Raw genomic sequence first — 72,089 nt, 5'->3', positions numbered from 1 at the left:
AGGTGGAAGGCACTGTGCTAGTAATCATGGCAATGCAGTACAGCAATCAAGGCAATCACAGGGTGGAAGGCACGGTGCTAGTAATCAGGGCAATGCAGTACAGCAATCAAAGCAATCACAGGGTGGAAGGCACGGTGCCGGTAATCAGGGCAATTCAGTACAGCAATCAAGGCAATCACAGGGTGGAAGGCATGGTGCTAGTAATCAGGGCAATGCAGTACAGCAATCAAGGAAATCACAGGGTGAGAGGCAAGGTGCTAGTAATCAGGGCAATACAGTACAGCAATCAAGGCAATCACAGGGTGAGAGATGCAGTGCTAGTAATCATGGGGCATGGTTAGTTCAGTAGTCTTGTAGCGTATACCACAACTGTCTCTCAGCGCGAACGTGAGGGTATGGGTACACTTGTAAAGCGAAATCATTGGTCAGTGGGCATACCTCATAGTGTTTATTGCAAGGAGGATGGGCCACGGCACACGTTCCAGCGCGTAACAGGCACAGAACAGGCCTTGTCGCTACGGGCCTTTGCGGCGAAGGGCCGGCTTCCGTCTGCCGGTGGGGGGTTATGTGTGAGGACAAGGTTCCTCTGGCAATTCAAATAAAAAGTAATATTCCAAGTCGTAGGAATATAAATCAAGGATAACTACCTCACCTTTGTGATTTTAGCAGCAAAGGGTAGACATGTGAAAGGATCTCAGAGGGCAGAAAAAGCGTCTTGTGCTGCGATCATGGAATCATGGCGATCGTGTTGTGTGGCTCCGGAAGCATCAGCTGTTGCCTGATGCAAATGCGGTGAGCGGCTCAGGAAGCATCAGCTGTTGTCTGATGCAAAATCAGGTGGTCAATTGTGATGAGAGGTGTCTCCGTCCAATGGGACACCTCGCGCTTACAGAATGCTGCACGGTGGGGAGGCTGAGTCAGGGAGGGAGCTCCTGGCCACTACGGGTCCAGATGGAAGTGAGGCTGATGGCCGCAAAACAGGCCTTGTCGCTACGGGCCTTTGTGACGAAGCATGGACAGGGGTTAGATGGGTTGTGGAAAAAGGGGGTACCATGTCTCACCATCAGGTGTTCCTCCCCCAGTCCCTGAGGACCCCCTACCCAGGTGATCCACCCTCGGTTGTCCACACCCTGGATCGCGATCCAAAAGTGATGGCCCTTCCCATGCCACCTGAGTAAGGGGTCCCCAGGGACTAGGTTGTGAAACACAGGCACAGACACAGCCAAGAGATATCCCTCCTTCATCTTTTGTGATAATGTGGGCCAAGGAAAGGCTACACTCTTAGAAGAGGTGTGAAATGAAGACAGTAGCATCCCAAACAGCAATAGTACAACAGTTCCAAACTAAATGAATGTCCAAGGTTCTATCAAAATAAAAATATACATAATTCAATTAAACAAATCAATCACCCAACTGACTATTAAAAACACTATAAAGACCCACCGCTATAAAAGAAGATAAGAAATGCAGAACGGGAATCTATAAGCACTCTGGATACTTGAGCCTGGAGAAAAAGGCAAGAATTGCAACAATGTCACTCAGAGGAAATGTTCTTGAAGAAAAAGGTGCAATAAGTGTTTTAACCAGTCACTGAGCCCACAGCAAATGGACCAAGGGGGGAGGGGCTCTCAATAGTACCTGATTCCAATTCTAGGGCAGTTTGATGCAATGCGTGTAGGTCAAACCGGGTTCAGGGGTGGCAAGTTGTGTTGATCCAAGATGGTGTGTCAGCGTCAAGTCGGGTTTGAAGTTGTGCTCCGTGTGATTCAAAGACTATGTTGAGCGATGTAGGTTGGTGGAGAGGCATGAGGGTCGAGCAAGGTTCAAAACAATGAGTACCAGTGGGTCAGGTCGATGAGTGATGCGATGCTCCAGCAGTTCAAGTTCAAGTCCAATATAAAGCCCTGGTGGCTTGATGTATGATTCGGAAACACAGCACTTCGAAGTCGTCTGCAGGGTGCCGGTTTGAAGGCTGCAAGTGGCAGTTTGAAATTCAGAGGCGAGTGTCAAAGGCAGCATTGCAGGTCATGGTGGTTAAAAAGCATTAGACATGATTAGAATTCAGTTCAAAATCATTTGAGCGATGAAGACGTGAGACCTGGCTGATCTAGCTTCCCCAGATGCTGTGAGACCCATTGCAGAGATCCCGTTTTCAGTCTCTGTTCTACCAGCCAAGGAAGACTTGCTAGCAGAGTGGCAGAGATTTCCTGTGCCTTGGAACATTATTTGATCACCTCTGAGAGAGGGCTTTGGAAATGACTGCTCTCTCAACAGTGTTCAGATGAATCAAAGAAGGAGTGGGAAACCTCCTCTTTTAAAAGTAAAAGGCCACAGGAGATTGGATGAAAGCAAGCCTGCATTTACCCGTCCTTGCGACAAGTAGCCCTTGTCTCCTGATGTCAGGAGACTAGTGCAGCAGACACATGTGTACACTGTGCTTTTGTGATGAAGCTTCAACAAAATGGGATCTGGTTAGCATACCACCCTTTCAGAGATGGATCCCTCACATTACTTTTTGATTAATATGAATCAAAGAGGCCAGAGCCTCTATACCAATCCTTCAAAATTAAGCAGTAGTCGCCAAAACACCTTCAGTTACGCCGTGCCACGACTACCATTTTATCAATGTAACGCCATCCAAAGCCCAAAGCAACTATGACAATTGAGCTAATGCAACTTGTCATGGAAATGGTAACCCCCGAATGTCACTCGACACACTAAGTAGAACCCCAACCCCTAAACTGTAATCATGCTCCTAGCAGGTTTACCAAACGAACATCTACAGAAACAAATACCAAACATGCAAAGACAAATACTTTACTCACTAAATAAAATCAACATGCCAGAAAGAGACAGTACAAAATGTTTTATTATAAAATGGATGATTTCCCAGCAAGAATGCGGTAGTAAAAGGAAATACATTAGGCTGAGAAATTGTACACTTCTTCGACTGACACACGAAAACTAGCAGACTAACCAGGAAAGCATTAATACAAACTGAGACAAAATGACATCAAATGGTTATGTTGCCCTTTTCTATATCTCTCTCTACCTTCATTGTGAAAGACAGTGCACCTGAAAGGAAATGCACATCAGTACCCAGAGTCGTTCACCCATCAACCAATCACTGGCCACAAAAAACATTGGAAATTCGACTTACATCACACTACCTGCAACTATTGTGCAGATAATACCATCAACCTGACTGTGAACACACAGGCAGCATGCACGCAGGAGTGGATGAACATGATGCTCCATCTTTCCAATGAATGTATAAACATTGTTTTCACCATGTGCTGAAATGTCCACATGAACTGAAGAACTGCCATGATACACTGATCATGAATGAACACAGAGATACAGCACAAGGACCTGATGGGAAGCACTCTTCACAAGATAGAGTACAACATCACTGCCAAAAAGTGAACCCCATACACCATGTCAGCAGAGCTGAAACTGTTCACTTCCCTACCTGTTTTGCAACTGGCACTGTGCGACGAGTCACAGGAGATACTCTGGGAACATTGCAACTCTCCATCAGAATAGCAGTTTTGGAAGTCACAGAGGTAATAAAGCTTGATATGGCATGATATATTAACTTTCTATAGCTGTGTACTAAAGGGGCCTTCTGCGACATTGCCAGTCTCCTCATAGCCATCAGTATAATCACAAAATCTGTCAGAGAGGCTTCCTCCTACAACCAAAAGAAATGCAGCTCCCCGAATATATGCTGGTGTGTGATGCACACCTTATGTCCAGTAACTACTTTAAATGATTTTCAGCATCATAGTGTGACTCTGGCATCTTGGAGGCCTGTCATGTGTCAAGGTGATTGCTGAAAGATTATTAAAAATGTTTATACCAATGTACAAACCTGTGTAGTGCACTACAGACACCTCCCACTTTAACAGCCTTTTCGCTCCACAGGTTCCTACCTTCACATAGATAAGACCAGTGCTGTCAGGTAACAAGCCATTCCTGAAATGGATACCTGCTGGAGACATGTCACATGAAGTCATGTAATAGCCCCACAATAAGAGAGGCATTGTACTACATGAGGGTTTTCACAGTGTAGGTGGAACAAAGCAATCTAGTTGTGCATGGTTACCAGACATTTGATCGAAAAAAATTGGTCGACTGGACAAATGGTCGAACAAATTTCGTCGAAAACCAAATGGTCGAATTTTTTTTTTTTACCCCTTTTTTTGGGTTGGGGGCCCCCCAACCCCCTTTTTTTCTAAAAAACCCTTTTTTCTTTTTTTCCCTAAACTACAACCTTAAAAATATATATATAAATTAAAAATAAAATTCGACCATTTGGTTTTCGACGAAATTACGTCGACCAAATGTCCTGTCGACCAATTGTTTTCGATGAAATGTCCGGACACCGTTGTGCATATCAGTTTCATACAACAGATTTATTTATTTTGCAAGTTGGGTTAAGATACATGCCTATGGAGAGCCACGGAATAACAAAACAGGGTGGCCTCCTTGGCCCCACTATCAAAACAGTGAACATATGGGATAAGAACCAGTGTGAATATTGTTGTGAAGGTGGGAATGCCACACTGCAGGCCCAGATGGCAATAGGGAGGGGATCCCTGTTGCTTCCCCACAATCAAGATAGTGGCACCGCAGAAGGGTTTCGGGAGGCTGGGGAAATGTAGGTGGTACACTGTGTGTTCTCGCTTATGTTTCCAGCCACCTGATCGGCTGAGTGCCCTTCCTTCTCTGGGTGTGATTCACGCACCTCCAGTCATCCAATATTCCCTGAGCTCTCACACCCACGTTCTCTAACATTCTAATGGAATGCATGGAGGACCAGCAGGAAATGCGGCATCCACGCATTCATCCAGACCCAAGATGCTACTCATCTCCCTCCTTTACACACCCCAAAATGGAAGACAAACCCACCCCATACTCCGATGAACACCCAAACAATGACACACCCAAGCGTGCACAAAACGCATGCACATTCAGCCACAACCTGACTACATGGTGTGCTTAGAGACTCACTTGCGCAATGCAAGCCCTATAAATTACCCACACTGGGGACACACCCCAAACCCAAACACTAGTAAAAGGAATGAGCTCAACTACACAAACAAAATAATGGCAACACTCACCCTGGGTGTAAAAAAGAAATCCACCACAACAGCAGTGAGTAGTCCCAAGATCCACATTACTGCAGGGATCAGATCCGTACCCACCACAGATGCAAAAAGGGAATCTGCAAGGGTGGATGCTCCCTAGATCCAAAGATAACAACAAGAACCAGGCAATGTGCCTAGCTAACGTATCGTAATAAGGGCGAAACACTAAACTAGGTGGCACATCCACACAATTGCAAGCCACAAGGAACACCACACAGGCCACAATCATACTGCCCAGCATGCTCTCCATAGATTGCTCTACAGAGATCCACCGCAAAGTTAGTGGGAGGCCTGATATTTCCCCCCACACTGGGAAATTTCCCCACAAATGGCCAAAGAGTGCCAGAACGAACAAAGTAGCCAGAAGAAAAAAACTGGATGGGTGGACGTGAGACCACAGGAGATGGAAGAGTCTATGAATGAGAAGACCACATCCAGCCGCTCCCTCATCATTTCCCAAAGATGACTGAGACACGTATCCCAATCAAGGAGAAGTCCAGCACAACACACGATAAGCATGTTTAGGATATAATAAGCAACACCCAGCTTCAGACACATGTCAAGACACTTACCATGTACTCATTAACAAGTCTGTACCAACAGAGAAGGCTCTGGATTGAGTAAAGCAGCATCACATCAGAACAACCCCTGTCCGGCTGAGAAGTCCCTCAGCTCTATATGGCACACAGACTTGTAAAATAGAATGCATGAAAGGCAATGCACTTCACAGTGCACTAACATAAAGAAGCCTTTATGTTGGAGTAAACCAAACTGAAACCCCTACTTCCAAACGAAAATGGCCTATGGACAGTTCGCACCCTAACCTATGCTAGACGGAATGGGCCCTCAACAGTAAGGCCACAACAGAATCACTCTGCAGTCGGCAAATCAGGTGAATGGAAAAGGGTGGACAATTTAACTAAAATAATCACATTTTTTGGGGTCGAGCAAAAAAAATGTAAAACAATCAGGGTCTTCACTGAACAGTCCAAGGCATCTCCCATCCTTTAGGGTTTCCCTAACACATGTTACCCACCAGAACCATGGCAATGAGAAAAATGAGAAAAATAAGTCATCCTGAAATGGTATCGGTCCAAGCAAAGCGTCCCAACGTAGAGCAGCGGTCATCAGGGCGCGGACGCTGGAAGAATTTCAGCGCATATCAGACGTTGGACATTGCATTGACATAACCATACATCATAACTTCTGCTCAAGCAAGGGGAATATGGGTGCTTCTAAAGACATGTTCTGTAGTGCCAGCTCATACCGATGTCTTAGGGTAAATCATTGACATATCTAACTTGTTCATTATTGAGCACTGTGAAATGACACATTATGCCATATCTATGTAAGGATGGATTTTACTCAGCAGTGCATGAGACCACTACCAAATTGTCGGCCCTCCCCCTTCGACCTGCTACTCTCCACAAATCACCCACACAAGGCTCAGTGACGTACAGGAGCCCAGGATTGGCTTCAGTTCCATGCCAGCCCATGTGGAAGATGTGCAGCGACACATGCCCTGATCATCCGTGCCTGAATGTGTCACTCCGGACTGCTGCTCTTGGATGACTGTACTGCCGACAATGTCTTCCCATTGCATGCATTTGCTTAAAGTCTGTTCACCACCTTCTGTAATGGACATGGATTTGCTCTGGCTCACCATCCAATGCTTGACAGGTAGGCCCATCTGACGGTATTTTATCTTGAGTTGCACATAGAGTTCTGGATCTGTGCACAAAAGTGCCTACTGTTTTCCTGCATACTTTTCTGTAGTTCCCTTTTTGCCCTAATGCCGTAGTACAGCAAAGTGACATGAGGCCATCCTTCTTGTTGCTCTAATCTTTACTAAGGGTTACGGGCAACATGCCCACAGCTATAGCTGGTCTATTTCTTCTGCATACATACCCTACACATGCTATGGGTATCTTTTTTGATTCAATTCTTTATTGAAAATCATTTCACATTATAAATGCAAATTACATTTAGACGTTTTCCTTGCCAACCTTATTCAACCGCCTCCACAACCACTCCCCAATACATCCAAAGCAGGTTCATAATAGCTCTGTAAACCTTCTCCCGATTTCATCATATAACTTGCTCTGGTGACTTCCACCCCAAAAAGATCAACATTTTCTGCATTCCCACATTCCCACAGCATGTGTTCTAGTGCGTCTGCATCCCCAGCAAGCCTCTAAATCTGTCATAACTCTCCTACATATTCTTTCAGGTGTCCAATGTACTCTATTAAGGATCTTTATTTGCCTAACCCGTTCTCCTAAGTTGAGTGAAGTCAAAGGGACTTTCCTGCAAACGTTGCACCATCTAATATCTATCATCTCCGAGTTCAGTATGTCAGACCAGGTATTGAGCAATTCATCATTCAGACTTTTATTTGTTACAAGGATGTTGTATATTTTGGGTGCTAGGTGGACATTTGTATTGAGTTTAGATAACTGTGATCCTAGAAACCTTTCTCAATGGGTTTTATGAAACATATCAAACTCTTAAGCAGGCGATATTCTTTTAAAGTTCAGTCAGGGCTGACAATTTCTTCCTGTAGACTTTTAAAGGAAATCCATTTATTGTCTTTTATTAGGTCTCCAAACCATTTTCCCCTGCTCATGAACCAATTTGGCCAAAGTATCTTCTTTTTCTCACATTTATCTTCAGGGTTTAGCCATAATGATGAGTACTCTGTGTGAAGCGCTTCGTGCCCCATTAGTTTCGACAGTTGGATCCAGCTTTGACGCAAGCATTCTGTAGGAATGGATGTTTCTCCTCCTTTGGGGTTTCTTGTTGTCAATAACAGTCTGGGTTCTAGTGGCATATTCAGATTTATCTCTGCCTTAGACCAGTCATCAGTCAGATCACAAAGGAAAGGAATTAAGTGCTTTTCTGTGAAAGTCGGATACCCCAAAACCTCCACTATCGCACGGAAGTTGTCATTTCCCAAACACATTCTTGTGTTAGTCTGTCAATATTCCCCATAGTGTCCTTTTTCTGTGGGAAGTGGAACCATATTTAATAGATAGTTGATAGCTGGAGTTATATTAATCTTTAGGAAATTGACTTTCCCACATAGTGATATCCCCATTAGGGACCAACGATCTAAGTCCATCTTCAGATTCAACATCAGTTCTTTCACATTTTCCTTCATCACTAGTTACATCAATAGTCAACCATATTTCCAAGTACTTCATTCTCTTTGGGCACTGGTGGAATCCAACATTCAATAGATCTTCCTTTGTGCTTTGTGATGATGGGATAGCCTCGTATTTCTGCCAGTTGATTTTATAACCAGAGATGTTTTTGAACTTGTCAGTTCTATCCATTGGAGAAAGAAATAATGTATTTAGGTCCTATAGGACAAGTAAAAGATCATCTGCATATATCTATTATTCACTACAAAAAAAACCTTGTTGAGGGGACGTTATGGTTAGGTTGCCCTATCAAAAACCTGTGCAGTTCTCTATAAAAATAATTTCAACCTCCCCTTTATGGTTCAAATTAAAACCGAAAAACCCCTGAAATTCGACAGTTATGGTAACTTAAGCCCCCAAACCTGCCACCGCCCCTGTGCACTGCTAACACTAACACCCAGACCATGAAAGATGTCATCTCAAATGTCACTGATGACATCACTGACGACATCACATGTTCAGCCCCTTTGTTTTCGTTCCCTGCCATATATATATATATGTACATTCAGTAGAAAAACTTTGTTAAAGGAATGTTATACTTCACAGCGAAACCAAAAAACACTGCTCATTCCCCCATTATGGTAAGCTAAGCAACCATAACTCGCACCATCTACGCGCACTGCTAAGACTAACACCCAGGACATCAAAGATGACATCACAAACATCATTGATGACATCACATGTCTCCCTCACTTATTTTTGTGCATTGAAAAATGTAGGCCAGGTGGTTTTATTCACTGACAATCACAATATAAAAATTGAAAAGGTACTGTATATCTAAACGTTACCCTTGTCGTGTCTTCTTAAAGTACTTTCCTTAGGGTCTGGTCTCAGCTCATGATGCACATGCATGGGGCAATAGCAGGCCTCAAACACACAATTAATTTGTCTACAGGAAGATAAACTTTCTCATGATGCTGTTTCTTTCTTCCTTACTTCAGTTTCCCTGTATGTGCCTCTCATGTATATGCATTGGGTCTTCATATGTATTGTTTGCACTAGCACAAGTGTGTATTAAGTCATGATTTGTTAGCTAGTTATTACATGTTTAACATTACACAATCACCCCTGACATCTTGCTCCCAACATAATAGAAAGCACCCCTTGCAGGTAGGGACTTTTCATCAACATTCTTTTCTCATGTAATGTCATGAGTGATGTCATCAATGATGTTTGTGATGTCATCTTTGATGTCCTGGGTGTTAGTCTTAGCAATGCACGTAGATGGTGCGAGTTATGGTTGCTTAGCTTACCATAATGGGGGAATGTGCAGTGTTTTTTGGTTTCGCTGTGAAGTATAACATTCCTTTAACTAAGTTTTTTTACTGAATGTACATATATATATATATATATGGCAGGGAACGAAAACAAAGGGAATGAACATGTGATGTCGTCAGTGATGTAATTAGTCACATTTGAGATGACATCTTTCATGGTCTGGGTGTTAGTGTTAGCAGTGCACAGGGGCGGTGGCAGGTTTGGGGGCTTAGGTTACCATAACTGTCGAATTTCATGGGTTTTTCGGTTTTAATTTGAACCATAAAGGGGAGGTTGTAATTATTATTTTAGTGAACTGCACAGGTTTTTGGTAGGACAACTTAACCATAATGTCCCCTCAGCAAAGTTTTTTTGTAGTGAATTGTACAGGTTTTTGGAAGGGGAACTTAATCATGACAGTGTGTCAATGAAGGTTTTGTGTAGAATATACACTGTGATTATGTGATTTTGGGAGATATGTAGTATAATGTACGTACTTGATATACATTTAACATAGAACATACAGAACCCCCTCCCTATTGATATTAGAAAGGGACGGACGAGAGCCTGTTTGCGGACGGGGGCGGAGAGGATCAACATTACCCAAAGAGGCGGGGGGTATCTGAAAATGTACTATTGTCTTACACAAAAAGGGTACAACATAGAAGAAAGACATAAAGATATTATAAGTACTAATAATAATAATGGAAACCTGAAGATGTGAAAAGAAAAGGACACATTTAATAAGCATGTAGAATGAAATGGATGGTACCATAAAAAAAAAGGATGCATCCATCGTAATCACTTCACAGAAACTCGGCAGCCTGGAACAACAGTGGACGGACGCAGAAGGAAGAAGGGAGATTACATCAAAAGAGTGAGTGGAGGTCATTTTTTTGTATATGTGTTTTTGGTTTTGGTATGTGGTGCAGAAATAATAATTTCTTTCTGTTGTTTTGACTCAGAAATGGCTACTACTTTGGAGTGGCTGGAGGAGTATTTTCCGCATGGGGAAATGTCTGAAGACAGCGACAATAATTGTACACATTGCTCTGCATATGCAAAATAATGGCCAGTATTTTATAGGCATTTAACATATGTATATTTTTTTTTAACAGACCAGGAAAGAAAAGAAGAAAGGGCAACAAACGAGACAGAAAAAGATAGGATAAAAAGGATTGAGCTGAAAATGGACATATTGAACGTTTGTGGAGGACTGTGTGAGAGGAAAAGTTCGTTACCATTGCCCCACCTGTACCTGCCCCGCTTCTCCATTCCGTAGTGAACATTCCCCAAAACTTGAAGAGGAAAATAGACGTTTTGACGAAATATCCATCCATTCTTCCCCTCACAAATCTTCTCCTCATGAACAGCCCGTGTTTTAATCCTAATTCCCCCATATTTGTGTCAGTGTCCGCCTCCCATGCTTTTTCTTTCTGTGTGTGTGTGTGTGTTTGGAATGTTTTTGTACAGTAGTTGTAGTGAAAGATTGTGAGTAAATTTTTTTTTTTTTAAAAAGACGTAAAATGTTCATGAACAGCGCACCTGTTCGACCTATCCGTAATGAATGGACTGTGGGTGCTATAATGGCAGTACACCTACCCTTACTTATGTCAAGTAAGATGGACTTGATGTTTGACCGCACCATCTGTTGAAGTTGTGCGTACATAAATAGAAAGGGGCGTCCTAAGGACATTATACCTCGCCATACCACTTGTAAACGATATGAAACATGTTTGTTGAACACACCAGATCTCCGGGATGGCTGTAAATGAGCAAAATGGAAGTGTATGAAGGACAGTATACCTGTCTGTATCGGTCGCAGCCAAAATGGTGCCGTCCGTAGAACAGGCACGGTGGCTGGCAAGTTCGTAGGCAAACAAAATGGAGTTGTCCTAAGGACACTGGAACTGTCCGTACAGTGAACATATCATGTATGCACATGTGCAGTACAACCATAAGCATAGCGAACATCGTGCTTGTCCCTAACTGTCCATCTCACTTGTGTCGCACTTTGAAGTAGTTTGAGAACCCGAACACTGTCCGTAGGACACTTGCGCGCATGCGCACGTTTGGTACTCTGTATTTGCTGTCCAGCAGACTCCCATTTCTGGCGCAGATGTGTTCAGGACGTCATCATGTGACCGCACCCATGCTGAGCGTGTGGACTAATTTGCACAGTTTGTGTGCTTCCGCAACAGTCCAAAAGAACTTGTAGACACAAGGTAAAGTATTGTAGAGTGTAAAAATATAATTTCACATATCCCAGACTATAGCTGACTTGAGGACTTGATGTGTAAAATTTTTGTACCGCTTTGCAGTGATGAAGACGGTCACGAAGCACACCCCTCCACCCCTACAAATGGCCACACCCCAAGCACATCTTCATTGTCCTTCTAGCTATAGCAGATTGAGGTGTACTGCCTTTACTGCTGTAGTGTCCAAAAGGAAACTAATCAGTATGGCTTCCGTGGCTGCTGTTGGTTCATTAGCCTCTGCACCACCCCCAAACCCGCCACCACCACCACCTCCCCAAGGGCCTGCAGAGAGATATATGGGTGAGGATGTAGAGAGCGACGAAGAAAAGGAGGAAGAGAATGAAGTGGAGGAACTCGGCACTAGGAGCACTCGCCGGGAGTCATGGGTGTGGTGGTTGTTTTCCATTTATGGGAACATACCAAAAGCATGTGCAAACCTGGTGAAGTGTAACCAGTGCGAGATGGTGCTGAGTTGTGGCAGACTTGCTTCGTATAGCTTTGGTACGACAACCATGAAGCGACACCTCACTTCGTTCCACACTCCGGACATTTGCAAGGTGGTGCCATGTGAAGAGCGTAGTCGATTGAGCTCTTCCACAGCATCCTCTGTGTCCGATCCTCCCACCACAAGAGACACTCCTGTGGGGGAGCACCTACCTCCAGCTGCCTCACAAGCCATTCGCAATGCTGTTGACCCTTACCTTTCAAAGGTGACAATAGTGTGTAAGTATTGTGACGCAGTACTCTGCAGGGGGGAGAGTTTTCGAAGTGCTTTTGAGGCTACAGTCACAGAACACCAGATTATCTGCTCCTTACCTAAATAAAGCTCACCCTATATCTTTCTCTGTTCACTTGCCCTTTCTTATCCACGTGCTTGGTGTCCTTTCCTTACCCTCCTTTGGCCTCTTCTCCTAGTGTGTTGTGTGCTGTGAAGCAATAAACATGAAAACAGCAAAGATTACAGAAAAGGCTCTTTTCAGAGTCACCTTTCTCAATTTAAAGATAGAACTATGAAGTGACGGTCGTAGACCCCCGCAGAGTGGTGGAAACGTTTGCGGACAGTCGTAGGGGAAAAAAGGGATGGTGCAAGCAAAGCAAACACAATGAAGTATACGCTGGGAGTAAGTGGTGGCTCTGAAAAGAGTCTTTTGGTGGTGTGTTGTGTGGTTCAAAAACTGTGGATTGGAGAAAACGGATTGTCAGATAGGTTAGTGTGAATTCAAAAGAGGTCGCAATGCATTTTGTACATTGCGGAGAAAAATGTGATTGCCAGCATATGTGAGGTGGACTCCATCTCTGTGGAAAATGAAAGAGCTGCAAAACAAAATGTTTTCATTGTGGAAGGAGGACATGCCAACATCTCTTAAAAAGGCACAAACAGCCTTATTCACATTGGGCCTCATTACACGGTAGGCGGTAAACCATGGCGCTATTAGTGCCATGGTTCATGCCGGTAATTTACCGGTACCGCCTTGGAGGAAAGGGGAATTACCGCCCTATTCCAAGGTTGGGAAGGCGGTAATTCCTCCTTCCTCCATTGCCCTTCCCCATTCCCATTTTTGCCCCATAGGGAATAATGGGAAAGGGGAAGGCACTAATTAAGGTACCGCAAATTACGGTACCGTAATTAGCACCCCGGTCCCTTTGCGGGTTCGTTTTTAACGCCTGCTGAAAGCAGGCGTTAATGTACCAACCCGCAAAGGGACCTCGTAGTAAGGCGGTAAGGGTTTACCCTAACCGCCTACCGTGTAATGAGGCCCATTGTGTCTCGCTTTCTCCATTTGTGGACCAAAAGCAGAAGAACGCAGCCAAATTTGGCTTTGTGCAATACAGGAAAAAAGAATTTGACAATTTGGAAACATGTCCATGAGCTTCGCAAGTCCTTACTTGCAAATCGCAAAGAAATTGCAGAGACATGGCCTAAACTGTTTCCTCCGCAATGAATGATAAGTATATCTGGAGGACGCTCTGTCAGTTAAGTAACACAGAGAGGTACCAAGTCCAGCCACCTCATGCCACGCACGCCATGCCAGTGCACTTCCACATGAGGAAATCCGAGATCTGCAGATAAACTGCAGCTTTCTGCATGCACCTTCAACCAATGTATCCATAAGTCTCCCAAAATCCAGATAATCTGTTTTCGAGCATGGAAAGCCATGGCTGTGTGGTCTCCTGTCAGGGAGAAGACGGTCTTACTAAAGTGCGAGGTTCAGAACACACCTACTGAACTTTATGGACCAATCCTTAGCTCCGCTCATTCTCATTTGCATGCGTTTCTACCCCCGAATCCCCGTTGGTGATATGCGCTGGCTGCAAAGTACCGCCATGTTCGCGGACATGCATAGGATCAGAGCGTGACGACGGTACATTAAAGTGTTATTCCCCTTATTCCCCTTTAAAGTGGGCTCTGAAAAGAGCCGTTCTTTTTTTTTTTTTTGGCCAGATACCGTACATCTGTCATTGAATTATTTTTTTTGTATTTTATTGTCCTTGCTTTACTCCTACAAACATTACAGAACCTTCTCTAAAGCAAGCCTTACTTCCAAAAGAACATCACATTTCCCAAAGAAGATAGCGCAACACCATCTGCTTAAAAATAATCTGCATTGCTTGAAGCAATGGTATCGTGGCTGCAGAAAAACATACCAGCTCGTAACATGACTGCACGCATGTCGCGATTGATGACACACCTCCCAATACTTTGATCTGGACAGAAAACAGAATTGTTGTCCCATTTTACTCTAGGGAGTAAAGCAGAAGAAATTACTTTCGTTGTTGGGAAGATGGTCATGAGTGCTTCAACCAACTGTGCCAAATCTGCCAACAAAGTACGTGAACTCACGCATCCCAAATGGGAAGAACCGTAGTGCAAAATTACCACATGAGGAGTGGTCATTGTACGCATGTCTCTGTAAACTTTCAGAATTGCCGCAGCATTGGCATCAGTGTCAGCGCTCCACACCACCTCCACTCCTCTCACATCGAAATGGTGTGCCACATGCCTACGCTTGGCATAGTGTTGTAAGCCTTGCACAAAAATGTCTCCAAACATCAAAACCCTGACCCTCTCCACCTCTGCCATCTTCAGTGTACGCACCGTCTTTCGATACAAAAGAGTAATATGAACATCTGATTGGGTGATGCCTAGAGTCCCCTTTCCATGCAGGATTTGCTGTAGAACCCCATATGTGACACACCCTACCTGCGGACAAGCGTTGCCTATGTGCGGCACGTAACTCTTACCCAGTCCTTCCACCCTTTCCACAGCAGTAGCAAGTCGAGTCCCTCATTGGACACAACTAAGCAGTCACACAACCATCCACCAATCACATTGAACATCGCTAATTTTAACTCCGTCATCAACATTGCACACTTCAAAATTACTGTCGATGATTCTGAATGGAAGTCGCATATCATTGCAAAGCACCTACTTCACAAGCTACTGTGCAAGCATTGCACATTTCTACAGACAGCCACATGCATGCGCACATGCATGAGTATAGAATACAGGTATGTATATTGTAATCAGAGAACATGTGCAACCCTATGATTTAATTTAGACAAATTAATGCCTCTAAATGTGCATAGGCAATACATACCAACGCTCCCTCTTTTAAGTGCAAGATATCCGATTTATCATTGACAAACCGCACGACTGCTTACTGTCTTCCGCATAACCTATACATACGCTGCAAGCATGCCTATTTAGGGCGGAACTCAATTTTGTATGTGAAAATGTCAGAGTTGTGTACTGTGTACGGGCTACAGTAATGCTACTTGCAATGTAATCGTATGAGAAAAGTAAGTGCTCCTGATTGCTGTGGTGACATCTCCCTCTGAGGGTCTCCCGATTTCTCGGCATCGTCCTTTTAATTTGCAAGTAGACATTTTTTCCCCATCTACTACTGTGCCCTACCGCTTACAAACCTCTCTCCTATACATAGTACACCGTGTAAAAAACAAGGCATTTCCATAAACTTAAAATTGTAAGCAATTTTGAAGGACTTTCAAGTACCATATTGCAAATACCATGCAAAGACTGCACAGAGTGAAGTGAAATGCACACATGCACTGGGTTGAAATATGAAAGTAGAATGCTGTGACGAAAGAAGCACAATTAATGTGTGCAGTATCATCACTGCTGTAAACACATAAAAGTAATTGATTTTGTTTTTTTGCACCGCAGTGAAGTCTACTCTCCTGAGAATCAACAGCATCTACACTGCAGACGATATATCCGAAGAAACCTGGTTATTTGGCAAAAAAAGTAAGTACAGTACTACCTTTCTATTGTAACTACTCCTCAAAGAGGCTGTGTGGGTTATTTGTTCGTTTTGGGCGCTAAAGCAAACATTGATTTCTAAAACATTCTACCTACAAATATCCATTTATTGAACGAAGAATAACAGGCAGAATGGCTCACAAATCCCTGTGTGTTTGGAATTCAAATAACATACGTAATCCTTAGAAGGTTAGATTTAGAAAGGAAGTTGCTGTTGCAAGTTTATGGCATTTCGTTTATTAATAATGGTTCTCATCACAAGTAGCCCACTTTGTACTCTCATCTGAAGCACATTGTAGTAGTATACAAACAATAAAGTAGCATTACAAAATCATGTCAAGAATCCAATGCACATCGACACACCATGACAAAGAGCTTCCCTATCAGACTCATGCACACATGCACACAGCGCACAGACATTGGACAACCAACCAAAGTATACCTTTTTTTTCAACAGACACCAAAGAATGCCTACCAAAAAGCAACTCCGTAGAAAGGAACACAAAAGTAGAGCAAATAAAAATAAAAGTGCCCAATGTAAGCATCCACCTGTTGTAGAGTTTGTAGAGAATGTTGGAACAAACCAGCTAAAGCAGTTGGTTAGCAAAACAAAGGATGTCTCAACTACCGAAACTTTACCTCCTCCATCAAAATGTGACACAAAACACAAAAATATTGTCAAAAAAAGACTACCAGTACAGCTAACAATGCTCCTAATAATCCTGATAGTTAACAAGAATGCATAGTAAAAAAAGTATTTTATCAAAAATGTTTTGTCACAGAGTCCTTCAGAATCTACTAAGAAGAGGACCGAAATCATCCTCACCCCTTAAAACCTACCGTAGAAAGTTAATCCTACAAGCTCTCGTGGACAGTGCAATCCTTCTCAAAAGGAAGTTGTTTATATTAGTGTTAAATTGGATGAAAGCACTAACAAAACTAAGTACTAAACTACAAAAGAAATAGAGCAATAAACGGAATGTGAACAAAAATTATTTCTTACATGTTTGTGGTGGTGAATGGAGTCACACAACAACCACAGAATCATATTTTAATGAAGAAGCATACAAACAAAATCAAACATGCACAATTGCCATCCATAGCAGTGGACGAGGGTATTAGAAAATCAATACTACCATCATGGAACAAGAAACACCGCTTACAAATGTATTCCCTGAAAACTCAGAATTACCTCTCGATTCAGCAGAACCACACCGTCCAGTATACAAATGGCCGTGCACATCAATGTGTACCATTCCAAACAAAGCGTTCACATCTTTACGTCAGTTCCTCAATCAATATGTAAAAGGTAAAGACAAAAGTAAAATGAAAGTGCTGCAAAATATGGATATTTGTCCAGTGCGGAAATACACAGGACTAAAAGGACATTCATTAGCCTGCATTACTGGGCCTATTTGCAAAAGCACCTTCCATGATATCAAAAGGATATCAATACATCCTTCCAATGTAAGAAATCTAGGGTATAAAATATACTATGCAAACAGTCCAGCTTCAGAATTAGGCAACTTAAATACCACTCTTCTGCATGGTACACCCAAATACTTACAAGAAGAAATTGACCTTATTCAGAGAAAGTATTTTGGAAGTGAGAGCCACTTACAAAATGAAACAGTTTTAGAACATAGTAGCAAAAATTCTGCACATAGCAACCTTCTGTTACACACATACAGAAAAGAAATAGTAAAATTTAAAAGGTCATCAGCTGAAGTACCAAACCATGTGTGTGTGTTGCCACAGAACGTTTTACAAAAGGAACACAAAAAATGTGGACATAGCATACAAAATAGAAGACAATGAAGATTCTAAATGGTTTGAATTAGCTCTCTACCTTTTAGCAGAAAATAAATATGAACTAACTGAAAGCCTAATATGTTGCAGTTACTGTACTACAAAATTAGACAACAACCACACTCCTTCAAGTGCTATTACAAATAATTTGGAATTGTTTCCATTACCAAAAATCCTGCAACAGCTCAATTTGTATGAGAGCATAATAATTCAAACAGTTCACCCATTTCAAGCAATTATACGCCTTCATCTAAAAACAGCAAAATTACCTTCCTCTGAATTGGTGAAAGGCATTTGTGGCAAAGTAGTTTATTTGCCGGTAGATCTAACGGAAAATGTATACACTCTAGGAGTGAAACGTTCAATAGAGCATTCTTCAATAGTTTGGGTAAATGGAGTACCAACAAAGGACAAAAAAAATTGGCAACAATTAGTGGATTTACACAAAGTAAGACAAGCATTGCAATATCTAAAAGACAATTATGAGTGCTAAATGGAAATAAATATTGATGAAAGCTTAAGGGAAACAACTGAAATAATTCAAGAGCCATCAGAAACTGGACAATTTGAACTTCTGGATCCTGCTACAGTATCCACTCTTTTGGCCAATTACACAATTCATCCATTGCATTCCAATGAAAGCATAGATGATGCACTAGAAACTTACCAAATGCGACAAACCAAAGGGTCACCAATGAGTATATGGGAAAAAGTATAGAAGCATGTGCTTTTCCACTGCTATTTCCTACTGGCAAAGGTGGAAGATACAATGATAGACCCACTCAGATTGGGGCATCAGAATACCGTTCATAACAAATGTATTCGCAAGATCCCAGATTTAGACAAAATGTGGAATACATATTCCACCTACTTTATGAAAGTAAATTAGCAACACTATGTTACGGAGTTGTACACATTCTTAAATCTGGTACCCACTTTCAAAATATGTCAGCTATGCAGTTAATACAAAAAGTACAGGAAAAAGATGCGGTTTTACAATCAAGTAAAACAAATTTGTTTGCAAACATGCGTGGTACAAAGGAATACTGGTTCCGACGGCACGGAGACGTGCATTGTATGATCAGAAACCTTGGACCACCGACTTGGTTTGTTACCCTAAGTTGTGCCGAATATGCATGGTAAGATTTACATGAGTTCCTACACTTAGCAAAGTGCAACAAAAACAACATAGATATATTAACACCTGGAGAACTTTGCTCTCTAAATCCAGTTAATGTGTCAAGATATTTTCATCATCATTTCATTGCCATGCTACACTTTATTTTCTATAAAACTGTTCCTCCCCTTTGAGAAGTGCAACACTTCTTTTGGAGAAAAGAATATCAAGCGAGAGGAGCACCACATATTCACATGCTGTTATGGATCAAAGGTGCACCGAAATTTGGTTACGTCTGTAACACTCACCTGATTCCCACGGAGGCGCTGGTCTTGGCAGGAAGGTGTCTGTGACCCGAAAAGTGATGTGCAGGACTCGATTTGCTTCTGGGGCCGAACCTCTTTGCACTGTGTGTTGAACTCGAAGAGTGAGATTTCTGCAGGTGAAAGAATATGGGGGTTAATGATCTGGGTTGTTGAATGTCCCTCTCTCTCTCTCTCTTCCTAGCTTCTCCGTAGAGCCCCCAGGTCAACGTGCTCACCTTAGATAGGTGAATGCTGGACTCTCCATCTGCGTCTGGTGCAGGGTGCCGTTGCCAGTTCCTTCACTGGTGAAACATAGGCCTCTTGACATCAGAGGATCGCTACCGTCGTTAACTGCACGAGCGGTGAGTTTCCGGACACCTTTTTAGTCCTTATAGTCTTTAGGTGCGTGGGCACGTTAATATAGAACAAGACTCTGTATAATGCTTTTTCCTATTTGTCTTGCAGGGCTCTTGAGATAGGAGATGGTGTGAAGAGAGCCGAAGTTGGAGCCAGAGCCTTGGAATGAAGCGCTTGGAAATGCGTAAGTAAATGCAAGCGCTCTAACTGTCTCTTTTCCCTTGCAGCTGTGAGTTCGTGCTGAAGAGATGCTGGAAAACGCCGGAGTATTTGCAGGCGTTCTATTGTGGCGAGCGCGATGGACGTGAGTAAATACCTGTCTAATGTCTCTTCGTTTGTCTTTCAGATGCTGGGTTGCAGCGTTGAAGAAATCCGGAATTCGCGGAGTGCCGGTAAGTAATAACAATGCTTTTGTCTTCACAGGCGGAGGTGCAGCGTGAAGAAATGTTTGCTGCCGATGGATCAGGTGAGGAAAGCGCTGCGTGTAAAGGTTGCCGTGCTAACCTGTTGTTTCTTGTCTTTGCAGGTGCTGCTGAATACTGGATACAGGAGTGGTAAGTATTGTTCTTGCAGGTTCAGGATCGGAAGGAAGAAAGGCTGGAACAGACTCAGTGAGCGTTCTGCTGCAGATGCAGAATAACGTGAAGCACGTTTGTTCAATCGGGTGTGGTTTAAATAGCCTTGGAGTGATGAGGCGTCTTCCTCCACGGCCCCGCCTAGGTAAGAAAAGAGTTCCAGTTCCAGAAGAGTTCCCGTGTTGTATCCAGGGAGTGGAGCTTGCCCCACCCAGGTAAGAAAGTAGTTCCTGTTCACAGAGGATTCCTATGTGGCTGGTAAGTAAGCAGCATGGTCTGCTGCAGGTAAGTCCACCCAAGCATCTTCATACATATTATGAGCCCGGCGCTTCCAGTGCCGGGACCGATGGCTTTGATGAGCCTGGTGCCACCGGCGCCAGGACAAGGTCCAAAAGGTCCCAGTGGGGACCGGCTGGTGCCTAAGATAACGGTTAGGGGCCTGCTTCCAAGGACGTTGGGCTGTTCCTGACTCCTTGGAAGCAGTGATCATGACAGCACCCCCCCTCAAGGCCCCTCTCAAGCGTGTCTTCTCCGGGGGTTTTGGCTTTTTGGGGTGATTCAAATGGAATTTCTTGACCAGACGAGGTGCGAAGGCAATTCCAATTTAACAGCCACCAGATTAATTATGGTAGAGATAAGATAGTGTCCAAGGTATCTCGGGATGAAAGTGTGGGGTCCTTTTAGAGGTAGGTGCTTAGTGGATAACCAGACCTGATCTCCCACTGCGTAGTGAGGGGCCTCTTTACGGTGCTGATCTGCTCCTTTCTTAAATTGAGCTTTAGCTCTTTGCAGATGGGCACTGGCTTCCTTAAAAGCACAAGTGATCTCCGAGTGCAAGTGATCCACAGCAGGTGTTTCGAATTCTTGGGGAGGATCCAGGTTAGAGGTTCTAGGATGGTGTCCGTATAATAGGAAGAAGGGAGTCTTCCCGGTTCCAGAATGAGTCGAATTGTTATAGGCATATTCAGCGATCCAAAGAATGTCCTTCCAAGGGTTTTCAGTTTGTTGGAGCATGCAACGTAGATATTGCTCTAGAGTTTGATTTGTCCTCTCGGTTTGTCCATCAGTTTGGGGATGGTGACTGGTAGAAAGTCTCACATCAATTTGGGCTAAACGACAGCAACTTCGCCAAAAGTGGGAGAGGAATTGCCTTCCCCTATCGGAGACCAAAACCGAGGGGAAACCGTGTAACCGAACGATGTTTTCTAAGAATTCTCGGGCTAATACTGAAGCTGAAGGTAGGCCCTTCAGGGGAATGAAGTGAGCCATCTTGGAGAATAGATCCACGACTACTAAAATGGTATTATACCCTGAGCATGGAGGTAAGTGCGTGATGAAATCCATGGACAGGGTATGCCATGGACAGGGAGGGATGTCTAGTGGGTGTAAGAGACCGGCTGGTTTCTCCTTCTGACTCTTATTCTGGGCACACACACCGCAGGAAATTACAAAGTCTCTAATGTCCTTCTTCCATGATGGCCACCAGAAATGTCTTTTGACCTTTTCCATGGTTTTGGTTATGCCAGGGTGACCCTCCATTAGTGAATCGTGATAACAGGAGATTACCTGTTTTTGTATTTTCTCAGTGGGCAAGTACAATCGTCCTCGGAAATATGGTAGATCTCGATCCACTGAGAATTCTTTTCCTTTTAATTGCCAGTCCTGTAAGTCGGCCGGAGTTAAAAGTGATTTTACTGTAGTCTTAATGTCTTCAAAGGATTGAGCGCTGACCAAGCCCAAAATCCTTTGTTCTGGGATTATGGGTATTGGTTCTGGATTGGTCAAATGTTCATCTATTCCCATCCGGGAGAGGGCATCTGCTTTTCCATTTTTACTGCCTGGTCGATAAGTAATTATAAAGTCAAACTCAGCCAAAAACAGAGCCCAGCGAAGCTGCCTGGAAGACTGAGCTTTGGCTGTCTTCAGATACTGTAAGTTGCGGTGATCAGTCATTACGGTGACTGTGTGTCTGGCTCCCAAAGGATAATGCCGCCAGGCTTTAAAGGGCGATCTGATAGCTAAAAGTTCCTTGTCTGTAATTGAATAGTTGATCTCGGGAGCCGAGAATTTGCGGGACCAAAAGGCTACAGGATGTAATTGGTGTGTGACCGGATCCCTTTGTGATAAAACTGCCCCCATAGCAAGACTAGAAGCATCTGTTTCTACGATGTAGGGGAGTTCTGGGCGAGGATGTTTTAGAACAGGTGCAGAAATGAATTTAGTCTTTAAGTCCTGAAAAGCTTGTTCTGCCTCGGTAGACCACTCAAAACATTTGTTTTTCTTTAACAGAGCGGTGATGGGCTGGACTATTCGAGAGAATTCAGGGATGAATCTGCCGTAAAAGTTAGCGAAGTCTAACATGCTTTGGACTCCTTTTACAGAGGTTGGTGAAGGCCACTTGATGATTGCATCGACTTTCTTTGAATCCATATGGACTCCGTTAGGTGACAATATGAATCCCAGGAACTCAACTTCAGTTACGTTGAAAACGCATTTTTCGAGCTTAGCAAAAAGGTTATGTTGACGTAATCTCTCGAGGACCTCTCTAACGTGTTTCCGATGTTCTACCTCAGATGATGAATAGACGAGGATGTCATCAATTTAGACAACAACACACACATCAATGAGTTCTCTAAGGACATAATTCATAAAATACTGGAAGGCGGCAGGAGCGTTGCAAAGTCCAAAGGGCATAACTTGATATTCAAACAGCCCATACTTGGTGCGGAAGGCCGTCTTCCATTCATCGCCCTCTTTTATTTGTACCAAATGGTAGGCTCCTCTGAGATCCAACTTTGTATATATACATGCGTCTTTGACTTGGTCCAGGAGTTCAGGGATCAAAGGTAACGGGTATCTGTTTTTAACGGTGATTTGATTCAGGGCGCGGTAATCTATACAAGTCCTAAGGTCTCCTTCCTTTTTCGGAACGAAGAACAAAGCCGAGGAAGCTGGAGATTTTGAAGGACGGATAAACCCGTTAGCTAGGTATTTGTCCAGATATTGTCTGAGGTGAAGATTCTCTGGCTCGGTGAGGGCATAAATCCTGCTGCAAGGAGGAGTTGTTCCGGGTATCAGATCTATTTGACAGTCGTAAGACCTATGAGGAGGCAGGGTGTTAGCTTGATCCTTTCATGCCCCCTATTTGCATGGGTTCCACAGTGTCAGCTCCCCTAGTAGAGGTCTGTGGTTTAGAAAACATTTGGGTATCAAATTTCGAACGATCAGCCTTCCTGTTCTGTAATCTGTGGTCCAATTGGACAACTAAGTCAATATAGTCTGAGCATTCTTGTGGAGGTTTCACGACTTGAGCTAACACATCCTTGAGCTCTCCACACAGGCCTCTGTAGAAGAGCGTTATTCTCTTATCCTCAGGCCATTGAGTTTCCACTATAAGTCTGTTGAATGAGGCTATATAAGTCAAGAGGTCTTGATTACCCTGTCGTAACGAAAGAATTTCATTGTCCAAGGCCTGCCCTTGTGCATGTCTTGCGAACAGTTTCTCCATGCTGGACTGGAAGGCCTGGAAATCATGCAGAACTGGATCATCCTGAGTGACTAAAGGGATCGACCAATCTGCGGCGCTGCCACTGAGATAAGAAAGCACGAAAGCCACCTTGGTCTGATCTGTTGGGAAGGCAGCTGGTCGACATAAGAAGTGTAGGCGGCACTGGTTAATGAACACTGCAAATTTCTTTGGGTCACCAGAAAAGCGTTCGGGCGGAGCCAAGGGCACATTGCCGGGTAGATTGATTTGCACTGGATTTAAGGATGATGCAGAAGGATAACTTCCTCCTGGAGCGGGCAAAGGTGTCTGTCCTGCCTGCGTTTGTAGCAATTGCCTAGCGAGGTCCTCTGTTCGCTCCTTGGAAATTATCAGCTCTCTTCTTAGAGAGTTTGTTTCCTGACGAGCTGCATGTACTTCTGCTCTTAGTTCCCCAAGCAACTGGGCTAATTGATCAGTGTCTGAGGTTTCCATTGCGCCTGGGTAGGAGTTTTGCGGTGGGCTTCGCATTCTGTAACGCTCACCTGATTCCCACAGAGGCGCTGGTCTTGGCAGGAAGGTGTCTGTGACCCGAAAAGTGATGTGCAGGACTCGATTTGCTTCTGGGGCCGAACCTCTTCGCACTGTGTGTCGAACTCGAAGAGTGAGATTTCTGCAGGTGAAAGAATATGGGGTTGTTGAATGTCCCTCTCTCTCTCTCTCTTCCTAGCTTCTCCGTAGAGCCCCCAGGTCAACGTGCTCACCTTAGATAGGTGAATGCTGGACTCTCCATCTGCGTCTGGTGCAGGGTGCCGTTGCCAGTTCCTTCACTGGTGAAACATAGGCCTCTTGACATCAGAGGATCACTACCGTCGTTAACTGCACGAGCGGTGAGTTTCCGGACACCTTTTTAGTCCTTATAGTCTTTAGGTGCGTGGGCACGTTAATATAGAACAGGACTCTGTATAATGCTTTTTCCTATTTGTCTTGCAGGGCTCTTGAGATAGGAGATGGTGTGAAGAGAGCCGAAGTTGGAGCCAGAGCCTTGGAATGAAGCGCTTGGAAATGCGTAAGTAAATGCAAGCGCTCTAACTGTCTCTTTTCCCTTGCAGCTGTGAGTTTGTGCTGAAGAGATGCTGGAAAACGCCGGAGTATTTGCAGGCGTTCTATTGTGGCGAGCGCGATGGACGTGAGTAAATACCTGTCTAATGTCTCTTTGTTTGTCTTTCAGATGCTGGGTTGCAGCGTTGAAGAAATCCGGAATTCGCGGAGTGCCGGTAAGTAATAACAATGCTTTTGTCTTCACAGGCGGAGGTGCAGCGTGAAGAAATGTTCGCTGCCGATGGATCAGGTGAGGAAAGCGCTGCGTGTAAAGGTTGCCGTGCTAACCTGTTGTTTCTTGTCTTTGCAGGTGCTGCTGAATACTGGATACAGGAGTGGTAAGTATTGTTCTTGCAGGTTCAGGATCGGAAGGAAGAAAGGCTGGAACAGACTCGGTGAGCGTTCTGCTGCAGATGCAGAATAACGCGAAGCACGTTTGTTCAATCGGGTGTGGTTTAAATAGCCTTGGAGTGATGAGGCGTCTTCCTCCACGGCCCCGCCTAGGTAAGAAAAGAGTTCCAGTTCCAGAAGAGTTCCCGTGTTGTATCCAGGGAGTGGAGCTTGCCCCACCCAGGTAAGAAAGTAGTTCCTGTTCACAGAGGATTCCTATGTGGCTGGTAAGTAAGCAGCATGGTCTGCTGCAGGTAAGTCCACCCAAGCATCTTCATACATATTATGAGCCCGGCGCTTCCAGTGCCGGGACCGATGGCTTTGATGAGCCTGGTGCCACCGGCGCCAGGACAAGGTCCAAAAGGTCCCAGTGGGGACCGGCTGGTGCCTAAGATAACGGTTAGGGGCCTGCTTCCAAGGACGTTGGGCTGTTCCTGACTCCTTGGAAGCAGTGATCATGACAACGACAGTGACAGCACTGTTTTGCATTTTATCCAAAAATATGTCACTTGTGAAATCCCTTCTCAGCTGACACATAGTGACCTGCATGGGCGGATTTTACAATTTCAAAGACACAAATGTGGCAAATATTGTCACTGTAAATACAAAAACAAAGGTAAATACTACACCAAATGCCGCTTTGGTTTCCCTAGACCAGTTACAGAAAAGTGAACAACTTCATGTCTTCAGTTCGACACAGTGTTAAAGGTAAATCACCTAAGAACACGTATTACATAAAAGAAGGGAAGAATCAAAATATATCAATGATTACAATGCAATCATTGCCCTCTTATGGAATGCAAACATAGATGTGCAGTACATTGCAGACAATTCAACTGCTGTTGCACGATATGTTACAGCCTACTTAACAAAAGCAGAAAAAACAGAGCTTCAAGACCTCTGGGATGACCAAGCATCAGACAAAACATTATCACAGAAATTGTACAGCCCAGGCATAAAAATGCTCTCTCATAGAGAATGTGGCGCCTATGAAGCAGCAGATTGTTTAACCGGTACTGCTTTGTATGGAAAATCAGACAACATAGTATGGCTCAGTCTTGGTCCTGCAAAATCTAGAAAAAGAGTGCTAAAATCATTTGAGGACATAGAAACAATTGCCAGAAATGATCCCAACAGCCAAGACATTCTAAAAAACTATTTACTGGACACATACTATCCGAACAGGAGTAGCACTCTGGAAAGCATATGTCTATACCACATAGCTCAAAACTTCGCATACAAAAATAATGTAAAACCTGATGAAAGCAAACGTAGACATAGAGTGACCGATTGTGAAGGGAGTTTAGTAAAACTTACCAAACGAAGCTTAATTAATCATGTAAAATTGTCATTAAAAACTCCTCAACAGAAAAAACTATATTACATGTCTCTGTTACAACTTTTCAAACCATGGAGAAAAGAGGAAGACATGCTAGATTACTATGACTGCTATGAATATGCTTTCAAAGCAAATGAAAGCGCTATCACCGATGTGAACTTTACAGAGTACAAAACAATGTTACACAATGAGCAGCAACAGGAAGAAGAACTTCAGGCCCAACTAGATAAGGACTCTTCTGACAGTAGTCAACCTTCTTTAACAGGAAGTCAAGAACCACTATGACAACCACTAATAGCAAATGAGGCTGACATAGCTATGGCAGAAGTAGAAAACACCATGTATCAGTATCAAGAAGATACGGAAGAGTTAACTGTACAACAAGCAAAACTTAACAACAATCAGCGCACCATTTTTGAAGACGTAACAAAACAAATTGTACATGGTGTACAACACGAAAATAAACAATATACCTGCCAAAATTACAAACCTATACTGCTGTACGTCAGTGGTGAGCTGGATCAGGGAAAAATTCTTAATCAAAATCATCAGCAAGTTCCTTCAACAATTGACAAACAACAAACTGTCAGCTGTTGTAACGGCCCCCACAGGTTTAGCTGCCTACAACATAGGCGGTGTCACTTTACACCGACTACTACTGCTTCCAGTAGAGCATCATCAAAATAAATTAGACTACTACAAACTTTCTGCAGAAGCTGCAATGGAATTACACAGAGTATTGAAACAAATGAAAATGCTTCTAATAGATGAAGTGAGCATGGTCTCCAACCTATTGTTGGCTTTGATTCATCTCAGATTGCAAGAAGTACTTAAAAGTAACAATGAAGAACTCTTTGCAGGGAAACACATTATCGTTTTTGGAGATCTTCTACAATCGACAGCAGTGAAAGGTGAACTGATTTTTAAAACCCTAGGCCACAAACTCTGCCGTAAAACTGTTGGTAGCATAGGTAATGTTAACCTTTGGCAACATTTACAATATAGAGAATTAACTGAGAACATACGGCAATCTGCAGATCTCACTTATGCCAACATCTTAAAAAGTATTAACGTTGGTGTATTATCGCAAGAAGCACAAGTTGTATTGAAAAACCGGCACATATATGCACTTTATGGTGACAATGCATGTGCAACTGATGTTAACCTTGCTTGTGGATGCCCCCGGTGGCCCCTTTTACTGTTTTTTACTTTCATGCCATCTTTCTTGTGTCAGTATGTGCATTTCAGCATTTTCCCGCCCCTCTCAGAAGTGGGGCATTGATGGTTTTGCGTACTGAGATGTCTTTGTATGAGGCTTGTGTCAGTGGCATCCTCTATGGCAGCCATGCATGTGTTGTGTGCCATGACATCTGCAGGATCACACTGAACTGATGAGGGAACCAGCTGACAGTGTGTTGTGAGCACTGCTGGAGGGGTCTGAAGATGTGTTGTCTTTTTCTGGTGTCATTTCCACACAGAAGCTCCAGCCTCAGATATTTTGGTAGCATGGCATGCAGTTGTCAGCAAGGCTTTTCACCATCTTTACTTTGCTGCATCTACTATGGTTCTTTATGGACATTTCTTGCTTCACACAGTCTCATTTTGTATGGTCTGGGGCAGGTGCAGAGCATTAGGGTTGATTGCTCTGGTTTGCTGGTGTTGCTGCTGGCTCCCCTCGGGAAAATGGAGGTGGATGCTTCTGGTGATATCATGCAGGTCCATTTGGTTAAGGGATACAGGACTACCAAATCAGCAAACAAGTATGGTCATTCACGCATGCGTTTGGTGATGTAATGATAACATAGTTGATTTGCAGATACATATGCTGGATGTATGGTATTACATGGTTTGCCTGGTGTTCTGGCCAGGATGGTATGCCCCAAGTGTTTTCTGCAAATAGTTCTCTACCCACCAATAGTCCTGGAAAGTAGTCCTAGTTGGCTTGCAAGCATGCTCACTTGTATCCGCTGCATGTTTGAGGATTACAGCAACTTGTTGTGCCCCCGAGATAACATTCCCTGTGTGCTAACCATTGGTGGATGTTAAGTGTCTTAGATTGGGCTTGTGTCTTGAGTGCTATTGGAATGCTGTGGAATGCTGCGATGGCTGTTTGGAATGTTGGGTGGGTGACTGCTTAGAGGATTCTTAATGTGTCAGTTAGAGCTTTAGAAGGCTGGATTGGATGTACCAGTGTTCTGTCCTGTCCATGTATCTTACCTTGTCTGTCACCTACCTGGTGTGTATCTAAGGACAATACACCTACTTATGTGGATCTTGAACTGCAGTGTTCCTTAACACAGGTACTTACTTCAGTCTGCAAGATGGACACCAGGGTTGGATGTTTATGGTTCTGTTGTCACAGGTGTTTGTTTTCACAGCTCCAGGGGACATTGGGGCTGATGTTGGCCCAGGCCCTATTGGGCTTGCCATGCTGCTAGGCATTTTGTTCCACTCCATGATCCTTGAATCTCACATGCAGGTGTAAATGTTGTGCATGCATCATATTTTTCGGGTTCAGTTATAGCATAATCCCTCTCTTGTATGGGTCTTGCCTTTGCGGGAGCACAGTAGGTTTGTAGGTTGAGCATATCATTATGAACTTCGATTGGCAATATCTGAGGGTGCCATGTGGACCAGTCCATGTGATCCAATTTTTGTGAGAAATTGTTTTTCCTTCAGATCTGAAGATGCATTGAATGTGTATCCATATGATAATGGTTCCTTGAAGCCCCAGATTCCTGCCTGCATGTGTATGAGTGTGCTGCATGCCAAGGTTCTCATGGAAACGTAGTTTCTGTTTTGCACTTGCACAGTGTATTTTCTGTGGACGTTCTGTGTATGGTGAAAAGACATTGAGCTGTCGGAGGTCATCATGAAGAAGCCTCATTGCCCCCACATGGCGCTTGGTAAAGGGGCATTTTGATTCTTGGTGTTTGTGGGGGCATGTTGGTAGCTGAATGACTTTATCACCTTTTTTCTTTGGCAATACTGTTCGTCTCATATTCATAGGGTGTTGCATTGTGCCCTCTGTGGGCTTTAAACCTTGATTGGCATAGCCAGATGGTTCTATGTTATTCCATCACCAGGGTTTTTTCCGTGGAGTTTTTTGCCGCCAAATATTGTCTAAAAAAACTCATCAAACATTGTTATTTGCTGGGTTCCACCCCAACTCCCTTCCCAGTTTTTACTAGCTACCCCCATCCCCCACCCTTTATATTAATTTACCCATCTCACCCCACCCCCATATTTTTCAATTCGTTTTTTCAGCCAAGAATCGGTGGCAAAGAACTCTGTGAAAAAAACCCTGGCGATGAAGGAACGTCGTACCAGGCAGACATGAATGTTGCCAAAGATGTTTTTTTAATCTTCATAGTCACACTTGATCCTAAGTTGGAATTTCCTCAAACATTATCATAACTCATGTAATTGTTTATCAGTGGCCTTGCAACATTTTACATCTGGATGAAGAAACAGGGCAGACTTTATAAATAGAGCTCAATCTAGGACCAGGAAGTGGGACCACAGCTTTGAGGCGGCCTTGCCCAGCGCGGCAATGTGCACAGGATGACTGGTGCTCCACTCTGGAAAAACCCAAATATTTGTGTCCATGGCAAAGTGGTCAACTAGAAGATATTGAGACTCCAGAACATCGGGATGAGAGAAGACCTCAGATGGAAAGTGACACAATTAAATCATTCAGAAAATTGTGTAAAGAATTTTATCTACGGAAACAAGAGAAATGCAACGACCTACACCACCTCAAAGGGGTCAATGAGCACTTCCCTCTGGGAGGACATTGCATCAGACAATGGAACTACAGCGTAGAAGATATAATCTTAGACAAAGCGAGAGCCTTTGTAACATCAAAACTCTGCTTGCAAAAATGCAGCTGCTATCATGAGACTCCTTGATGAATCTAGAAGGAGCAATGCAGAGGAACTGGAAAATTGAAATATCGAAGGAACGCTGGATGAGATGGACGAATGACAACCCCAAAGTACTCCTGAATTTCTAACACAGCATGTGCCAGCAAAATAGAATGCACTGGATGTCTCTAAAAAATGGGAACTTAGGCCATAAGAACTCCGATAAGTGCCGTTTGAAATGCAGCAGAGACTAAGGAAACGATGTCCAAAGGCTGTGTACCTCTAGAAAGCTGATGCTTTCCTGGACAAACATATTTGAAAGAATTGGTGTAAGGCACTCAACTCTCAACTAACAACTCCTTAATTGTCTGTAATGATGTGCCTTCTGAGGTAAAGAGTACCATGGCCAACACTCGGTAAAGAAGCCCCTCAATCCATTGTACAGCGCCTTGGTGTAAGGCGCTCAATAAATAAATAAATCAATCAATCAATCAATCAATCAATATTGAAGCGTTTGATTCTCAAGCACTAGAAATCAGACAGGTCAAGTAAGATAGAAGATGTTAGATGGCCGAATTCGAAGAGCTCGCAACTATGGAAAAAGGGACTGTACAGCTTCATAACAAAGAGAATACACTTTCTGATACATCGAGGCAATACCTGGAACTTTACTTGTACTGACCCTAGGTACCGCTAAGCTGAGATCGATTCTAGGCCTGGTAGTAGAATAATCCAACGGTCGGAGGGGTTTACTAGGCACTTCTTGACTCTGCATTAGCCGATTAAACATTGTTAATATGTACCCACAATACCCTTCCCCTATCGTACATAAAAATCTAACAATAATAAATGGCCAGATGTGTGTTTGTCTAGTGCAGTCATGCACAGTTGAGGCTGCCCGCTTCGCCTGTTGTCACGCTAGAAGGAGCTGTTGCCTTAGACTATATAGTGATCCTACTGTGTCAATTATTTTTCTCTTAACATAAATTACAGCAAAATACACCACATAATATATTAACACTCTGAAAATGTCTTTCTTAACGCACTTTGGCCCATGTACTCCGGCTGTTCAACTAGTACATCATAAAATGTCTATAGGAAAAAAAGGGTCTATTTTTCAGAGTCTCAGTCGCTGTACAAACAGATCATGGATGTGATGTTGCATACCCTGGATGGAATGTGACCCTCCAGCAGGTAAAATCGATGTTAAGATAAAGTGGAATGGGCCTGTTACTAGACCGATTTATGCAGTCGGAGAAAATACCACTTTTCACTTGGGCGACGTTAAATAGATGGGATGTTTTCACATATAAAGGATACCACTTAAAAGATAGGCCTCACGGTGAGCAAAACTAGAAGCATGGAGCGGCATGAGAATCGGGATCGACCGGAAATTTCCATTTAGCAAACTCCTGGACGTATACATAGCGTTCTTGCCCATTTCTACGCAGACCCATTTGCTCGAGGCCCACTTGTTCACAATTTTTTAACCCATTTCCTCGCAAGTAGATATGGGTGGTTGGGTTTAGATATCCAATTATGGTGTGGGATGTAACAGGATTGCGGCCAGTCTACCTGCGCAATTTCCTTGCGAGGACATTTGTTAAAAAAAATTGCGATCAATTGGGCCTTGAGCAAATTTCCACAAAGATCATAGAACTTATACAAAGACTACGGCAGCTTAGTGAGCTAAAACCTGGACAGATTCACAACACGGACGAGCTCAATGGGACTTGGGATCCAGGGAGAATAAGTGACGCATTTTCTTACCACAACGGCACTAGAAGGCACGAGGCCAAATCAACAGCTTTAACTCTTAGCGAGATTAGCAAATTAGCTAACTGCATGTGCACACCCTGCTGTGTCTTACTGTGCTTCTAATGACAAAAGAAAGAACCTAACTTTACTCTGGAGACTTGAAGTCTGGTGGAAAAGACTGCTCACTACCCGCTTCCCCCATAGCAGTATAATTGGATGTATGGCATCCGTTTTAAGAAGTGCTGAGTTTGTGATTCTCTGTTGCCTTAAAGTAAACGTGGACAGGATGCACCATTGTAATGGGAGGCTTGTGCTTATTAAGGGCTCATATGGTAACTCTGAGGGAGTTCCCGAAACATACTGTTTTGTTAAATATTTAATTGTTTTGTTTTTTTATTTAATGTGTTATACAGCAGCTTTTCAACACAACATTAAAACAAACATCTATGTCCAACCCCTCCCTTCCCTTTGATCCCCATAACATATACTCAACAAGATACTTCCATTCCTCACAACCAGTTGTTAACAGAACAAGTCCCCCTCTTAAAATGCAGTTTCACCAGCCTAGGCTTCCACCCTCCAAACGCCACAGCCAGATCACAGCCAGTCAATCTCTCCTCCAAGTTTGCAAATTTAGTAGTGAGTTGTCACCCACACCATCCCCTCTAAATCCCACTACACTCGGTGCGCATCTAAGGCTTTCAGTATCAAAATAAATATTTAGGGTCACTCCTATACAATAATGTACAGCCAGAACCACCGAAAAAGAAGAATATCGATTTCCATGTCAACATCTGGTCAAAGGTTTCGTGTAAAGTAATGTTAGCTGGTTTAGTGCCCCTCACAAAGAGAAGCAACATGTTCCACATTCGTGGACCCGGACCAGAATGCACTTTCCTTCCCCTTATTGCATTTCATGATATCCAACTCAACCCCCTGACCTATCAACGTTTTCCATCTCCAAAACACAGTAGATTCGCTGGTACAAGCGCAGTGATCGTCTTGCGCCAGAATGTGGATGCCGATCCCTGTATGACACTGCAGAACACCGGCACGACGCTGCAGAACACCAGCATGACACTGCAGAACACTGGCATGATGCTGTAGAACATCGGCATGACGCTGCAGAACACCAGCATGACACTGCATAACACCAGCATGACACTGCAGAACACTGGCATGATGCTGTAGAACATCGGCATGACGCTGCAGAACACCAGCATGACACTGCATAACACCAGCATGACACTGCAGAACACTGACATGATGCTGTAGAACATCGGCATGACGCTGCAGAACACCAGCATGACGCTGCATAACACCAGCATGACACTCCAGAACACTGGCATGATGCTGTAGAACATCGGCATGACGCTGCAGAACACCGGCACGACGCTGCAGAACACCAGCATGACACTGCAGAACACTGGCATGATGCTGTAGAACATCGGCATGACGCTGCAGAACACCAGCATGACACTGCATAACACCAGCATGACACTGCAGAACACTGGCATGATGCTGTAGAACATCGGCATGACGCTGCAGAACACCAGCATGACACTGCATAACACCAGCATGACATTGCAGAACACTGACATGATGCTGTAGAACATCGGCATGACGCTGCAGAACACCAGCATGACACTGCATAACACCAGCATGACACTGCAGAACACTGGCATGATGCTGTAGAACATCGGCATGACGCTGCAGAACACCAGCATGACACTGCATAACACCAGCATGACACTGCAGAACACTGGCATGATGCTGTAGAACATCGGCACGCCTTCAATGTTAAATGAAAGGTTACAGAAATACAGTAGAAAGGCTGAGGACAAAATGACATTTGGTCCCACATTTGTGTGCCTACAATGTTGCATAGCCCTCAAGAAGGTGTGTGATTGTGGCAAGTTCCCGACAACATAGCTAGGCAAAGTTGAGTACATTCCCAGTCTATCCGTTTAGGGACCAACAAACTATTTTCAAATTTTTAACATATTTGTCTCCCGCCCATAATTTCTGAGGCCAAAAATCATTGCAAACGTGGATGCAATTTGAAGAAAATATGTACAAACCCCATCTGTGGAACTTTTCAGGCTAAATGCAGTTTCCCAGACAACACACACATTTTCCCCGTATACTCACATTTATTGAGCACGCATAATGTCGGCGGCAGCCTACGTATTCACAATCACAACACATGCAAATACCTCCTCGGTACACTCAAATCAGCCTGGTTATGCGCGCTGCTAGTCTCCATGTGACTCCATGGACTATAGGGCAATGCCTGAACCAAAAATGCAAAATGCTGGTGTGGGCTATTTTTTGTTGTCAAATTGGGATACTTTTTGGGCCAATGTTGGCCAGTTTGATGAGTTGCTTCACTATGCAGCGGGTAGTTTTGACCATTGTCGCTGAACAAATATTCTTTAAATTACACAATTTGCATCACATTTTATCAAAAAAAACTCCCCCTTGGGTACTACTCAAAGAGTCTGTCACAAAAGGAATTAATTGCCATTTGCAACTGTGGACCAGTTTTTCATTGGTGCCCAAGACAATGTTATACCCCAGTCCAACCCTGCTCCCTGCCCCTAGATTTTCTGTAATCGTTTTTTTTGTAAAGGGCTACTATGTTCAGGTTTTGTGATGAGGTGATGGCCTGCCTCATCCGGTACGTCGCCAGGAACATGCCAAGGATGCTGGAGCAGTGGTGGTAGACATATTCTCTCCAAGTGAGTAAGGCCATGTGGGTCAAGGTGATGCAGAAGCTGGAGAGTAAGACACTAGTGGAACGCACCACAAAACAGACCAAACACCACTGGGAGAAAGGCAGGAGCCTGACAGGCTGGAGATCCGGGGCATGCAGGCCTGCAAGGCAGAGAAACCCTCACCTCAAAACAGGCATGGAGAGTACATGGAGGAAGTAAGCAATATTGCTCTCAATTAGAAAGAACAGGCGGTACGTGAAATACGCGTTTAACTGCTTTTCACTTTGATTGACTTTTTTCAAACTCTTTTCACTCCTTTTTTATCTCCTTTTAATTTATGCTCTTTGTAACTTTATTTAATTGTTTAATGCTTTGTAGTTTTAACTCTGTAAATAGTATTACTCATTTCAACCTTATTTAACTATTATCTATTTTTAACTCCTTAACTCTATTATTATAACTTTTTTCAGATCTTTTTACTCCTTTTTATCTCTTTTTAATGTATGCTCTTTGTAACTTTATTTAACTCTTTATAAGTGTAACTCTTTGTAAGTATTGTTACTCTTTTCAAGCCTATTGAACTATTTAGCTATTTTTAACTCCTTAACTATTTTTTTATAACCATAATGTTTACGTTTACCTTCTGTTTACGTTTTGGTGGATTCATTTCACAAGGTTCTGGCGAGAGGGTGATGAAAGCGAGAGTCAATGGGCGCAGAGGAAGACCTAGGGTGTTCAGGTCAATGCCAAAAGTACCCACGTTCCGTGTGCCATTATGTTTGTATGTGTTTTGTGATGATAGCACTGGGGTGTCTGTCTAGCCAGATGGGAGGGTACAAGGTTGATTAGCTAGCTACCTGTGCTGTCATACTTATGAGCCTCTGGTTTGGGACAGATGGTGAATGTGACATGGGTAGAGGAGCTGCTGCTCGTGCAGAGAGACTTCTCCATAGCTCCTCAGTGGTTAGTGTAATGGTGAGGAGCATGAGCAGGTGTTAGGCACAAGTGTGCATGGGAATTGGTGCATGTGGTAAGAACAGAAATTGGGGGGAGGGGAGGTAAGTTGGGAGGCTCTTCATGAGTCATGTGACCTTCATTGTTGTACTGGACCAGCCTGGTATGGTTAAGGGTTTTAGGATGTGCTGGGCAAAAAGACAGACAACGCTGCAATGTTGTTACTAATCAGGATAGCAAGGTTCTTGCTGTGCTTGGTTTGGTTTGTATGATCATTGTTGGGTGGTGGTGATTCAAAAGGATCTTGTAGAATGCTGTATCTTTGGCTGATAGGATAGACAAGACCCAGTAGGTTTTCGGTCATTGGGCGTGCCAACTTTGATTTTGCAATGTAAGCGATGGCTTCAATTCCTGTGTCTCAGATGGACGGCACCTGGCTGGAACTGAGTGGATTGTGACATTAACTGTGTTCTGGCCATCCTGGATTTGGTTCAGACGTGTGCACGGGGGTTGATGTTGATGTTTTCTATTTGTTTTGTCGATGCATTAGAAAGACATATCTGACTGAGTCCGGCCTCAAGGATGTTCTTGTTTGAGACAATGTGCTCAGGAGGCTCTTTGACATTTGAGCGAGTTTTGCCGAATGAATCCTGGCTCAAGTTATCTCTTTTTCTTGACAGTGTGCTGAGGTGGTTATGTAGCAAGAAATGACCTAATAGTTGGATGTGTATGCACCAGTGTGAGCATTACTTTTTTAACCATGCACGACATTTAATGTCCAATTATTTCTAGCAATCTCTACAACAACAAAAATATTAACAACTCTTTCTGTTTTTTTTAAAATTATTATTTGTTTGGAGATGGTGGGTCAATACATAACCCAACCACGCTTTTTAAAATTTTTATAGGAATGTAACTTCCAATTTTTTCTCATGTGTTCATATTGTATTGACCATAATATACATTATTTTTCTGATGATGGTCTCTTTTCTTTACACAATTTGCTTTTCAGTCTCTCTTGTTCAAGGCCGGCTTAAAATGTCCAAAACATACATATACAAACATGTCATGTCGAAACGTGAAAACACCAACTCATTTAGTGCTGTCCTGCCTAATCTTTGCTAGAATAACATATTCAGTAATACACAATAAATCTGGGAGTGTTTCAGGGTCAAAGTGTATAATTCATAGTCTTTAGTTGGCGAATGGTCACTTGGCCCATCCTTGTGCTCAGGTGGGTCTCGGAGTCCTGAGCCTGCAATTGCCAGTGTGTGTTGTACGGACTCCAATTGGATCCAGTCTTTGGAACATGTGTACCTGTGTTAATTTGTCTGATTTAGTCTTGAGAACAGCCAGGTTATAAGAGATTGGATGTTGGCCATGTGATCTTCCACTGTGCAGAGTTAACAGTACATGTTGCTCTATAAGTGCTTGCCAGGAAAGAGAAAACATATTTCCTTAGCATTTCTCGTTGAGGTATAGTACTGTTACTGGCATTGCTGGATTAGAGTGTTCTGAAAGACACAAAGGGTAGTAATTTCTTCTTCGTGTATTTTGGGCCCTTGCTTTGGAAGGTGCGTGAGTGATTCAGAGGGTTTTGAACTGGAAGTCTGCACTAGTATAGGAGTGTAAGGGTGCAGAAATAATGCTCAGACAAAATGGTGGCATGTTTTTGGGATACAGGGGGTCATTACAAGTTAGGAGGTAGCCATGCCGCTAATAGCGACATGGCTACCCCCTTACCGGGTACTGGGTCCGGGTTCTTCGAATGAGGAATTACCGGGCCATTCCGACCTTGGAGGGCCCGGTAATTCCTCATTCGAGGAACCCTTCCCCATTCCCATTTGAGCCCCCATAGGGTTCAATGGGAATGGGGAGGGTGCTAACAACGGGCCTGTTAAAAACGGAAGGAAAAAGGGTTCTTTGTGTTTTCAAACAACAGAAAAGTTCCCAATTTCACTGGTATTAAAACGTGTGGCAAAAATAATGTTCCAAAATGCAAAGTTCCAGTCTTAGGGCCTCATTACACGGAATGCGGTAAGGGATTACCGGCACCGGTAAGGGCACCGGTGCCAGCAATCCTTACCGCCCTACTACGAGGTTCCTTAGCGGGTCCCTTCCTTAACGCCTGGTTTTACCAGGCGTTAAGGAAAGGAACCGTTGAGGGACTTCAGAGCTAATAACGGGCCCGCTAAAAGCGGGCCCGTTATTAGCTTCTTCCCCATTCCCTTTGAGCCCTATGGGGGCTCAAAGGGAATGGGGAATGGTTCCCGGAATGGGGACTTACCGGTCCCGCCAGGGTCGGAATTACCTGGTAAGTCCCCATTCCGGGAACACGGACCCGGAATGCGATAAGGGGGTAGCCATGGCGCTAATAGCACCATGGATACCGCCTACTGTGTAATGAGGCCCTGTTACGCTCACCTGGTATCAGCCAGGTTACTCGCTGGTATGCTTCTCAGCTTTGCCCTGATGTGGTCTGCAGGGAAGGTTCTACCTGAAAATACAGGAGGACTGTGTTCAAGACTGACCGACTGGGGTAAGTAACCTCCCTCCACGCCCGTATGCTTTCAGTCCCTCTGGCGCCCTCTCCTCACCTTGTGGTAGAATTAGGCATGCTCTCCGTCCTGCCTTCTTTGCAGGGGCGCGTTGTCTTTCATGGGCAAGTGTGGTCCAGTTACTTCACTGACACCGGCCCGTTTGATATTGTTTAGGTAGGTCTTATTGCTGTTCTTTAGTTTTCTTGCTATCCTGCATGCCTTTCTTTGTTTAAAATGTCTCTTTTTTCTCCCTTAGGTATGCAGAGCTTCAGCGCGGCAAACTGGCTTGGTTGAGCCCCGCTGGTAAATGATGGCGCATTAATAGCACTATGATGCGTTAAGTAAGCGCTATGCATAGCACTGCAAAGTCTTGCCTTTGCTAACCTGTGTTTTCCTTCCTTGTAGGTTGCGGTGTTCTTCAGCACGAGTGGAATGTCCGGAGAGGTGCCAGCCGAGAGGCGACCAGCCAGGTAAGCCTTTTGAGCAGTTCGTAATTTGTAAATGTCTCTACAGCTTTCTTTAATGTTGCCTCGATCTTCCTCTTTCAGGTCGTTCTGTCCGGGAGGCGTGCAGATTCGAGGAAGCTGTTCTCAGTAGCTGCGAGTGTTTAAAGATGAAGACTGCAGGTAAGATGCTGCTGCTAATGATGTTCCTTTTGTCTCCTTGCAGGTTCTGCTTCTCCGAGGTTTGAGGGAATAGCTGGACACAGTGTGCGTCACGTTGCAAGCTGCAGTCAGGGTGTGGTTTATATAGCACAGGGAAAGTAGTTCCAGGCCTGCAACACCCAAAACACTAGACCGCATAGCTTGGTTCTTAGGGAACCAAGCTATGTGGATGCCTCCATGTTGGCTGACAATACAATAAAGTAGTTCCCAAACACATTGTTGTTCATGGCGTATGAGCCTGGCGCCATAGGCGCCAGGACTGGCCCAATGAGGGCTTTTTGAAGAGGATGCCAGGCTCTAGAGGCCCGAGTCCTGACTCCACCTGGCCAATGGGTTTGCCAGAGGGGGTTTTGGTCGAGGGTCGCGACAGGCCCTTAGCGTTGTACTACTTTCTCTTAGCTTCCTTTTTATGTTAAATCTCTGAATAACTGTCGAGGAATTGTTGTCTGTTTTCATAGTTCCTGTTTCTTACTCGTTTGGTATGCTCTGTTCCCAAGAGAAGGCTCCAAATGTGAGGGTTATACTTCTTTCCTCTAGACATCTTTTGATGATACAACTCAGGAGGAATTGTTTGCCAGCTGCACAGTTCCCGTATCCTGTCAGCTTGGCATGTTCTGCTAGCAGGCTTAAGATTTCAGTCTTTTCTTGATCTTATTTTCAATCTCTTATATGGGTGTGAGTCCCACACTCGCAATATTTTATGTGACTTGTTTGGTTCCCTTCTTAAGCACATAGTTATCTCTTGTGTAATCTCTCGGGGTCACAGACCCTCCTGGCTTCAGACTTCAGTTTCACATGTGGGTGCGAGGTAGTGAATCAGGGGAAGGGGGTAATTAGTGCAGCAATTTTAATGCTGAGTAGGGATATATATTTGATTTTCAGGGCTTGTCTGTGACACCCCACAGTTAAGCGGCCATGCTGCCTGCTCCCCCCTGGTGGTCTTCCATATATTAGATTATGATAGCTGTGTTTTCATTTCAATGTTGAAGTCTCCTGTATTGTCAGTTGTTGGTGGTCAGCAGTTAGGTTAGTTACCGCAATCACACTTAGGTCAGCAAATGAAAGGTTGTAATGAGGTTGGTTTGTAGATTATGAAAAGGTGGGTGTGGATAGAACAGTCCTTGCTCCTCCCTGTGTCATGTCACCTGGGTCAGTTGGAGATATGTATCTCTCTATGCTGGTGTTTTTTAGTCTAGGTATGGTGTGCATGGGCTATCCAAGGACCTTGTTAACACGAAGAGGAAGGGCAGGAGTGAGAACCGGACAAGAGATGAAGCACGGAAAGGAGCAGGATGTGTGTCTGGAGAGAAGCCTTAGTCTGCAGGGATGCTGTAGATCATGCTGGATGGATGAACGCTGTCGGAGCCACCTGGAAGGGGACAGCTGCCCAGGGACAGCGGAGACCACCAAGAAGGAGGCAAACAGGTATGCGGGTCTCCCAGGAGCTGTAAGAGGTCCAATGACGCATTGGGGTGAGCTGAAGAATTGGATAAGGGGGGTCTGGGACCCTACACCAAACAAGAAACAGTTGTATAAATAGCAGCAGAGTGAACCAAATGGCTACAAAGCCCCTGTGCGAGTCTAGGACTGGCACCCAAAACGGAGAGGGTCTGGGACTCTGAAACAAATCAAATGAGAGAGAGTTGCAAACTTGGCAGGAGAGTGAACGAAGTGTCTACAAAACAACGTTGCAAGTGTGGGACCCACATCCAAGAGAAAGATCGCCTGGGACCACAATAAAGGAGGGGGTCTGGGACCCTGAAGTGAACAAGAGACAATTATATATATTTGGAAGGGTCTGGAAAAGGAAGAAGGAATGGTGGAAGCATTAGAAAATAACCATCTAGAAGTGGACCTTATAGAGGTGAAACATGAAGCACGAATGAAGGATCTGGAGGACAGGGATGTGACCTGACCTTAAAAATGGACAATCTTGACAATCGTGAAAGGAGGACCAATGTAAGAAGTCCGGGTGCAAAGGAGAAATAAGAGGAGAGCCTCTCCAGTCTGGGAGCCACAGTGAAAGCACTGATAAATGCACTGTTCCAAGATGAAGGAGGGAAGATGGTTGCATTTGACAGGATCCACAGAGGAATGGGCCCCCCAGGAGACCTGCACCCCAATTAGCGATCATAACAAAAGCAAGAGTGAAGAATGACATTGATTTTCAGGGAACCAAAGTCTGGATCGTTCAAGACTGCTCTTCTCTGGCTTTGGCAAAAGGTAAACTGTAAATTGCCGACAACCTGACTTAGAGAGCATTACGTGAAATACAGATGGGGATTCACCCTTTCACTCTCATTTGAATATCCTAAGGAAGATCTCTGCATAACATCTAAGAAAAAGGCAGACAGAGCCCTCTCCCATCTAAATGAACAATCGCAGGACACAGGAGATATAGAATTGAACAGTGTCATCCAAAGATGTAGAGCTGATGGTCGCAGAAAATTCAGAAAGCATAATACTGCAGTGCCATGAACAGCTGGCTCCTCTACAAGGCAAAGGAGGTGTAGCAGCTATATTTTGCTTTGTTAATAAGAAGGGGAAATTGGTAAATGTTAATAAGTGTAGTGCACCTGTGGTCGTCACTTTGTTTATGTTTCTTACTACCCTGGGCTCTATGTTTCGGTCTTGTACCACCTCCCGCTTCGGCCACATGCCTCAAGCCAACCTGGGCTCCCCATTCCTTGCTGTACCAATAGTTTTTTTTCACCACCTCCTTCAGTAAATACATACTGCATCTTAGCATAAACACCTCTTCTTGTTAACATGGTGTTCTCCTTACCCTCCTGATATAAACACCTTCTAGACATTCTCTCCACCTTCTTCTCATATTGCCAAATCCACCTTTACCACATACTCATGGTGTTACCTACTCCTCCAAACTCTGCCTCCTCCGGCTACCACCACCTCCTTATGTTTTTCAAGACCTCCTTCAGCCTCCTACCACCAACACCTTATATAACCACCTCATCCATCTCCTCAACTCTCTTCCTGATTCCTTCTCCCTTTCTCATCTCCAATAGTTTCCATTCCACCGAAGTCTTTTTATCACACTCCAGACACATGCAACTGCCAGCAACCAACCTGCTCAAAAGCACACACTGAGAGACAAGGATGCTTATCGTCTATAGGGTGATTCCGCCTCCCCTTGGTGAGACTCTGTGAGAGGCCTTTCACCCTTGTTCCTAGGCTAGGGTGGAACCATGTTTGGGTCAGCTCATTGGGATCAAATGGGTTTAAAGGAGGCCAGACTACACCTATATCAAACCTGGCAGCCATCTTAGATTTCCTAGGTATCTCTGGAGGGGCTGGGAGTGCTACCCGTTGAAGGAACAAGCCTGTGTGTACTAATTATGCAGATAAAAACTACTCAGATTCCCCCTATATCTGTCACAACCGAAACTCCACCCCCAGCCACCACAGAGCCACTCTTCTGAGTCAGAGAGGGACCTTCATCACAGTAAGTGCTATAGTAACTATAACTATTTTTCCTTTGGTATGATGGGAAGAAGCAAGGCTTGCAGCGGGGTCTCAGCAAGGGCCACAGCAGAAGCCTCGGGTGGTTCCTAGCAGATGCAGTGGCAATACTTCAATCAGTGGGTCCAGCGATGGAAAGGCAGCAGAACAAGATTGTACAGATGCAGGCATCAAGCCACAGAATAAGTCAGAAGCCTGGTGTCAACAACTGAGTAGAACAAGAAATGGTTCACAATGGCAAAAAGCAACCAGCACAGCCAGATAAAAAAGGCCTGCCATGATTTTAGGCACCAGTGTAAAAAGATCTCAAGCAAATGAATGAAACCAAGCCAGCACAATTTGAAGGTGCAGGCAATGCAGATTTGGCTTGATCATATGAAGGCAATAATCAACTATTGGAATGGCCTTTTATAATTATTGCACTAGTTCTTTATGTTTTTAAGGTTATTTTTAATACCTTTTACTATTTTTGTTTTTTGGATTTACTTTTGTTTTGCTGTTGGCTAACAGCATTTATTTGCTAGTATTAAGATGAAAACTACATTCCCACCATGACAAAATTGCTGCTCTTCTAGTATGCAGTATCTCATAGGGGCTACTAGTCTAATCACTGGCAAACAACATTACGCAGTAGCATAAGTTCAATATAATAATTGCATTCAACTATTGGTTTTAATTCAACACTAGAAGTTTTTGCAATAATATGTTCTAGGAATGTATGTCAGAGTGTGTTTGTTCTAAGATGGGTGTCTTTGAGCTGAAAGTAAAGTTGGAAATACATACTTATCCTCTGGCAGACAGTCTTCTTTTGTTGAAATGTTGTGCATAGTCAGGGGGTATTTTTCTAAGTGCAAGGATTTACATGGTTCAAGGAACTAATTCCTAAATGGAAAAGTACACCACCTAATATGTTACAAAAACCAGCTTTTGGAAAGGAATTATTGATTACACTCCTTGGCATCTGGGTGAAACAGATTTTTTGGAGTCATACCAGTTTTCGGTCTGGACCTAGGTATGAAATTCTGTATTATTTTTCTTAGTAGCACTACTAGATGATGGTGCCATCCTCTGCAACATCATATTCAAAGTCAGCAGCAGCAGCAGGACACTGGTCAAAGACCTCCAGATCTGTGAGCCCCTCCAATTCATTTTCGGCATGTTTATGAGTTCTACATTTTTAGTGGCCAGACTTGGCCTTCTGTCTCTACAACAATCACATTTTGTGTGGACACTGGTGACAGGATGCATCAGACATTTGACTACCAGTCTGCATAGTGTTGGCCATTGCTCCATTTTACCATCCAAATATACCAATGACTCATCATCTATAGCCACCATCATGCTAATTTCGGAGTAGTTCTTGACCATATCCTCTGCTCTCCTTCTTGGTTTTGCAAGTTTCATGGTTGATGTGATATTGCCTTGACTCCAAATGTAGATACATATTTCCAAATAGGGCTCTATGCTTTAATTTGAGTTGGGTAGCAACTGCCTTTGAAAACAGAGCTAGGCTTGAACATGTGCTGTGCCCACTGGTGTACATATGAGTGAGTTCCATTTTACTGGTACGGTGGTGGCAGAGGTGTGGAGTAATAGTGATGCTAATAGAATGCTTCTGTGATGAGGTGTAAAAAGAGGGCATTGCCCTGGTGTATTTCACGAGATCTTGGAAGGTCAGCCTCTCCATATCATGTGACACAATTTAGTCCAGGATCCAGATCCTGTATTTTGCCAGACCTTCCTCACTAAGTGGCAAAACAGAAATCAAACAAGGCCTGTAGGCAAGGTGTTTAGAATTATGTCACTGACTAAACCTTCAGAGGAAACAATGCTTGTGCTGAGCCTGCCTTTTGTTTCAAAGCACTGGAGTATTGCAAAGACCAGACCAAGAGCTTCAAAATCAATATCCTTTTTTATCCTTTTCAACAGGATACAATCTTTTAGCACATGAACTAGAGCAGTTGGGTGTCTGATGGTAGAGTTGTTACTGCTGGCAGACTATGTAGCATATTCAAAAGGACCTAGAATCTGGATGAACCATTTCACTAGATCCTATTGTCTAGTAGTCAAAGACATGGATGACCCTGCCTTTTCATTGTCTTGCATAACATTGACATTTATTGCTTTGTGATGTTCAAACAGGTGTTGAAGCATGCACAGACTTGAAATCTATTGCGTAGTAACTTGAGGCCTGTGGCAGAATCACATTTCCGGGCGCTGTGGAGAGAACATAGAGCTCGGTGGGCCAGGGGAAATTACCAGATTAGCAGGAGATGATATAATAACCATATTGTTTTTTCGAGCAAGGATTCAATCTACTGTAAAATGAAAATGGTTGGTGAATGAATGAATGAAATCGTATTGGTGCTTTTTTCACTTGCATATTTGTGATCTCCTATGTTGCAATATCGCATCTAGACATATCCTGCGCCTATGTTTGTTACTTTCATGTTGTATATTGTTTGTGTAAAGATGTTTTAATTTAACACATTTTTAATACAAATTAATTGAATTTGTGTCATAAGGGTGTGTCATAAGTGTGAGTCATGAGCGTGTGCCTTAAGAGCATATGCCATAGGCATGTGTGGCAGAAGAGTGTGTGGCGTAGGATTACATGGACTAAAAGATTGTGCATAAGAGCATGGGGGTCATTACGAGGTTGGAGGTAATGGAAAAACGATGCCGGTAAAGGATTACCGGCACCGCATACCGCTCCGGGCTATTCCGACCCAAGAAGCCGGTATAAGTGGCACCGCTAATAACGTCGTTGCCAAATGCGGCATGGGCGCGGGCACGCAGCCCTTCAGGCCGGCAATACCGGGATGCCGCTAACAGGAGGACATCACAAGTCAGGCGAACATGCAAATAGCGGCATCATGAAGGCGCTAATATGGGATACCGGCATGCCAGCAATACCGGCATCGCGAACCACCCGTAAACTGCAATGTGCAGTGTTCCCAACTGCCACAGGTGCACACAATCACCACAGGTGGAGGCAATGGAGTCTGGGCCAGCACAAAAGGAGCACACCCACACACCACACCCCTTCCCACACCAAAATGATTCCACTAGTAGTAGCAATACTGGAGGACATGCTTGCATTGCTGCACCAGCAACAACAACAACAGCAGGCACCACAGAGGAGACGCAGGAGGAGAAGGAGGGTGAGACAGGCCTCATTCAACCTAACCCCTGAGCAGATCCACACCCTGTACCGTCTGGACCGGGACGCCATCACCACCATTGTGGACATAATACACGACGACATTTTCAGCCTCATAGAAATACGCACCGCCATCCCCCCTCTACTGAAGGTAGTGTCGGTGCTCATCTTCCTGGCCACAGGCACCTACCAGCACACAGTGGGGCACATACATGGCATATCACAACCCTTATTTTCTCTCATTTCTAAACCAAGTGCTGAATGCCCTCCTGATATCTTGTACAGGGCGGTGGTCCTGCCCTCAAACATTTAAACTACACTTAATTGTTGTAGTAACAATTCTGACACATCTCAAAATTAGTGTTAATACATCTACAACAGTATGCATCATTGGAGGAAAGTTCAAATCCAAGTACTGGAAAAACAATTGTGGTGTCCTTTATTTATTAGGCCACATGTATGCACATTGGTAATTCAATGTAGAAAACTAAAAATTACACATAGAAAAAAATTTGGAAATAAATTGAAAATACACCTTGTCACCAGCTCAGTGAGTGGTGTAAACAGAAGAAACATGTATTGCAAATATTTAGTGCATATTTAAATGACATTACATGTTCAGTGGTGACAGGTGGTCACTGAATTTAGACTGTTTTTGTCCATACAGTCCAGAGTTCTGAAGTGACTTTTTTGAAATATACAGAAAATTCAACAATGAAGTACATTTGCAAAATTGGTACAGTGTGTTGACTGCACACTACTGTACTTGTACTGTGTTGTGTTGCCTGTGTCCAGTGTTACAAAGTATTGCATCATATTTGCCAGTTGGACAGTGTGTTATCAGAGTAACAATCAATATTTGCACAGCACAATGCGTATAGCTTCAAGAAACCATCATAATTCCATCTGCACCGCCAGCGATATCGCCTCTGCTACCTATTGTACAAGATGTGTATGAACTCTCTTTGCCAGGTGGTTCTACTCCACCTGTACTGGTTGGAGGGGTGGGAGCTGATCCAAGAATAGTGACTTGTGGCATAGTATCTAAAGACAGAAACAGAGAATTATATATGTGGGCTAAAGAGTACATAGAAGAGGGTGATGAATCAGCTATTTTAGTTGCGATTTCTGACCAAGGGGCATTCCTGAACAGAATATTTTGATAGAATGGATGGGAAAGTATTTAGTTGATATATGGAGTGATTTGACAGGCATGAATGTCCCACAGGGGTTGAGGGATTTGAATGTCCTTGCCCGTCAAGGGACACTGCGGCAAATGTATTTGAGCATGTAGAGAAGGTATTCGAGTTGAAAAGGGAGCTAGATCGGTTACAAGAAGATGAGATGGATGATAATGGACGGCAGGCTTCATATGTGCAGAAGATTTCTTCCTCCATTGAAACTAATGAGTGAAGAAATGCGCATTTGCACAAGAGACATTCTTAGATGGATTTTGGATGTTTCAATTTCTCCCATTGAAGTGCATGACATGTTTAGTCAGTATGCCCATGGCAATGCAAAGGAACGTTTTACAGGTGATGTTTGAGTACTTACAAGATGAATTTATGAAGAAAATGGTATGTTGTCTTGCAGATTTGATGGTTATTTATAAAAGAGCATTTTTGCCTGATACTGCATTGACTTCTTTGTCACTTGATTTAGCCTTGTAGCTTAATACATGTTCAGATTTGTCTTCTTTACAATTGCCGATGAGGGAGGTTCCTCCGACATTTTTTCCGAAAGTAGAGATTCCTGCTAATGCTGCAGCAGAAACACCTGCCACCACTATTGAAGCACATTATGTCTCACAGTTTGTCCATGTCCCATTTTCTAGACAGGAAGTGAATACCATTAGGCAATCAATTCCAGATATTAGGAAGAATCCAACAGGATTTTATAAAGAAATTGAATCTGTCTTGCATTTATCAGTTTTCACGCTGGGTGATATGGATTTGTTGTTTCCCGTGATCCTTCCTGCTGATTTATGCAAGCAGATTAGAACTGTAGATGATCAGGCAGGGATGGGTGATACATGGGATGCCTTAGTACAAGTAGATGGGGAAAGGAATGCTGGTGAGAAACCGCCACAGGTGATACTGATGTTGCCAGTTAGAATAGTGACTAAATTAAAAACTCTGGTTCCTGAAAAAAGAATAATATGGGATAAGTTTACGGATTCCATGCAAGGGAAGTCAGAGGGTGCAACTGAGCATTTTAACAGATTTGAGCAAGTATTTTCAGATTTTAGTGGTCAAGATTTAAGTACAGAGCCAGGAAAGAGGCTGTTCATTGATAAATTTGTGTGTGGATTATTGGCTGAAATCCAATCACAGATTATGACTTCTGAGAGTGCTTGGCAAGCGAAATCACAATCTGAAGTGTTACATATGGCTCAGTACTATGGAAATAGGGTTAATACAGAGAAAGAGAAGGTGGAAAAGAAGAAGAGAGACCTGAAGACTAGAGTGTTATTGCAGCAAATAGCTAGAGGAGCCAGAGGTTCAGAGGCCAATTTACACCACAGGGTGGCGCACAACTGGGTCCCGTACACATAAACCAGTGTGCATATTGTAGACAGGTGGGTCATTGGCGAGTACAATTCCCGATCCTTCAGCAGAGATCAAATAGCACGTATGGCACCATGAGTAAACGATCCAGAGGCCGTCCTGGGATAGGGGGTCCTGGTAGAAATCAGTTTGCACAGAACCAACAGACACCATCACAAGATAATCAGCAACACAGTGGGAATATTTTTGATAATCCTTCAAATGTCTATTTTTCTGAGGATTTTGCATCTGACGACATACTGTTCCATTAGGACAGCCCGAAGCAGGGTCTGGAACCAATACCTATTACCGTCGATCAGAAAGGGGCCTACGTTGAAATGAAGGTGGGGAATAGGGAGCATCTGTTTTTGATAGATACAGTGTTCTATTGATCATTCACGGGTTCCAGATATTCCCTTGTCAGGGCAGAACAACATTTCTGTAGGGTTCTCTGCTACGCCAGTGGTTAGTCCGGTCTCTCGGCCGGTACCAATTTCACTGGGACCATTCACTGATTCTTGTCCATTTCTATTGACGACAAATTGTGGTGAAAATTCATTGGGATTGAATTTATTAAAGAAATTGAAGGCTGTGATTTACTGTTCTCCAGATGGAGTGTACTTAACGATTTCGCCCCAACAAACTTCCGTCCCACAATTTTTGTCTATGCCTTTACTAACTGAATTGAATAAGGTTCCGACATGTTTATGGCCAGTTAATGATAATGGGCCTCATTACGACCCTGGCGGAAAGTGACTGACCGGACCGCAACAGCGTAAATAGCGTTTCCGCCATTGCACGAAGGAGCAAAGTGCGGCCAATCACGACCCATCGGGCACGAGCATTACGCCATGGCGGAATCCGAAAGGCTGCGATGGCGGAAATGACCCCAAAACGGCCCTTACCGCCGCCGTACGCTGCACCAGGTGCAATACCGCCACCCATCTTAGCGGTCACCGTAATGAGCGGTCACCGTAACGAGCGTGCACCGCAAATTACGGCCACCGTAAATATACGGAAACGGAAGTAAAAGCATGTGGCCGGAACGGGAAACAGCACGCCGCACAACTATAAAATCCGAATCCCAACACAACCATAAAAAATCCGACCCTGACACACATCCCAACCCGTTAGCAACCCCAGTTAAAAAAATAAATATGGGAAAGGTAGCCAAGAAAGCGTGTGACCGCAAGCGGCAGGTACACTTCTCCCGAGAGGAACTGACCGTGCTCACCGAGACCCTCCAGGAAAATTCCGCCGTCGTCTTCTCCAGTCAAATGACCAGGACGGCCCTTGCCAACAAGAAGGCCATATGGGCCCTGGTGGCACAGCGCGTAAGTGCGGTGGGGACAACACCCCGCACGCCACAGCAATGTCGCAAGCGGTGGGACGACCTGCGGATCCGCGTACGCAGCATACTTTCTGCGAACAGGAACATCGCCACAGCTACCGGGGGGGGTTCAGAGTCGCCCATCAAGTTGACCCCCTGGGAGGAAATCTGCGCCTCCACCATAGGAATGGAGAGCATAGAGGGAGTCGGAGGGATGGAGAAAGGAGTGCCGACATCCGGAGAATCAGGTAGGTTGGCCAAGAGAAACAATGCGAAATCCACAATCCACGAACGTGTGCAGTACCATGTGACCCCATAGTGCAATACATACTTTGCCCTGACAGCGCCCTCTAAAAGTCAGAATGAACAAACAAATCAATCAAGAAGCCATAAACAACCCCTACATGTGCAGCATGCACCCCCTAACTGCAGGCAGCCAAATGAATGCATCCTCAATCCACACGAAAATGAGACCACCTCCAAGGCCCAGTCCCAAATCAGCCTCATGTACCACCCCAATGCATTTGATACGTTGCCATTCCAAATCCGACAGACCCATAACTAACGCTCGCCCCTCTTTACTCCACCACAGGGTCCGATACCAACGACGAGCTGCAGGACACCCCTACCAGCACGCCTGCAAAGAGGGCCAGGACCAACGTCCCAAGAGCCTCCACCTCAGGTGCAAGGATCAAGACACGGCAGCAGCAGGAATCAAGTGGCAGCACACTGGAGGGGACTGCAACAGGCACCCCAGCAGCCAGCAAGTCCACAACCCCAGCACCACAGGTCCCCCCAAAGAACGTATCTGATGGCACTGCCTCTGGTGGTAGCAGCACCATAGGTGACACAGCTGTCATGCCAGCATGCTCCGACACGGAAAACAGTGCTGGCGACGTAGGTACCATCCATGACCTTTCCCAATCCCCCTGCATGTTCCATCCCCTACACCATGACGAAACCACGCAGGGGCACCCTGAAGACGACGACTGGCCAACCCCCACAAGTCCTGTGCCAAGGCAACATGTGTTGAGCAGCCCCCCTGTCACACCACCGCAAATGTCCATGGCCCAGCAGAGGCAACAGTCCCTCGACCTGCTGATCGAGCAACAGCAGGAAGCGTCCACGCTACTCAAGGACCATGCAAATGAATGCGGGGGTTCCAGGGCAGCCATGGAAACATCCACCGAGACACTCAGGGCACAAATAGAGAAAAGTAGTGAGAGCCTCAGGGGAGAAATGGAGAGAAGCACCGAGAGCCTGAGAGCACAAATGGAGAAAAGCACCGAGAGCCTGAGGGGGGAACTGCATGCGACGTCCAAAGACGTTTGTGCTGAACTTGCTGCTGTGCGCCGTGTGCTCTCGGAGCTCTCACAAACCCTCAGAGACATGCATGGACGCGAGCAGGCAGAGACATCATCCGTGGCAAGTTCCGTCCAGGGCAGCCCCCAACGCAGATCTGGCAGGAACCTGCGCTCCACGGGCCGGGGTGCCGCTGATACCCGTAGAGGGGGCTTGCAATAGCGTCTACCCACGGACAGCATGCATATTTGGACACTGGTGTTGGGGGGGGAGGTAGTAGGGTGGAGGGGGTGTGTTGGGCTTCACTGGGTGGCGGGTCCATAGGGTGTATAAATCAAATCACATTAACAATACAGCACCTCATTATCATCCAATGACATGTGTGGACATTGATATTTGCGTACGAGGCCTTCATAGGCGTACAGTCCACAATGTGCCTGTACTACACACACACAGTGCCACAGGTCCCCTTTCCGTGTAATAGGCACCATGCGTGGTTGCTAGAAGCATGCATCTATGATGCTCTGTCGGATTGCACGTGCATCCTGTGCCTCATGGACTCCTTGAGGTGCCTCCACATCCCCACCCTCATCATCATCATCATCTTCAGGTGCATGCAGTACAGCGTCAGGGGGCATGGGCACATTCCTACGTATGCACATGTTGTGCAGCATGACACATGCCATGACCATCTTAGAAACCTTCTCATGGCTGTACATGAGTGCCCCGCCAGACCTGCTGAGGCTGCGGAAACGAGCCTTCAGTAGGCCGAATGCCTGTTCAATGACCACACGGGTACGTGAGTGGGCATGGTTGTAGTCCTCCTCATGCTCGTTCTGTGGGTTCCGGATTGGTGTAAGGAGCCATCTCTTCAGTGGATACCCGGCATCACCTGTATGAGACGAATAAAGGGTGTCAGTGGAATGATAGTGCTAAGTAGCCCCCCCCCCCCTGCAAGGTCATTGACGCATCAAATGGGCCACGATGTCATGCATGGAATGAGACTCACCGAGTAGCCAGGATCTGTGCCCTGCGTGTCGCTCCATGTAGCGTGGTATTCTTGTGTTCCTCAGGACCATAGAATCATGGGTAGATCCTGGAAATCTGGCACAACAATGCGTAAATATCTTGTTGGAGTCACACACCATTTGCACATTGATTGAATGAAATTGTTTCCGGTTGCGGTACTGGACCTCCATGGCATGTGGGACAACCAATTCAACATGGGTGCAGTCGATGGCACCAATGCAACCCGGGATGCCGCCAAGTGCATGGAATCCCACTTTAGCGTTGGTAATCTCCTGGTACGTGCGTGGTAGTGTGATGTGGTCGTCGGCGTGCTTCAGGAGGGCATCGTGCACTTGGAAGAGTGTCCGTGAGAACAGTGGCTGTGAAATGCCATGCAACTGTCCCACTGTGTGCTGGTAGGTGCCTGTGGCCAGGAAGTGGAGTGCAGACACCACCTTCAGTAGGGGTGGGATGGCGGTTGGGCTATCTATCATGCTCACGAGGTCAGCATGTGTCATGTCCACAATGGCGATTATGGTGTCCCGGTCCAAACGGTAGAGGGTGTGGATCTGCTCAGCAGTGAGGTTGAACGGATCGGCTCGGAGGCGTGGGATTGCGGGCCGCCTGCGTGGTGGTAGTGGCAGTGCTTGTGGGCCTTGCTGACCCTGCCTTGCCCTCCTCCTCCTCCTTCTCCTCCGTCTCCCCTGTGCGCCCGGTTGTTGTACCTGTTGTTGTTCGTCGTCTTCTTGTAGTTGTAGCACTTGCAGTGCTATCTGGTACCCCAGGCCCAACATCGCTAGTCCTGCCGGTAGCATTTTGGAGTGGGAGTGGTTGTGGGAGGGGTTTGGGTCTGCAATATATGTGCTGTCGGCCTGTATGGCCTCCACCTGTGCTGATTGAATGAATCTGTGGCAGATGCAATCCCTTCTGGTCGAGCACGTCCCGCACGTAAGGCTGCATTTGGCCGCATGGCATCTTGGGATTTGAATCATGTATCTAATCCCGATGGCAGTGTGATGTACTTTGACTGATCTTCATGCTATGCTCCCATTGTTACACATGCTATGATTGCAACCGCTTACATACCTGTGAAGAGTCAGTGGTATGTAGGGCTCGATCGATGGCCGACCCTCATGCAGCACAGTAACGTACTTCACCGACGGGCGTGGCGTCCCATTTGTGATTGCAGCCAGTTAGCATCATGACACACAGCCGCACTACATTGATGTAATTGTGAATGCAAGCGTTCACAGAAGCCTTTTCGACGTAATGTTGCAAGTGAGGAATTCGAAGGCCAGCATTTTGGGTTTTGAAGTAGCGGCGAGGATACGCCCACAGGTCTGGCTGGAAATGTAACGTTCTATTGTAGAATGTCCTTGGGACATGGCCCATAACGAGCAGGCAATGAATGATATGAATTGAATGGGATGCGCAATAGCGTAGTGGACGATAAGGCAGGACGTTCCCAAATCCATCTTGCTTCACAACACTACAGATCCGGCCAGGGGCACAGTGGTTTTTGCGGACTGCATTACGCACAGACGCGATGGAAGTTTCACATATTATGTGAGTGAATATTCATGCGTTTTCATTGCGGGATGAGGGAATGATGTGTGGATGCATGGACTGATGATTCCGTTTAGGGTCTGCCATGTACATGGGTTTTTTGATTCACTCCCCTTCCCCTGCGTTATGTGATGCAAGGCTGCCATAGTGGGACATACGTCTATCTGCCCTTGTCGGATCCTCCCTGTCTCGACGCGCCTTCATACACTTGTGTCTAGGCACGTTACTAATCCCATGTCATGGGTTCTATCTTGACGGACGCATGCACAGTAACCGACGTTGACAATGGTGTATTTAGCTCGATTGGTTTCGTTATGATTCGATACTGATTTAGGGGTGTGTATATTCCTTTGGAGTGGGCTAGCATGCATATGGGTGTGGATTTGGTGTGTTGAATGAAGATTGTAATGCATCATGAGTCCCGTAATGCAATCGGTTGATTTGTGTTTCTTTTGGGTGACAGGTATCTCCTGCCCTATTGCAGATGCCATCTCTACGCCACTCCTCCAGATGGTTTTTACTCTCGACTCCTGCAGCTTCGGGTGAATCAGTGGAGCACCATTTCGATCATATGGGACGATCGCCAATGGGCCACATGCCCTTACGCTGTACTGGTGGCTAGGTGCAACATTTCGGCCTTTCAGCTCGACTAGTGCCTGCCTCATGGGACGGACCTGCGGTTCTTGCCGCTTCCATGTTGCCTTTTGGAACGTTGATGTAGGCCCTGTGTGCCATGATGGTACAGGGCGTCACACAAGTGGAAGCCGGTCAATTATTGCAGATGCAGCCCTCGGTGATGATGGTTGTTTTGGTGGTATTTTGCAAATTGCTGTGGGGCCTTTGTCATTTGGATGTGCATTTAAATTGTATTCCGATATTTGTCGTGTTGCGTTGTTCTTTGCAGGTGATGTGGCGATTTTCGCTTTGTGGCGGTATGTATTGCGTGATGATCTGCATTGTGTTCCGCCTTCTGAGTTGAGTTGTGTGGTACAGTACTGGCCGCGTTTGCCTACGTAGCACAGTATGGTCACGGATAGGGGCTGCCATTGTGACTGTTTACATGATGTGCTGTTCAGGGGCGGGGGATTGGCTTTTGGCCGACTGGTGCCTGTCAGCCAGGTCGATTGGTGGAATGATGGGTTGTTCAGAATGTGGCTGGTCACAGGTGACTGTGTTTGCGTGCGTTTGTTGGAGGGGGACTGGGGTCATGTCCATTGGAATAGCTTCTGTATTGATGCCATCTGTGCCCTGCAGCTCCCATCGGCCCCTCTTGGGATGAGCCTGGCTGCTCAGTCACTCTGCCGACTTGTGTGGTACATGCTTCTGCTGATGGTTGGTTTGTTTACTGGCATGAGTACAGGGCTGGTGCAATCCCCCTCAGGATGCTGTTTTGGATGTTGCCTTGCGCTGGTGGCAAGCGATGGGGGACTACTGTTGTTTTGTGTCATGTGTTCTTGATTTTCATTTTGATGTATTGTACCTTCACATGCCTGTGCTGCGTCAGTACGGCTATGGTGACATGCCGTACATGGATGCCCACTCACGGGGCGCTTTGAGCCCCTGCATGCTTTTCTACGTTGGCATGCATGGGTGAATTGTGGATTTCACTGGTTGCATAGTGTGAGTACATTGCGCCTGCCAGGAGTTGTGCAATGAGGCCAGGGAGTGGAGTACAGGCACTCAGTGGGCCATTTACGGTTGGTTCGCGTTGCCGTATTTCTCGCCATGGCGGAATGGTACTTTACGACGTGCTTGATGGCGTTCAGTACATGTCCGCTAGGGTCAGAATTCGCGTACCGTTGCGCAATGGCGGTGATTCCGGTTTTGCAAGGCGCGCGTGCGCGTACTTGGTGCAGTTAGCGTTGCCGTTCACTGCGGTGTCGCTAATGGCATCGTACTTTACGGTGACGGGTCATGATCGCAACGAGCGGTGTTCGATGGCGGTATTGCATTTCCGCCATCATTTTTCCATTTCCGCAAGGTTCGTAATGAGGCCCAATGATGTTGGAATTTTACAAATTGAGCCAGTTAAAATTGTGTTGAAACCAGGTGTTAAATTGCTGCGTATTCTGCAGTATAAGATTTCGGTCGAAGGTGAACATGCTTTGAAAAGTATTATTTCTGATTTCGTACACTGAGGTGAAATTGGAGAAATTGCGTGGAGTGTGTGTAGTAGTCCGATTTCACCAGTCGATAAGAAAGGGGATAATGCGATTCCTTTTCATTTTATTATTGATTTGCGCACAATTAATAAGGTGGTTGCTCCACAGTTTCCAATTGCACAGGATGTCACCACAATTCTGACTATGCTTCCGGCTACTGCTACACATTTTGGTGTTGTGGATTTGAAAAATGCTTTCTTTATTATCCCTGTTCATGTTGATAGAAGATATTTGTTCGCGTTCACCCTAGGGGGACGCTCGTTCACATTTACTTGTGTGCCGCAAGGGTACACTGAGAGTCCAAGTATCTATAGTAAAGCGTTGAACGAACATGGGCATAAGGCTTCATTGAAGAAGTTTCAGTATTGTCGACAGGAGGTTGCCTATTTTGGCTATCTCCTGTCGAAGGAGGGAAGAAGACTGATAGACTGACACCTGAACGGATAAAAAGCATCTCTGATATGTCTGTTCCAAATACACAGAAAGAGGTCAGAGCTTTAATAGGCATGGCCTCATATTGTAGACAATGGAACACGAATTTTCCGTTGTTGATAAAACCTATGTTGGCACTGACAATGAAGAACATTTCTTTGCCTTTACTGTGGAACATGGTTTGCAGAACGCTTTTGATTTGCTTAAGGCTGCGTTGTGTTCAGCACCAGTTTTGGGCACACCAAATTTCGATAAAAGGCTTTGTTTGTATGTGCATGAACATGATGGATGTGCTTTGGCTGTTTTGAAACAGGAACATGGGGGCAAGAATAGGCCATGCAGCTCTTTTTCCTCCATGTTAGACCCTGTTGCATGCGCTTTGCCGAGATGTTTGAGAGCTGTAGCGGCTGTTGCTGCATCCATGAAACAAAGTGAGCGTATCGTTTTAGGTCACTATTTAACCATGATGGTACCCCACTCGGTAGACGTTCTATTAAATAGAACGCAGACGCAATATCTGACATCAGCTCGACTAACAAGGTACAAACTGATTCTATTTGCTCTGCATATTCAAATTAAGAGATGTTGTTCATTGAATCCGGCTGAACTATTGCCTTCTCCACAAGAGAAGTATTGCAGTTATGAAATGTTACATGATTGCTTCTTTATTACAGAACAATAAACAAAGGGCAGAATTGATTTAATTGATACACCTTTAAGGAATCCACAAGGGGGTACATCTAACACTGCTAATGCCATCACCACATTAAGCACTGTTGTGGTGAGTAAACGAATTCTGCATAACTCTGCGCAAGCTGCAGAGATTATTTCATTAACCAGAGCTTGTGAAACTTCAGAAGGGCTTAGTGTAAACATCTATACAGATAGCCAATACGCATTTGGGGTGGTTCATAATTTTGGCCGACTATGGGCTGAGAGAGGATTCTTGACCTCACATGGAACAAAAATTCAACATGGCAATCCGATAGTCCGATTGCTATCAGCACTTGTGCTTTTTACACAACAAGCAATAATGAAGTGCACTGCACATCAGAAAGTGACAGACGATGTAGGAAAAGCAAACGCTTTTGCCGACAGAATAGCAAAACATCCTGCTATTGATTTGCACTCAAAAATGTATATGCACGATTCAGCAAGTGGGGTTACAGATACTTGTATGATGGACAAAGGGGTTAGCAGTGTAAAAGAAATTGAGGCTGAAGCTACTCCAGAAGAAATCAAACAGTGGGATGAGGGTCCAGCGGTTCTAGATGATGAGGATTGTTGGGTGGATAATGAGAAGCAAAGATGGATGCTACCCTATGTCACTGCTATGGTCACCATGGCTCATGGCCCAACACATATATGTGCTAAAAAGATTTGTCAACAATTAGATCCAGTCTGGTATAACACTAATATCCAGAAAACTGCTGAACGTTTAGTCCAGAGTTGCATGATATGTTTGCAACTTAACATTGGGAAGGGAACACTGACAGCGAAGGGCAGTTTTGGTCCCCCCTCCATGTCTTTTGAGGTGGTCCATTTTGATTTTATTAAAATGGAACATTGCCAAAACTATAAACATGTCTTTGTTGTGATCTGTGCCTTTAGCAAATGGGTTGAGGCTTTGCCACTAAAAGATGCCACAGCAATGTCAACGGCAAAGACCATGCTTAGGGAATATTTCCCTAGGTTTGGCTTGCCGAGAGTCATTTGGTCCGATAATGGTCCACATTTTATCACTGCTGTCATCTTGCAAGTATGTGCGGGATTACAGATCGATAAACGGTTCCACTCGGCCAGACATGCTCAGAGTGCCGGCCTTGTGGAACGCCATAACGGTATCTTAAAGATTAAAATCTCTAAAGTCTGTGCACATAGCAATCTGAAATGGTCGGACGCTTTGCCAATAGCCTTACTATCAATGCGAATGCCGCAGAGTCAAAGACAGGGCTCTTCCCCTATGAGAATTGTCATGGGGAGACCAGCCAAAGTATGGAATGCACCGAGGCCCAAACAGTTGAAAGATGTTGAGTATCCGCTTTTGTCTGAATATTGTGACCAGTTGACTGAAAACTTGCATTTGATTCACCAACAGGTGCGAGCAGCCCTCCCTGTAAAATATGAGGGTCCAGGTCACCGACTCCAACCTGGTCAGTGGGTCTTGGTGAAAAATGTCAGATGGGACACCTGCCTTGCACCTCATTGGAAGGGACCCCATCAGATCCTTTTGGCTACGCAAACTGCAGTATGAGTGACTGGAAAGAAACACTGGATCCAAGCGACACATGGGAAGAGGATTCCTTTTGCTCTGCCCTATGAGAAGGGAATTGATGATCCTGACGCTCATAACGAGCCTGCTTTGAGCGACATCGAGGGTGCCACGATAATTCTTCCTGGGTCCGTGAGGCCTGGGGAGATTGTTGCTTCTTCTTCGAAAGTCCTTCCTGAGCCCGTGGGGCCTGGGGAGATTGCTTCTTCTTCTTCAGTGATTGTCAAGTGGAGTCATGTGTAAATGGTTTGGGTTGATTGGCTGACAATGCCTGACTCTATCAGTGGGAACATCTACTGATCTACTGGTGTTCTATAGTAGTAGGCCTCTCCCTGTCTTCCTATGTTAACCTTCCCAGGCCACCTGAATGAAAGATCCCGGGGAGTAGGTGGGAGAATACCGTCAGGTTTCTCACACTTTGTAGATTAGAAAGAGGAACATAAAAAAAGAGCTGTTGTGCATGCAGAGACAACCAGCATGTTTTTGGCAGGTAGTAGTGGGGGAGGATTTGGGTAGGTTGTAGAGAGTGTGGATAGCAAAGTTAAGGATTTTGTATAGAGGGAAGAAGGAGTAGGGAGGAAGGCCAAGGAGTAGACTTGAGCAGAAGTCACATTTGCTGAGCACAAGAGTGGCGATTAACATCTTTGTAGAGTGGTTAGACTGTTGAAGAGGTCAATACAAGCAACAAACACAGTTGTTGTGATGAATTATTGCAGTCGTAGATCGTTTTCAAATAGGGCCCCAAGATTTCAAGCCTTGAGTGAGGCAGCAAGAAGGTCAGGTGGGAAGCAGATAGGAGAGGTGGAGGGTGGAGATGGCATTGGAAGCTGGGTGGAATATGAATTCTGTTTTTGAAGATTTCAGCATGAGGCAGCGGAGCATCATCCAGTGACAATTTGCAGTGGGTCCATTCGTAATCTGGTCTGAGATAGTTGGGTTGAACGAAGGAAAAGAGAAATATTTGAGTGTCATCAGCAAATTAGTGATAGTGAAAGCCAAAAGATGAGATAGTTCTTACTGGGACAAAAGTATAGAGGTTGAAGAGCGAAGTCCAAGGACTGATCCGTGGGGGATGCTGACATGGAGAGGGGTGGGGTCAAAAGTTTGTGAGTTCCAAGACATTTTAAAGAACTGAGCTTCCAGGTAGGTGGCAAACCAGGCAAGAACAGATTTGCAAAACCCAAGGTCCTGTGGAGTGAGGAGGATGGATGAATGGTCGACAGTGTCAAAAGCAGCAGAAAGATCCAAAAGGTTGAATATGGAAGAGATTTTGGAGTGGTGATCATGAGAGAGAAAGTTGAAGACGTGCATGAGTGCAGTCTCAGTGGAGTGTTTACTATGGAAGCAACATTATAGTGGATCTCAAAAGCCATTTTCCGCAAGGTATATAGTGATCCGGTCGAAGACCACCCGCTCAAGGACGTTTTAAATAATGGGGAAGGAGAGAAACTGGCAATAGTTTGCTGGGACGTTTGATCAGCAGAGGGTTTCTTCACCAGGAGTAAGACAGTTGCAGATTTGAAAGAGTCAGGGCAAGTGGTGAGAGTGAGGTTAAAGAGCTCTCAGAGATAAGGGCAAGTAATTGAGACTAAGGGGGTCATTACAAGGTAGGAGGTAACCATGCCGCTATTAGCAGCAAGGCTACCCCATTGCCATGTACCAGGTCTGCGTTTCTTGAATGAGGAATTAACGGGCCATTCCGACCTTGGAGGACCCAGTAATTGCTCAGTCAAGGAACCCATCCCCATTCCCATTCAAGCCCCCATAGGGCTCACTGGGAATGGGGAGGGTGCTAACAACGGGCCCGTTAATAACGTTGTCTATCTGGTGAACAAGACTCTTTAATTCCAGGATCCCTGATGGCATGTTGTCATTGTTCAAAATCCTTGAGTGGTAAAGCCCTGAAATCCACTTCTACCAAATAGAACTCTATTCACTCTTTACAACTACATAACACCTCTAAAACACATATAACATCTAACGTTTATGATGGTTGTTATTTAAACAAAAATATCCAACAATGTAACTTAAACCAGTCTAACAATCCTTTGGACACAAAATCCCAGAAAGCCTCAACTACTGAGACAAAGAAGAGGAGCAAGGAGTCAATATGGAAAGAAAGTGCGTGACAAATCAACTTCTGGAGCACCAGTGGTCCAGGGATGAATACCGGTTTCCAAACATCAATCAACCCCACACCTCTAGTACACCAGAAGGGATCCAAACAGATTGGAATACAAGTGATAACCTGGGTATCACCTATCAGGCCCTGGCTTGGCTCACTTGTTTCCTGTCTGATCGACCCTCCCAGGTCCAAATTGGGTACTTCCTCTCCTCTATCTCTATCTCTACCTGTGGTGTTCCCCAGAGGTCTAACCTCTCTTCCTGGCTGTTCAACCAATGCCTGGCACATCTTGCCCACCACATTGCCATTCTCTGCCCCAACTTTCAGTGCTATGCGGATGACACTCAGCTCATTTTCAGGCTCCCTTCAGCACCTCTTCTTCTCTCATCTCTGTCTGTCTGCTATCCAGGAGTGGTGTGCTGCCAATGATCTCTCCCTTAATGCCAATAAGTGTGAGATTCTCCTCATCGGCACACCCGCTCCCTCCTTTCCTGTCACTCTCTGGCCGGCCTCTCTTGGCCCTCTTCCTGCTCCCACCTTTAAGGCTAAAAACCTCGGGGTCATCTTCGACTCCACACTCCCTTTCTCTCCTCACATCTCTGACATCTCTAAGAAGTCACACTCCTCCTCCTCCTCAGAGGTATTCTTCCTTTCCTCTCTTTCCCCCAGAAGCTCACTGTCTCCAGAGCTCTATTAATCTCTAGGCTAGACTACTGCAACAGCCTCTTTCTAAATCTGCCTGCCTCTACTCTCCGCCCTCTGCAACTCATCCAAAACAGGACTGCGAGACATGTCCTTGGCCTCAAGCCCAGGGATCGTATCTTTCCAGGACTGAAATCTCTGCACTGACTCCCTGTGGCTGTGAGGATTAAGTTCAAACCCCCCTGCATTGTCCACAAGGCCGTCTGTGTTCCTGGGCCTCAATACCTTCAACTTTCTCTTCCTAAATATTTTCCTTCTCGAGCCCTTTGCTCATCCGCCTCCAACTCCCTGAGAGTCAGTCGCTTCTCCAAGCAACGAGTTGGGGGTAGATCTCTTTCTTCGGCTGGGGCCTGCCTCTGGAACAGCCTCCCTGCCTCTCTGAAACTTGAGGAGAACCGTCTCCGGTTCCAGAAGCACCTCAGGACTTTCCTCTTTGCTTCTGCTTTCTCTCCTCCTCTCCCCTGCTGAACTCCTGGCTGAAACTGAAATTGCACTGGTCACCTGGCTATCCTCGGTTCTCTGCCCTAGGTCCCCTCCCCACCAGTTGCACACCTGCACTCCCCCCTGGCAACCTTCTGCACTCGGGGGCTGTTTCTGTATCCCTACAGCCTCATGTCAGCACCTAACACCTGATGCCTGCACTTACCCCTGCACTTGCCACCACTTGGCTGCACTTCTTATTTATTGTATTTATTGTTTTTTATTTATTTTACTGTTATCCTATGTACTGCATTGCCCTCTCCCCTTTCCCCTCGCACTTTTCCCTTTCCCCCTTCCCCTGCACTTGCGCGATCTCAATGTCACCTGGCCTAGTAAGATCGTTGTCTCTGTCTTCCCTCTGTTCCCCCTCCCTTGCCTCGTCACGCCTTGAAACACTTGTGTATAGGCAAGTTGTAAATGCCATATCATATCAATTATAAGACCTCCTTGTCCAATTTTTGGCAACGTGGACGGAACGGCATGCTTATCTCTGCAAGGTCATGGGTCGTTGGTTAGTTGCAACACAGCAAAAAAATTATATTTACCCAATGATAAAAGGGACTGTCCAGTCAAGGTTGTATAAAAATATATACTTTATTATTACTACATTACTACAACAGACAGTTCTAGCACACTACAAAATACAACCCACGCTGTAAAGGAACACAGAGGACAGACAGTTTCAGGAAGGAAAGGGAAGCACTCTGGATACTGACAGGAGGGTAGCTGGTAAAGCAATCAGTCTTACTGTTTAAGGTTATTTGTAGCAATACCAAAGGGGCAAAGGGTTGTAACTGTCTCTAGGGGCCTTCCGACAAGGACCAGGGGGGTAGGACCACAATGTACCTGGTACTGAAGAAGTTCTTGGTGCTCGGCCGCATCAAGGCGGTTCCAGGGCTCTTTGCAGCCCTTGAAATAGAGTTAGTGGCAGGAGACAGCTGCGGGTAGCAGGCGGCAGGCAGTTAGGCAAGCAGGGCTGGATGGATGTCAGCAGGCTGTCAGGCACCGCGGCTCAGGGCCAATAATCATTGTCTCTGTGCTGGTTGGTGGATCTGGAAAGCTAGTCGAGGCATCTCGGACGGCTCTGGTGACTGCGATGTGACAACAGTCAGCGCTGCAGCAGGATGCGGTTCGAGGACTTGACTGTCTCGAAAATGTCCTTAAAAGATGGATGCTGGATGATGCTTATGTGGCACTCCTCCTAGCTTCTTTGCAGGGCTCGTGTCCTTTCAAGCGGATGGCCCAAAGCTCAGGAGAGTGTTTGGAGGCAACAGCCTTGTCCTTAGTTCAGATACTCTCCGGCACTTCCCACCTAGGCAGCTTGCTGGCAGAACCTATCAGGGCCTGCTGTTTGCTGGCTGGATACCAGTTCTGGAGCTGCTGGATGGGTCCACTGAGTCTGGTATCTCCCTCTGTTCCCTGGAAGATGTTTAGGGGAGGGGTCTTGCTTCCCTCTTGGAGCTCCTGGCCTTCCTTCACTTGCGAAAGATGTAAGGTAGACTGTACCTTCAACTTGGGTCCAAATTAGTCCTTCTTCCTACTCTGTTGGAAGTCTTCAGATGATCTGATCAGTGAGGGTCTCAGCCCTCTTTTAAAGCCAAACGGGCCCCAGTGATTGGTGCAGGCTAAGCCCACCTTAATGAACCAATCCTGGGTCCCCACCAACAATCTTCAGTGATGCTTCAGGTCAGAATCAGAGCGCTTGGTAACATACAGGGGAAGGATGACTGACAACATATACTTCTATGTGCCACCCATCTTCCTGTCTGTTGTACATCAATGTGCCACCCTAATTAACTGAGCCTTATGCAGCGCTTGATCACAATATGGGCGTCCTTTGAAGTAAGGGGCTGCAGGCAGACTTTCGTCTCCTACAATTCACATACTTCCCAGCTCTGAAAGGAGTGGTTCCAGACAAGACATTCACTGCCCTTTCATACCAAGGAGGGGTGTTAGTACCAAGTTGACACATTGCATCACAAAGAGGTGTTGGCTCTGGTCTCCATTGTCACTTCCTGAACCCTGGCCTTCCCTGAGGCCTGCTAATTAACATTCTTCAGTATTCACCACCACCAGCAAGGTGTAACAATGGAGATGCTAATCCATGGGGCCTTCAAATGCAAATAAGGCTGTCCACGGCCAGAGGCTTTTGATGTACCCATGGTGGTCAGGCGTTAGCTACGCATGACAAGGAAGGCGGCGCTGATAAGCTGTGTCCTCCCAGAGTACATGACTATTTTTCTGCTGTGCGGTGATCGTGGAAAATATGTGTGGGAATAGCCCCACATATTTTCCAGAGGTTGATCTCCCATCATTCATTCTTTTAAATAAATAAAAAATAAAAAAATCCCACGTGAGCGCCCTCTCCCTGTGCAGATGGTCAAATTCCTCAAAAAGTGATACCAAGTACAACATACAGTCTAGCGTTCAGGTTCACATTCAGCTACAGGACATTTAAATTTGAAAATCACCTTTAGGCATGTAGGAGAAGTGAGGAGAGCTGTAGAGCACAGAGCTGAAAGCGAATCCACAGTCAGAGGCAGATTCACAGAGAAGAGCCATTCAGGAAGAAGAAAACGCTTTACTTATAAACATAATGTCCCTTTAACAAAGTATTTTCACTGCATTTCCTAGGTTTTTATTAGTGTCACTTAACCATAATGTCCCTTTAACAAAGTTCTTTCACTCAATACACAAATAGTTGTTTTCAGTTTCTCAGTGAGTCAAAAACATGCTCAATAATCTATAAGTGTCATAGGGCCTCATTACACGGATGGCGGTAGGGATTTACCGGTACCGGTAAAATACCGGTACCGGTAAATCCCTACCGCCTTACTACGAGGTCCCTTTGCGGGTTGGGGGATTTAACGCCTGCTTTTTGCAGACGTTAAAATCCAACCCGCTAAGGGACCTCGAAGCTAATTAAGGCACCGCAAAATTGCGGTGCCGTAATTAGCGCCTTCCCCATTCCCATAGAGCCCTATGGGGCAGAAATGGGAATGGGGAAGGGCAATGGCGGAAGGGGGATTTACCGCCCCTCCAACCTTGGAATGGGGCGGTAAATCCCCTTTCCGCCAAGGCGGTGCCGGTATTTTACCGGCATGAGCCATGGCGCTAATAGCGCCATGGCTCACCGCCTACCGTGTAATGAGGCCCATAGACTCTAACCCAATGGAGGCACTTGAAGTCATTTTCAAAGTGACCCCATATTACACACTTTGAGCTACCTCAACCCTTTTCCTAAGACAAAATGTGAAAATGAAATACAAAATAGGCCCAGACTGCAAACGGACACAAAGAAAATCTGCACAGTACCGTGTAGACCAGTCTAGCCCTGATTGCTACTCTTTTCGCTCACCTCATCCATCCATCCCCCTTCCACTATCAATAGCCGTTCACAGCTATGGCCCTGCGCTTCGAAAGGGCTGGGAGGGTGGAAACACTCTAGTTACCAAACACCATGTGCACCTCAAAATGATCTTCTGCAAAAACACCATTCTTCACAGGGCCTTCCCAGACCCTGTGTCTCCATACTTTCCTCTTCAAAACCCAGGCAGACTACAATTCGTTTGTTGCTTAGCCGTCTCTAAATTCCAGCGTGGGTAAGTTGGACTCACCTATCCATATTCCATATAGCGAACATTAAGTCTCTCACTCTCACAAATGACATTGTGTAAAGTACGATGATATGCTAATCTGACTATTACATTACTACGGAATGCACCAGCAATGTTCGTGGGATACCGCAATGGTTAAACAGTAGAATAAATACAGTCACAATAACAAACCCCTTTTGCACCTGGTGCATTAAACAGTGCTACACCAGAATAAGCTGGGCTTTCTAGGCAATTTTCTTGCAGTGATATATCAACGACCGTTCCAGCAACACACACCAAACTGGAATATTCACATGTTCATGGCATGTAACCTATTTCAAAATGCTATTTAAGACTTGCATTGCACTCCGTTTTTTTTGTAGTGGCATGTTTTCACGAAATAGAAACCTACTGTCTCTGCCTTGGATGACTGAGAACAAGTTCCCTTTGTAATTTGGCCTTCAGTGCAAGTCAGCAACAGTTCAAAGGACACAACTTGTCGAATAGCCACACAAAATGATAACATTTACTATATTGAAAGTGGACATTCCAAAAGTTAGCTTACACTTCTGGGATCTGTTGTACAGAACGGTTCTTCATTAACAGAACGGCACAATGGAATTTCCTGAAATTATGTAAATTGATGTTTACATAATATTATTATTGCAATTAGAAACGACAAGAATGCTCCATGCAGAACAACTAATTAAACAACATGCAAACTAACCTTGTTCTCGGTTGTTAGCTTTAGCATATTGTAACTATTAATCATCTATGTTACGCAAACACCACCGGTATACAAAGTACTTATATGTGAACCACTTTGTCCCATGGAACATACCGTAGCATCCTACAGACTCATAAAGTCCCAGTTCGGGGCACTGGGCATTGGGAAGATTGTCCATGGACACTGGGTTGTTTTTTCCATCCCTAATGTTCTCAGTTAATTTATAATAACATCTGTCTGCACTACAACCTCAAACGTTCATATCTGTCTCCTTGTTTTCTGCATATACTTCTCCATCCCATTGCAAACTAAGCGCTGCTCAATGTGCCACCTTTCTACCGATCTGGCACCAGATATATAGCCGGATCTCGGGATACGACCAGCATTAGCACGAAATAGCCCTTAATAAAACCTTTAAAAAGATAAACAAAAAAACAAACAAAGCGCTTTGCACGCTACAGTAGGGAGTGGGGGGGCGCAGCCACACATAGTACACTACCCCCACAAGCGCTATTCTGGCTCCATCCCCTCCCTATGTCACAGGCAACAGGAGCCGAGACAGACCCTCAGCGAGCCTGGGGGCTCCCCTCTCTAACGAAATGTGCTCTGTGCTGTCTTGACAGCTTGTCGATTTTTTCGCTGTATTCGCCAAAGATCATGGTCCCCTACCGACTTTGTGCTCAAAAAGCAGCTAGTGATAAATCTAGCAATTTTTTCCATTGGTGTGGGGAGTTACACTTCTTTCCACTGGTTAGAGATTTGTGTAATTTACACAACTTTCCAACCCAATAGAAAAAAGTGTAACTCTCAAAAACAATGCAAGTACTATAACGTTGAAACGTGGTGCTGTGCGCCTCTGTTGCTGAGTATGAAAGGATCCTATAAAAGTTGGTAATAGGATGTTGAGTAACTATAGAGTATGCGCAATGTAAATCAGCAAATTGAGTAACAAGAAAGCAAACAGTAGTGGACTATAAAGGCACGGGAAGCGCTGTTAATGGGCATACATCTGGGCACATGGACTTTTTCCATCAATGTTAGCATGTTGCATGGCTGGGCGGTGTCGCTCTTGCAGCTTGGTAGACATTAGCACAGTAAGTACGTTTTACCACAGTTGGTCTATGTTGGTAATTCTACTTCCATTCGTTCTCCTGCCCATATTTGCATATTGCATTTTTTACACGGTCATGCAAACAATGCGTTTGGTAAATTCCAGAAATATATAATTTTTTTTAATGCAACAGTGATATGGGCACTGGCCCTTCGGAAATCACTCATCATGCACATGGACAATTATACAAATTAGGCGATGACGTAATTTAGCTACTTCTAGCTACTTTTAGGACAGTCAATAGGTACTTTCCTTAATAACCAGTTTGCTACACTGGCTCTCTGCGACCGTACTGTGCACAGCATACTCGCACAGACCACATTACATCACTAATGTGAGCATCCAGGTTCGCAGAGAGTTAAACACCCTGTGAGTCACCAAAAAGCAGAATCCATTTCGAAAACACAATCATCACCAAGCCACCACCTTTACGGGCCTGCTCAAACTTGCCTTCCTGAAATGAATTGTGGTATTTGTATGTTTGCATATCTAACTACATTTTCACATGGACACTGCTCACTTCAACAGTACACAAACCATAGCAACAAAAGCTTATTATGATTTGTGTCTTTTTTAAGCAATTAAACAAGTTGCCATTTTCAAAATATTATTTTCAACATTTCCTTTCATCGAAGTTCATCTGGCACCTGTGCTCCTTCTGCCCCGTCTCAACTCCGCCCCCTCCTCCAAACCCTGCACCCGCACCGGCCCTTGTGCAATCCCACTCTACATTTCTTCCATTTCCACCACTTCCTCTACCTACTTCACAGCGCTCACCTTTTACGCAACTCATGCTCTGAAATACTCCCCCATGTTCTCATGCGTGTGTTAAATGTCTGTGGTTTGTGTTTATAATTACATTTCATCCAATTATCAGTTATACAATAACTTTCTGGCTGCACTACCACTTTTCTGCTTCTATTATTTGTTTTATTTATTTATTATGTATTTATTGTTATTGTTTTGCACAGCACTTGCCGCTTCTCCCCACCCCCCCATGCACTTTCACCCTTTTGCTCTCCCATGCACTTCCACGTTCTCAATGTCGCTGGGCCTAGTAAGATCGTTGTTTAGTTCTCCCCTTTTCCCTCCCTTGCCTCATTGCACTCTAAAACACTTCTGTACGAGGGCAATACAAATAAAATATCAATATCAATTGTTATATTCCAGTACAAAACAGCGACTACAATGTACTTTTATTGTCTTATCTAGACAGATATCATCTACCGTACTGCATGTGCCATACAGTTTCCAGCTACCATCTGACGGATTGTTTAACCAGCATTCGAAAATAACTATCCAGGGAATTTTCTCCATCACCATGATATGGGACAATGAAACATAAGCCAATCTGTCCTTTCGCAGTACCAGTAACAAGAAGCAACCTCTCAGCCTTTCAAATGTAGCAAAGTGCAGAAGCAAAAACATTCTGCTTCAAATTGCAAAAAAAGAACTTCTCCCACAAAATCCACCATGTGTGTCACTCCAATCCTTGACTGCTGCTGTCGCGGACGTTACAGATGTCGTGGATGTTGCAGATGGTGAGGATAGTTTAGATATTATGGAGGGTGCGGATGATACCAAATATCTGTTTCCCCAATATATGCTATGTACCTCTATCCCCATATATATATATCTAAATCCCATATATAACTCTATCCATCCTGTTGCTATATATATATGTATGTCACTATGTACATCCTCACTGTCCTGCTTACGTGCCTGGTCTCAGGCGCTCTACTGATAGGCAACCATATAACACTACTACGCCTACTCTCTACTATACACCATCATTAAACCCGAACACAGCTATACCTCTGATTATTCGGCCGAGCCATTCACATACGAACACGACTTCATGATCACCTCATCACCCTAATAAAAACACAGCTAGCTGAAGCACATTCCGGCTAGCTTAGGCGTTCGTCAGGCCTAACACAGCCAGCACCCAGTCTGAGTGTTCTCCCACCAGACTGAACACATCCAGCTGATTTCCTCAGCACCACACCTATCACTAAGAAGCAGCTACCATCCAACAACTACACCAGCTGCACACATATCCAGTGCTCCAATGCACCATAAGACTCTCTCTCTCTCTCTCTACTGACTAGAACTACAGTTTCCGAGGGCGTTCAACCTACCAGCGCTTTGAGATCATACCAATGATACATAAGGCGCTATATAAATGCCAAGTAACATAAAATAACATAACTTACTTTGCTCACCCACTCATTGAAGGTTGCACTTAGGTCCTTCTCCTCTCAGCACTTCTCCATGAGCATCATAGCACGTTATCCAGCAACCCCCTGTCCCTCTGCACTTGCACGTTCTGAACACTCACAAGGCATAGTAGGTTCATCTCCCCTTCCCTCGATTCTCAATATTGTTTGTACTTTTAATGCAATTATTAATCATTGCTGTTAGTCATTGTCTACCTCCCCTGTCCCCACCCTGTTTGCCCCCGTGGGCGCTTTGAAATCATTTTCCTAACTGTACCAAGCGCCTAATAAGTGACCAATAATAATAAAAAATAAAAAAATAACTAGCTCCTACCAGCCAAGACCTTAAGCCATGACTACTTTCCATGTTGCACCTATTAAACTAAAAGAACATGTGATCATCCTACTCTTTTTCCCCCTCCTTTCATTTCTACAGTGGTTTCCCCCAACATATCCCTGTGGAAACATACCACGGGTATCTTGATGCCACCTTGTGCTGCCACGATAATCACTCCTGCAGCAATGCAGCATTTTATTACTCTGAACCTTGATAGCAAACTTGATATTTTTCTTAACCCATTTAGGGTGCTCAGATCATCGCGGCACAATTTGGTATGAAAATCCTTCCTGACTATGCCAACCATGGAATATTAAACACATGCCTTCATGACAAATTATCTTGCAACAGATCCTAAGATACTTTGGCATGCTTGTTTTATAATATAGAGGTCCACACGAGGGATGAAATAAGACTGCCTTCATCTTCTATATGCCCTATGCCTATCACACTATGTAGTGCAAATGTCTGCTGCCGATAGAGGCTTCCCAAGTATGGATTTACTAAATCTGTTCCCTACATTTTTTAGAATTGAGTTTTCTGTTCCCTGTATACTTCCTCTGCAATAACAGTATGGAATAGATCTTATCCATATATCATATCACTACAATGCCAATCGAGTGGGGTCTTATACATTTGGGAGATCCGTAACTTGGGCCAGATATCTACTTTGCTTTAAAAGATGTTATTTGGCATAAAGTTGGTGAAGGGTGTTCCCAAGTAGACACATGTATCTACACTGGTAAACAATGCTTCTCCCAAGTAAAATGCTGCCTGTGTTCTTGCAGTATAATTGATCGGCATTGCAGCTGATTTAGCAACATTAATTACAACATCCCTTGATCTTATCAATTCAGCATAATTATTTAAGAGAGATTGTAAGGCCCTCATGGTTTATAACAACAGGTCATATGCATACAACAGGGGATGGGACGTGAATCAAAGGTAGACCTTTATAATTTAACCTGAAGAGCATTCAAATACAGAATAAACTGGAGGGAGCATCACACAACCCCGACTCACATCTCTACCTACAGTAAAGGTCATAGTGCTTCCCCCCACTGTCAAGCCTCACCATTCCTTCTGCGGGTTCATAGAGCATTATAGGGACTGTGTAACGCTCACCTGTAGTCCAGCCCTTGCGGGGGTGCCGCAGAGATCTCATGAAAATTACCACCACTCCCACACCAATGCCGGATGGCGCTCTTAGGTGAACTGACGGGATCAGTATGGGAGGAGTGGGATTGTCTGTTAGGAATTGTGTAAATGTTCCCAACCCCATCTGCCTCACTATGTCGGTGTGCTTCTTTGTAAAGCAAATAGGGGCATTAACTGTCTGGCCCGGGGCCTTTTCCCCCTAGCCCGTATTGTTCCCTTCTGCTCCCCTGCTGTGGGTAGGCTTACCATTAAGCGAGGAGGCCTGGAAGATGTTTTGATGAGTTATGTCACTGAACCAACGACACAGCCCAGTGTATGTCTACTTGGTTGCCACCATTTCTGCTTCCTGGTTGTGATTGTCTAATGTCAATGTGCTCTTCAAGCCAGTGTTCAGAGTGTCAAAATCCGTGCAATGTTCATCTATGCAAAGAAGGCTCTGATCCAGTATCTCACATTCTCTCTTTGGTCTCTTGCAGGTAGGAGTGCTGAGGGAGTTTCAGTTCCGGCAATGGGTAAGTCTCTTATTCGCAGTAAGCTCCTTACTGATGAAATTCTTGGGGCCCTCATTAACAGGTTCTTCTCCTTGTCTTGCAGTTATTCCGGATGAAGAAGGGATCCTGAGAGAGACGAGGCGGTTCCAGCAGATGAGTAAACCAGGTCTTCCGGTATCATGAGGGCCCAGGAAGGAGGCTCTAGTGGGCCCCTGGTGCAGCGCTCTATGAAGCAAATGCTGAGCAAGTGCTGAAGGATGGGCAGGGCTTAGATATCCCTGCCCGTCCAATATGGATCTCATGATGTCAGAGATCCCACGCGATTTCCAAATCTCGTGGGATTTCGTGAGTTCAAGCTCCCGTGATGATACACAGCCTTTTTGCCTTGATTCTGGGCCTGCATCCATCCTCGGGTTGACCACCTGACAGCGATAGTGTGGGCCAGTTGATGTGTGTGTTGTTGGTGGTGTGTGTGTGCTGTTGTGGGAGGGCTCTGCTTTGGTGGGTGTAAGTATGAGGGCATATGGCCCGAATCATGAAAGACTGCTAATAATTCAGACATGCCCATTTCTTCCAGAGTCATCCACAGTCTTGACAGTTAACCATGTCATAGGCCTTGGAGAGGTCCATGAGCACCTGATATTTTTTTTTACTTTATGTTTTTATAAATCAACACGAGCAAAGTTTAATTCTTTATCGAAGGTCTCCACTCCTTCTCTAAATCCATACATATAAGTATCACGTTTTTATTT

Source organism: Ambystoma mexicanum, chromosome 8, assembly GCF_040938575.1.
Source record: "Ambystoma mexicanum isolate Mex_15411 chromosome 8, UKY_AmexF1_1, whole genome shotgun sequence".
NCBI classification, from domain to species: domain Eukaryota; kingdom Metazoa; phylum Chordata; class Amphibia; order Caudata; family Ambystomatidae; genus Ambystoma; species Ambystoma mexicanum.
Note: the sequence above shows the minus strand (reverse complement) of the source record.